The 72,089-nt window shown below is 38.1% G+C and overlaps 2 protein-coding genes and 1 pseudogene across 2 annotated transcripts; 1 reads left to right on the forward strand and 2 right to left on the reverse strand.

The window, feature by feature from the left end:
• Window positions 1-30,465: 30,465 nt before the first annotated feature.
• LOC126004398 (tripartite motif-containing protein 75-like) lies at window positions 30,466-31,854 on the forward strand. Its single transcript, XM_049770837.1, has one exon. The coding sequence runs from the start codon at window positions 30,466-30,468 to the stop codon at window positions 31,852-31,854; it is 1,389 nt and encodes a 462-aa protein (XP_049626794.1).
• A 30,814-nt stretch (window positions 31,855-62,668) lies between these two features.
• On the reverse strand, window positions 62,669-64,051 carry LOC126004399 (tripartite motif-containing protein 60-like). The gene has a single exon (XM_049770838.1). It carries the CDS (start codon window positions 64,049-64,051, stop codon window positions 62,669-62,671), a length of 1,383 nt encoding a protein of 460 aa, XP_049626795.1.
• Window positions 64,052-70,087: 6,036 nt separating this feature from the next.
• Window positions 70,088-70,203, reverse strand: LOC126004766 (uncharacterized; annotated as a pseudogene).
• Window positions 70,204-72,089: the final 1,886 nt, after the last annotated feature.

The raw sequence follows: 72,089 nt of genomic DNA on the forward strand, positions 1-72,089 counted from the left end.
AATTTTGTTCTGCTAATATAATGTGGATGAAAAGTACAACCCTCCTTTTTGAAATCATATGGAAAGATGGTTGGGTACTTTTTTTTTTATAACTGTTATGAATGCTTTCAAGGCTTGCTAAAATATCCAGATTGGTCTGAAAACAGTTCTCTCTTATTTAACATAACAGGTTTTTAAGTGTGTCAACACAGTTTAATATTTGGCATTTGTTTTAAGTTAGCTTTTCTTCCATATTTTCCTTTTCAATAAGAAATCTGGCCTGAGAGACAGGGAGTCAGTGCTTAAATCCCAGAGGGACCTTCCCAGGGAAACAAGGCAGTGTTGGGGTCACTAAAGAGTAGAAGGGGCAAGGTTGAGCTTCTGTTGGCCTCTCCCTGTCAAAAATAAATTTATATTTAAAAAAGAGACCTGGCATAAATTCAAATATTTTCTTTGTACAAAAATGTTGAATTGTGAGGACAGAATAATAGCATAGTGGTCAGGCTTCAGAGCACAATAGTGAAGGGAGAATTACACTGTGGTGGGATTCAGTGTTGGAACAGTGAATGCCAGAAATAACTGTATTGTGGACAAATGTAAACCTCGGTGTGTAAAATAAAGAAATTTTATATAAATATAATAATGGACTGTCTATTCCTTATACCAATGACAAAGGTTTATATTTACTAGTCTGGAAACAATCATTCTGGTAGGACTGTGATGAAAAGGACTCTCATTTACTGTTTGTGGGCCTGTTGCTTGTTCGGCCTTTATGGAAAAGGGCTTTGCGACTGGTCAAAAAATTAGAAACAGAATTCCCATGTTACCTAGCAATTCCAGACATGAAAATCTATTGGAGAATAGAAAACATTAGTCTCAAAAGACATGTGCACATTTAAATTCATCATAGTTTTTGTTAGAGTAGCTAAGATCTAGAGACTCCACAATCTAACAGTTGCAAATGAGTGGAAAAGAAAATTTAGCTAGAAGTGCATTGAAATATTAGTCAAAATTGAAGGTTGTCAGGCCAAGTGATGTTTGTTAGGAAGAAAAAGACAAATACAAGATTAACACTTTCATATAGATAAATATAAAATATAAATAAATAATCAAGGGGCTGGAGTGGTGGTGCAGTCGTAAGGCGTTTGCCTTGCATGCCTCTGTCCTAGGATGGACCGCAGTTTGATCCCCCAGCCTCCCATATAGTCCCCCAAGCCAGGAGTGATTTCTGAGGGCATAAACAAAAGTAAACCTTGAGCATCACCAGGTGTGGCCCAAAGTAAAAAAGAAAACAGACAAACAAACAAAAAATAACCAAGATTAAGGGTGGCCCAAAAGCAATGGAGTAGACTGTCTACATGAAAAACCCTAAAACATTGTCAACTTGTGAACTAAAGATGACATCATACCTGTAGACTGATAGAATTGTTATAAACTACATTTGTTAAAGGAAGACAATATATTTTAATGAGTTTAGGTTATGTCTGTCTGCAGAAGTACTTTTTTTCATGAGCCTAAAGACCATTTAACTATGTCTTTGATTTTTTTTCCTGCCAAAAATATCAGCTCACCAAACCCCTCAAACTAAGCACAGATGGGTAAAGAATAAATGGTAATCGAGATTTCGTTGATTTGTTCCAAATATCATACTTTTCTTCTGCCTTTGGAACCAATAAAATGTGAATGGGAAGCTTCATAACCAATTGTCAAATCTACCTAAAATATGATAATTAAGGGATATTGTTCTTTGACAACATTTTTCTTATTGCTCTGGAAATGATTTTGGGATTATCTTCAGGATCCTCTAGGGAACCACTAGTTTCTTAAAGATTGGTCCCAAGAGGTAGGGGCCTAGCTATAATTAATATTTTGGCTCTGGTTTTGTTATCAAACTCATGTTGGCTAAATGGTTCTCTTTGCCAGGAGCTCTCAAATATAATAAAAATGTATTCCCCCATGGAAAATCTAAATAGGGCAATGGTATACCTTTAATTTAAATATGGAAAACTGGTATATATTAAAGTAATTAAGAGCATGTATAATGACCTAACTTATTTTACTTATGTAACTATTAATGCATCTATTTCTCTTTATTACAAGTATCATTACGTTATAACATATAGATATGCAGGATCAGAGAGATGTCGTAGAGGTAGGGCATTTGCCTTGCATGCAGCTGACCCAGGACTGACCATGGTTGGATCCCTTGATGTCATATGGTCCTCCAAGCCAGGAGCAATTTCTGAGCACGTAACCAGGAGTAACCCCAGAATGTCACCAGCTGTGCCCCCCACCCCAGAAAACCATATGGATATGCATCTGATGATGGATAGAATGTGACTTTCAGTAGAGGATTTATATGTTGATTTTCAGTTGTGTAGACCTGAAACACATAATACAAGTGCATAATTTTGTTTATTTTAAGACTACACCTTGGTATGCTCAGGATCTATACTCAGTAATCATTCCTGGTGGGCTCGGGAGAACTTACATAATACTGGGGACTGGACCCAGGTAAACTACTTGCACGGTAAACACCTTATCTACTATACCATCACCACAAATTAATATATTTCTAAGACAAAATTTAAGTAAATTAAATCATAAAATTCCATTTAAAATATTTTAAATTTAAAACCATTTTTTTGGTTTATTAGTCATCCCTAAAATTTTTGGGGGGCCACACCCAGTAAACCAGGGGATACTCCTGGATATGCACTCAGAAATAGCTCCAAGCTCAGAGGACCATATGGGATGCCAGGGCTCTAACCAAGGTCCATCCTGCTTCAGCCATGTGCAAGGCAAATGCTCTATCACTGTGCTATCACTTCTGCTTCCTAAAACCTATTTGTTTAAAGATAATTATGTTATTAGTATATCACTGACCCAATTCTAAGTTAACTTTCGATGTTCTATTTTCTTTCAATCTTATCTTTATATTCCCACTTCATTTAACACTCTAAAATATTTCAATCTTCAATTCTTCCTCTTCACGGTTGATACAACTGTCCTCAACTCCGTTCTACTCTAAATCTATTACTTTTATGGCCCCATCTCTTAATCAGGATGAATTCATATCGTCAATAGAGCAAGATGTCATAGAACTGTCCCTGCTAGTCCTAGAGCAGCACTATCAATAACCACCACAGTGTCGCCTCCCCTTCTTTGCCACTATTTATTGACCCCTTCTCAGAATGTATCCACTTCATCTTTCTTTAGTCATAAGGTACATTATATGACTGGAACCCAAGCATAAAAAATATTTGTAAGTATACTGATTAAAAAAAGTTAATATAAAAAATAAAATAATGCATAATCTAACTGAAAAATAAGTATGTTCACTATGTAAGCCATACTACTCCTGAGTATCCTCTCCCCCACCAAAAACCAAAACCATCTTTTTTGGTAGGTCACTCATTTACTTTAACTGCTTTCTATGTTAACAGTTTCCCACTTTACCAGGTGCCAATTAAAGAGCCCCTTTAGGATTAATTCTTCTTCAACCTTTCCTTTATATTATTTCTGTTTTTGTTTTTTTTTCGGGCCACACCCATTTGATGCTCAGAGGTTACTCCTGGCTAAGTGCTCAGAAATTGTCCCTGGCTTGGGGGGACCATATAGGACGCCGGGGGATCGAACCACGGTCCTTCCTTGGCTAGCGCTTGCAAGGCAGACACCTTACCTCTAGCGCCACCTCTCCAGCTCCCTCTGTATTGTTAAATGATTTAAAATTACACTTATTTTCTATGCCATACCATATTTTGAGGATGTGTCCAACATAAAGATATTGAAGTTTTCCTCCATTCCCTCTATTTACCTACCTATTTTTATTCACTAAAGAAATGAATGCTCACACATAAACTGGCAATGATCTTAAAAACAGAAATGGAGTGAATAAAATAGATATGTTAGAGATGTAGAGAAACACTTTCTCTATTTTGCCATAAACACACAGTAGAAGAACAAAATAGAACAAATAAATGAATCACAAATGAGTACATGGATAGGTATGGCATTATGATATATGAAGGCACTCTGATTAGTGTGTACACATGCTGGACTATAGAAAACAAAATACATGTTTCACTTTAGATCATAGTGAGAAAAACATTCAGCTACAGATCAAATGCGAGAATAATTGAAAAAGGAAGCCAATTCCTCTCAATGAAGGAAAAGCTATTCCAGTAAAGTTGCAATTGAAGTCAAGAAGCAGACAACCAGTGAAGGTGCTAGGTAAGTTCGAGGCTCAGGGATCAGCCTGGTGGTCCTATTGTCTGTTAATTCTTCTATATCCCCCCACCACAGTAACCACATGAGATTCCTGATCATTCTACACCATTTTTATTTCTAAATATCTGACCACATTTGTTCTCATATGATTCAGTAACAGATTATTCCAACTCTTCTTTTCTAGCTCAGCACTTTACCCACCCAACTCAAAGGTTGTTACTGCTTCCCTCAGATTATATAGGGCCATGTGCAAGAGATAAAGGGACCAGAACAGTCCCTATGGGGAGGGCCAGAAAGGTGGAGATGGCACAGCAGTGAGGCATCTGCATTGCATGCGGCCAACCCAGGAGGGAGCTGGTTAGATTCCCAGCATCCCATGTGGTCCCCCAGCCAGCCAGCAGCGATTTTTGAGTGCAGAGCAAGGAGCGGCCACTGAGCGACGCTGGCTGTGACCTAACAACCAATCAATCAATAAATAAAGTTTAAAATTAAAAAAAATCCGTATGGGAACTTTTTGACATTGAGATTATGTCACCTATCCCATCTCGCTTTTGTGACCTCAAGTAGTGTGAGATATAGGTATCATAATCAATAGTTAGCAAAACTATACTTTTTGTTTGTTTGTTTTTGGGTCACACCCTGCAGCGCTCAGGGGTTCCTCCTGGCTCTACGCTCAGAAATCACTCCTGGCAGGCCCAGGGGACCATATGGAATGGCGGGATTCGAACCACTGACCTTCTACATGCAAGGCAAACACTTTATCTCCATGCTATCTCTTTGGCCCCGCAAAACTATACTTTATGTAGGAACAAATGCTTGTTTAAGTACCGGTATCCACAATTGATATTTTTTGCTTTTGAATAAGTCAAAGAATTTTGAGAGACAGTACAGGAATTAAGGTGCTAGCCATGCCTGCAACCACACTAGTTCAATCTCCAGCAAGCATGTTTCTCCAAGCCTTACCAGGAGTGCTCTTTGAGCACAGAGCCAAGAGTAAGTCTGGAGCACTCGGAGTGTAATCTCCCCACTTCCACAAAACTAAAAAGATAATTAATAAATAAGCCAATTAGATATTAAATATCTTTTAGAGGTAAGAAAGTTGTCATGCAAAGAGTAGAGAGCTTAGAAAGTCAGAATTTTGCCAATTTTTTTGTGTTTGTTTGTTTGTTTTGGGTCACACCCTGTGACACTCAGGGGTTACTCCTGACTATGCACTCAGAAATCGCTACTGGCTTTGAAGGACAATATGGGATGCTGGGGGAGCGGTCCGTCCTAGGCTAGCTCAGGCAAAGCAGATGTCTTACCCCTGGCTCTGGCCCCAGAATTTAGCAGTTTTTCTCCTACTTTCCACATTATATCATCTTGCTTTACAATTATCCCAAATGAGTTAGTTTTATAATTATGCTATTCTCTAAAGATGTTTTATGCATTAAGTTATTGAAAAACAAACATTTGACACCAATTTGTGATAACTTTATATTTCAAGCTATATTTTATATATTTTATCATTTTTAATAAAATCTTTATTTAGGCACCATGATTACAAGCATGATTATATTTGGGTTTCAGTTATAAACAGAACACCCCCCTTTACCAGTGCAACATTCCTATCACCAATGCCCCATCTCCCTCCTCCCCCATGTTTTATCTTAATAAACATTTTGTTAAATTCTAATTGAAGAGTTTCATTGTAGTATTCATTATTCATAAAAATTCTACAAACTTCAGTTGGATTCAAGAACTTGTTTCTTTTGTTTTTTAACTTCATGTAAGATTTTTTTTAAATATTCATTGATTTAAACTAGGTCTTAAAATTTAGTTTTGGAGCTGGAAAGATCATATAAAGAGGGTAAGGCAACTGGCCTTGATTTAACTGACATAAATTTAATTTCTGATACTAAATAAAGTCTCCTGATAACTTGCAGGAGTAAGTATTGAGCACTGACATATGTGATCCAAAAACAACAACAAAAATAAATTGAAAAAAAATGTGCATCACATTTCAAACATTGGATGTGAGGTCACAGTGAAACATCTGCCTACATTTTTTCTTTTTGCAACATCCTTATTTATGATGACTGAAAGAGTGCCTTACTGGGTGAGTGACAGGCAGTGTCCTGCTGACCCACACATCTTTACATGGAGAAATACCAAATGTGTCCTGCTCAGACACAGAGATCACATAGCATAGCAAACTGTCCTGATCCACAAGTCTTTCTTCTAAGAAGAATTCAGCCTTCCGGAGTCTCTTTCATCACAGTCATTTAAAAAATAACAAATCAGGGACCGGAGAGATAGCATGGAGGTAAGGTGTTTGCCTTTCATGCAGAAGGTCATCGGTTCGAATCCCGGCGTCCCATATGGTCCCCTGTGCCTGCCAGGAGCAATTTCTGAGCATGGAGCCAGGAGTAACCCCTGAGCACTGCCGGGTGTGACCCAAAAAAAAAAATAACAAATCAATATAGAGTAATTCTATAGAACTCTGACTTTATAGAATGCAACACAAGAGGCCAGAGTGAGAGCACAGTGGATAGGGTATTTGCATTGCACATGGCCATTCTGGGTTCGATCATCAGCATCCCATATGGTCCCCAAGCTTGCCCGAAGTGATTCCTTAGCAAAGAACCAGTCAGTAGTGACCCTCTGAGCACTGACAGGTGTGACCCAGAAGCCAAAACAAACAAACAAATAAACAAATAAAATGCAACATAGGACCAGAGCAATAGTACAGCAGGTAGGGCATTTGCCTTGCAAGCGAACTGCCTGGACAGATCCCTGGCATCATCTTAGCATAAACAGAAGTAATTTAGTCAGTCATAATCCTTGAATATTGCCGGGTATAGACCAATGCCCCCCAAAATAATTAAAAACTTGAAAAATGTTTGAAATAAAAATATTTATTACAAAGAGAGTGCTGGGGTGAATTTTCCTCAAGAAAAGCAAATTTTAATGTGACATTGGTATTTTGTGTCCTGAGTAGTATTATAGTATTATAAATTTGTTTAGTATGTTTTTCTAACAATACAATCATGATGCAGTATAATCCTCCACAATCATATTCTTTTACAGTTACCAAGTTAAAGTTATGTTGTTCAAATTATGGTAGGAAAAATATCTTGGCTTTTGTTAGAGAATTCTAGCCATCATCCTCACATCACTGGTCATATTCCTTTTGTTAAGTCCAGGAGAATGATGCACCGTTCAAAGACACCAAGACCACAGTCTCATGCAAAAGCAGGGGGTTTTATTTCCTTTTACAAGCATATGCAGGGGCTGTTCTAGAATCCAGCGTAAGCCAGAAACTGCCAGCTCTGAGCCATGAGCTTACAAGCTGTATATAGTATTTCAAACAATAGAAAGGTACAGTAGATTGATTTGCTTTAGGAAGTACATGACATCTGGCATTTGCTCAATCACATTTTTGCAAGGTTCAGGTGCAAGCTTACAGGGTTAACATGACCAGGTTAAAACCATGTAGGAACAGAAAGAAAGTTAAACTATAACTGGGTCTACACGTTCCCACAATTGTGAAGGGGGTGAGTGATCAGGGCAGTCAGCAAACTCAGGGGAAACTTTTCCTTTACACTTTTATATATTCTTCTTTCTATATTTCTCCATTCTAAGAATCTTCTTAAACTCTAAATTCTTTAATAATGTGTGAACAATCTGATATTAAATTGGGCATATCTCCCAAATTACAGAATGTTAAATATTTTTCTTCAATATGTAAAAACCTTGAAATTTATGACTTACATATATGATAAATTGAAAGTAATTGTGATAAACAGCAATGCTATAAAAGCATAAAAGCATTTGTGCAAGTTTGGAAAGAAAATAAGAAAAATCTAATTGTTTGGGGGCTTTACCCAGCAATCTTCAGGACTTACTCCTGGCTCTGCATCATAAATCATTCCTGGAAGGTGTAGGAGACCATATTGGGTGCCTAGGATCAAAGTTGATTTGTTTGCATGCAAAGCAATCACTGTATCTGCTGTACCATGCTGTGACTAGCTTTGGTTCTGGTTGCATTAGAGAACTTCTTTGAGTTCCCTCTAGGAAACCAGATGCATGAATGGTGGCGAAATATGAAGAAATGAGGGACCACAGAAGGCTATGTGGGAGAACAGTGTTCTTATCTTTAATGTGAAAAATAAGGAGTATAAATGGAAGATTTTGCCAGTTAGTTTTTTTTATATGATATGAAAAGAATGTTCACATTTGTTTCTGTTCAAAGTACAAATATCTTTCATGTTAACAGAAGCTTTATCAGTATACATTATTTGATTCACAAAACAATTCAACTGGCTTTAGTGGTGCACAGACTTGATGAATAGATATATTTCAAGTAAGAGTCCAGAGTTAAAAAGAGAAGGTTAATTTTAACATCTAAAAACAGTTCATGTCTGGCTAGTCTCTGCTGTTAACTAGGGGATTTAGCAGACTTCCTTTAGCAGACTTCCTATTTCTGAGGGGAGAGGTTTTTGTATTATGGGCAAAATAAAGGAGACAAGCTATATATTTATATCTAAAATGGATGCACATTTTATACCTGGTAAAGTTCAACAGCCCAATGCTCCATCTGGCCAAACCATTTTGATGTTAATTCTGAGGTAAAAGTAGGTTAACAAGTATTCAAGGTCCTTTAGAGATGCAAGGGCATTTTAAAGACAAAGAGGAAAGAAGTTAAATTTAAGTGTCTTTTGGTGCTGAGTTTTCCAGGTAAAGATAAATTTGATCAAGGTTATATTTGCCTGTAAATATACTAGGAAATAAAAGTTCAACTATGTACACACTTAATACAGCAGAAGGTAGATTCATATTTAGGCCAAATAAATGTATGTTACTAAGCATGTAGTATGTCAGCTTCACTAACAGAAATCTTGATCAACCATCCACACTGAGGGAAGACTTCACAGTGGGCCTTCTGATAAGATTCCTTTTCACCTTTACCATTAGAAATCTTGGCCAGTCATCCATGATGAGGGAAAGCTTCTCAGTGGGAATACTGATGAGCTTTCCATTGAATAATGGGTGGTTCAGATTTAGTAAGCATCAGGAATATGACCTTTCACTATCAGAAATCTTGGTCAGCCACTTACACTGAGGGAAGGCTTCTCAGTGGGTCTTCTGACAAGATTAGATAGTGGGAGGTGATAGTTCTATTGCACCTGCCCCAACCTGTAATTTTTTGTGTATTTTATTTTGGAATTAGAAAACTACTTCAAAGTTGCTTCCTGAAATATGTTTGAAAAGATAAATAAAGATAGGCATCATTATAAATTTAAAAAGTCAGAAACAACCCAAGAGAAATCAATATATGACTGTAAAGGAAATAAAAGTTTGTTATAGACTTTATTAATTAATTACTTTTAAAAAATAAGTTAGAAATGGGAAATTATCAGACCAACATAAAATAGGTTCAGGGTTGGAGAGATGGGCTAGAAGGTAAAGCACTTGCCTTGCATGCAGCCCCCCTCAGGTTTCACCCCTGGCACCCTGTATGTTCCCCTGAGACCCTTCAGGTGTGATATATGAGAACAGAGTCAGAAGCAAGCCCATTAGCTTCAAAAAAAAAAAAAAACAAAATAAAAGAATAAGTCTCATGGGTATTTTGCTATAGTCCACCTTTTGTGGTAAGATGATGTCTATTTACTCCTCATTCTGATTGGTTATAATACTAGAATCATCATTTTTGGGATTGTCTAGTTACCTCATAGCAACCTTGGGAAACTGCTTTTCTTTTGATTTCCATAGATATGAACAAAAAGTAATCTAGCTGAAGTTTGTTTTTCAAAATAAGCTAGCTTAAGCTTTGTTTGTACAACTAAATTTTATCAAAATATAAAATTTTAATTTTATCAACTCAGGAAACTTTAAAGATTGGTATTGATTTATATTTGAACAGAAACATTTTATAGATAATGAAACAAGCAGACAGACAATGAATATCTTTGGAGTGATACAATTCAAGATATCCTGCATTGTCTACAATTTCCTTTGAATCCATAATTATAGAATAACAAATTAAAAGCACACACACACACACATGCATGCACACATATAAGCCAAATCTAAACAAAAATCTTGAGCTCTCATTTTTAACCTTTATGTTTTCAAGGTTTTGAGATTTCCCTTGTGATCACCTACAGCTATTGCAGCAAGGATCAAGAGAAGACCAAATTCCAAGTCTTCACAAAATGAGCCAGAATCAGTTGTGCTTCTCACAGAGGCATTTCTCTTCTGTAATTTCCGTTCATTTCTCTGGTAGGAAGCAGCTTAACAATGTCAGGGATGTGACATAATTGGGTGTTCCTCTTGAAGTTCCTGTCAGGCAATGGTGGAGGCAGACTGGACAGAGGAAGACATCCTCTTGATCTTCTCAATGTTGGGCATGTAGGAGCCACAAAAGTTTTGACCACAGTCTAGGATCACAGAGTCTCTCCAGTAATCCAAGAAGTGTGGGAAATTGCCTAGAACTCAGCCAACAGGGATGCAAAATCCATTGAGGGAGGTGTCTGAAATTTTCCTTTGAGATCTGTTTCTCTAAGCAATGCAATGAATATTATCTTGATTGTAGTGATAGATTGTGGATGTCTATATTTCTCAAAACCTTCCAAGTTTTATACTATAAAAAGCTACAATTAAACATTAGTTAGAACTCAAGTAGCTATTTTGAATATGGAGAAACTCATATTCAAAAAACATACTAGAGGCACAGTATATGTGTCACATTTTTGTTTGTTTTATTTGTTTTTGGGTCACATCCAGCAGGGGTTTCTCCTGGATCTACTCTCAAAAATCAATCCTGGCACAGTATGGACACTCCAGGGACAATATGAAATGCTGGGGATCAAACCCAAGTTAGCCATGAGCAAGGCAAATACCCTATCCACTGTGCTATCGCTCCAAACCATGCTATATGTGTTTTAATATGTAGGATATCTTCTGAAAAAATGCAGCCTTGAACAATTTATTGCTATAAAATTAAATCACAGAGAAAACTCCAGAAACCTAAACAACCTACTATATACTTAGGTTATTAGATATATATTATATTATGTAATATATTCTATATACTTAGGTTATAAGTACCTATAGATACCACCATTTGTGTGATCCTACCTTGTCAAAAACATTGTCATGTTGGTTTACAACTTATAACTTGGTTCCACCCAAAACAGAGACTACCATGGTTTCTTTGTGTATGTTAATTTACAGCTTGATTTTACCCAAAACAGAGATTTTTCTACTTAGCATGTATCAAGCAAACCTGGGCTGGACTAGATCAGGAGAAGCCTTTTGTCCTTACTCCACTGCTTGGGGAGTAGGGGTGGCGGTGGTTTCAATAGAAACTACAGTCTGGCAGGCAGCTCTCTCTTAGCTTAAAGAGACAGATTGCCATTTGGCCATGTATATTTTACTCTCAGCTTTATTTGAATTATTTCCTTCTGTGATCCTTGCTCCAGACTTTCTTTCCCTGAGTGGAAATATGGCATTTGGAGCCATTACAGTGCAACATGTATGTGCATGATGGGGTCTCTATGGTTTAGACCAGTCGAGTATGAACTCATAATTAAGCATGACCTTTGAAGTAAACTTAGAAACTACACCCTAATAATCAGGGTAATTCATTACTATCTAATGAAGATCTTGTCTTTTTGATTCCTGTATTTATGACACCTGAAAATTGCAACACTGCTGAGAATATAGTTCAAGTACAGTTAACTCTATTATTCAGTTAATAAAAAATGTTGGTTTCTTCCACCAACTCACCGATCCCCAGCTTTCTTTGTTATTCTTAGTTCTGTAGTCCAATATTAAGAATTTATTATCATTTGATACAATTTATTTTCTTACTTAGTTTATCTGTATAGCACTGGTGAATAAGGTCACCTGGCATTTGTTTCATTAAACATAATATCCTTCTGTTCTATCCAAACTCCCTGGTTTTATCTTCTCTCATGGCTGCATATATTCTACAGTGTATATCTGTAAATCAAGCTCCACAAAAAGATAAGTGAATAAAGGAGTTGAGTGCATAAAGTAGTTTGATAAAATGCACAAGGTTTTCTTATCCTCCAGACAAATTCTTATCCTCCAGACATGTGCACTGTATAGTGTCTAGCACCATCTGCTGGAAATCTTTTAAAGAATTAAAAACCTCATGTGGGTTTTAAACCTTCACTTGGTCTAAAATAGTACTTGAGTATTTAATCCGAGGTGGCACATGTCAAAATTAGAGAGCTCTGCTCTTTCTCTGCTCCAAATAAACTGGAGGTGATCAGTGACATACAGGCCTGCCTGTGATATTGAGACTCCAAAATGTGAGGAGAAATGCTTTCCTACAACTTCTCACCTCTTTTGTTCACTTAATATAAGATGTTAGAAATTTTCTTAGCAGCCAAAATATTCTACTTTTGTGTGTCAACTGGGAAAAAAAGTCTAAATGAAAACTGTTATACTTATAGTGAAAATAGTGTGTTTTTTAAAGAGCTAGTAACATGTATTTTTTTGTGAGATCACTTTTTTCTTTTTTCTTTTTACCATCTATTTTGAAATAAATGCTCACATGCATGTGTTATTTCCTATATTAGTGACACTGTGCTCTCCTATTAACTTAAAATTTTTTCTTGAGTCCAGAGTCAGGAATAATAAGCACTAAGCACTGCTGGTTGTGGCCCAAAACAAAACAAATTATCCTCTGGGATCTTCAAAGAATTGTAGAAAAACATCATTCTCCAAAGTGAAAAGGAGGTTTAGAAAGTGACTATGACAGTATAATTTCAGTTACAGTTTTTGTGTGGCCACAGTATCCTTTCTTCTTGAAAATATTTACAAATATATATTAATTTTTTTTTGCTTGACCTAATAATGAGATTTTATTTTTTTGCTTGACCTAATAATGAGATTTAAGAATATCCAGCAAAGGGGCCAGAGAGATAGCATGGAGGTAAGGCGTTTGCCTTTCATGCAGAAGGTCATTGATTCAAATCCCGGATCCCATATGGTCCCTTGTGCCTGCCAGGGTCTATTTCTGAGCAGATAGCCAGGAGTAATCCCTGAGCACAGCCGGCTGTGGCCCAAAAACCACCCCCCCCCAAAAAAAAAGACTGTCTGGCAAAAATAGTCCAAAAATTATGGAAAGAAGAACATGGTTAAATATAAGCATATACTAGAGCTAGAGTGACAGTACAAGAGATAGGATTGTATCAAACCCAACCTACAGTTAAATTCCCAGAATTTAGTATGATTCCTTGATCCCCACCAATTAATCCCTGAGTGCAGAGCCAGAAGTAAGCCCTGAACAACATGGGCTTGGGTCCAAATCCTAAATAAATAAATATGTGTATATATACGGTATGTATACACATACACAATATAGGTATAGATGCACATGTGTGTGCATGCATGTATGCATACATTGTACATGGTGGATATAAGCCCTTTGGAAGGTCTGGATGGTGTTGGATGGTGAGATGGAGGGATGAGAGGTCTTTCTCCTCCAGTCCAGGACCATGTGTCTCCAACCCCCTTCAGCAGGCGGGTAGGCAACTTCTGGATAGCGGCAGGTAGAAAACTCACAGTCAGCCAGGCTTCAGGAAATATCAGCTTTATTCAGCACTGGCCAACATGTGTGGCTTCTCTCATAAACTTTTATGCTGGATCCCTATTCAGCCCTGCATTGTACCTAGTCTCTCAGCCATCTCCCCTCCTTCTCCCTCAGGCAAACCTTTTTAGACCTCCCCAAGACTCCCCCAGAAATGGGTAGGTCTTACCCTAAAGTAAAGTTATGTAGAAGATGGGGGTGGGATGACAGTACATACATGCATACAAGTGTGTATAATGCTACTTAAATGATTTATAATATTTTCAATACATGTAAACAATTTTAATCATATTTAATTTAATCAGAAACTGATAAAAATCAGTCACGCCCAGGGAAAATAGAGTGAGCTTAAGCTTTGGTGTAGCCTAGATTTATTTGTTAGCTTATATGTCTTATAATTATGACTTAATTCCTCTCATTGATATCTTTAATAAAACTATCTATATTCTTGTATTTTTAAATTTTAACTTGCAGCTTTTCCCCTCTGGAGAAGCTTTTGTTTAAGAGATATGGATGAGCACCAACAGCTCAGTGGCTGTCAGGAGAGATGAAGTCATGAAATTTTCCTCTACATGGATGTACATGGAATCTACTATGCTGAGTGAAATAAGTCAGAGGGAGAGAGATGGTCACAGAATAGTCTCACTCATCTATGGGTTTTAAGAAAAATAAAAGACATTATTGTAACAAGACCCAGAGAAATAGAGTTAAGGGCTACAAGGGGTGGAAGGACCGGCTCACAATTTGAAGCTCACCATAAAGAGTGGTAAATGTTGTTAGAAAAATAACTACACTAATGACTAGCATGACAATGTTAAAGAATGAGAGAAGTAGATAGCCTGTCTTGAATATAGCAGGGGTAGAGAAGGGAGGGGGGGCATTAGTGCTGAGAATGTTGCACTGGTGAAGGGGGGTATTCTATTTATAATTCAAACCCAACTACAATCATGCTTGTAATCATGGTTCTTAAATAAAGATTTTATATATTAAAAAAACAAAAACAAACAAACAAACAAGCAAAAAAGAATGCTTGTGACAAATGTCAGTGATCATGACTGTACTAGTGTCTCAAAGTACCAAAGGCTCAGGGACAAGTTTATAGAGGCCAAATTATAAGTAGCCAGATAAGTGAACACTGTGAGTAAGGGGCTACAGAAGCTATAATTAGGAAAGCAAGTTACAGAAACAAAATAAGCTAGTAGTGAATAGTTCATCTGATTTAACTCCACAGAGAACAATTGGCTTGTGGTTATAGGAAATCATGATTGGGAGAGGGTTGATCCCAGGAGCTGAACAATTTGTGTATGGTCTGTCCTTATTAATGGGTGACACCTGACCCTTGGAACAATGGAGAGAAGTTTGCTTCCTACCAACAGACTGGTTGAAGAATTAAGATGGAGTCCTTTATGTCAGGTACCCTTATCTCACACAAAGTACTTTTATTTTTTTTAAATAAAACTATTTTGCTACACTATTTTCCTCCTCCTGAAATTCTATTCTGTGAAGGAACGAAAATTCCTGGAGCACCTATGCCCATATAGGGATTGACTTTACCTCCAAAAAGGCAATTCCTCACTCTAGTCTGAATCCATGGCTTCTCTAAACCCAGGCAGTAGGGCCAGTTCCCAGGATGTAGAGAACAAGTGGGTTTTAGGTGCATCTTGACTGCTGCTTCATAGGGTTGGTGGACTAAAGCATCTGTGCCACTAGCTTAAATCCCCATTTGAGAGGCCGTCAGGCTCTGGAATAAATGCCTGTGCCAGGAGTCTCTGCAGGCACTGCAACTGCTCCATTTTGTGGTTCAGTTCCTAGTACTGCCCTGGGCTCCCAAGCCTTACCAGTCTGGCCTGGTAAATCATTTATCCTTTGCTTTTACCACCCAAATTCCTAGAATTGGTTACACTGCTTCCTTTCCAGGATAAACAAATAATTATGTGCACATGTTTATAATGTAAATGGCCCAGAGCATTTCATATTTGATCCAAATGTTTATATGTATATTTCTTATATTTATATGATTAGTTTAGAATATTTTATATACAATTTATTTCCTCCAATTTATTAATTGGATAAATGTATCTTGCTTGCTCCCTCCCAGGACTAATTTATCTGTAGGCAGTAGAGATTTCCCACCTGAAACAGCCCAGACATGCTACCTAAAAATGCTGGTCAGGTCTTTCTCTCTCTCTCTCTCTGAAGGCCTTTGCTCTGTCAGTCTGACCAGGTCACTTTCTTTTAATAAACTGACTTTACTCTGCCTAAACTATCTTGTTTGATAAATTCTTTACCATCCCCACAGCTTAGGCCCAGGGTGGGTAGAATGCAGGTTAGTGACAGAGACATTCAATCTAAATGGTTCTTTGCATCTGATAGCCACTTGTTCTGCACAGTATGGGAGGTAATTCCTGTCTCCTTATTTTTTGGGAGCTGTGGATTCAGGCTGAAATAGGATGGCTTTTTGCAAAAAAAAAAAAAAAAAAAAAAAAAAAAAAAAAAAGGGAAGGGAAGTCATTTCTAATCTTACCCGGGCTTTTAGACTTTGTCACATAAAAGAATTTCAGGAGACCAATAGTGAAAAATAACTATTTTATATGAGAAGTAAAGGGAGGTAATACAATAGGTAGATTAAGATATGTATACAAAAAATATGTGGGCTTTTCCACAGAGAAGCAAGTATATATCCCAATATGAAAATATGAAGGTGTTGCAAGTCAGCCCTAGATGGGGTTGACTGATGGAGGGATGAAGGATGAGGTCTTTCCCCTCCAGCTTGAAGCACGCGTCTGCCACCCTGCGGTTCTGAGGTGAAGCAGCAGGTAAACAGCTCGCAGACAGTCAGGCTTGTGAAAATATTCGCTTTATTCGGAGGATAAGACTGAAGCCAAAAGCCTCAGTATCAGTTCCAGCCAAAAAGCCCCTCGCTTTCCACAGACCCTTGTTTTTATACCCCAGAATCAGGTACCACCCAATGGTGGGATCAGGTACCACCCAATAGTGGGAGCAGAATCAGGTACCACCCTAGGGTGGGGGCAGAATGCCAGGTCACACCCTAGGGTAGGGCACAATCATGGATCAGGGTAGGGTCAGTAACATAATAATCCCATTAAAATGTTTACATACACAACAGAAGGCACACATTTTTTTTTCACGTTTACTAAGATGTTTATTACTAGTTGAGCATTCCATGGTTGATTTTGTTTATTGGACTTATGTGATTTCTATGATAATTTCACATCTAATTTGGGCTATTTCTACTGGGAAGTCAGTATTAAAATTATGAGGTGTCACAGGGTTGCCAGGAGCTGCGAGGCCTAGTATTTGCATTATATGTGGAGCTGAGCTGATTAGCTCATGTGATGACATTGATAGCTCTTGAAATGACTGCTGGGACTTCTCATAGTAGAGAGTTGTGTGGGCAGGCAGACCACTCTGGTTGCAGGGTGTTCCTGGTGATGTCAGCCACAAAAGAGGCATATGTAAAGTTTTTGGCTACTGAGATTAGTCTGCAGAGATTAGTGGTAACATGGCAAAATGTATTTGTGTGGCAGCATCTATAAGGAGGGTCGCTGTGTGCAGCTGCCAGTCTTCACCAGGTGGGAGACTTGCCTTGCCTCCTTAGGTGCTCCACTTTTCTCCCTGTCGTTATTTATAGACTCTTTTCCAAAACTGCACAACACTCCTCACTCCAATCAGTTTCTAGGGTGATTACCAAGGCAGCGGGGGGAGTTTGGAGCAGTGGATCATCTTTTGACAATTTGTTGCTTGGCCTTTGTTCCAGTGGTGGACCCACTCTTCCCAGTGTCCATTCTCCTTTCATATTGGTAATCTGTTCTTTCTAGGCCTGGAATTCAGCAACTCAATGGCTTTCTGGGATCCTGGAGAGGAAACTTGTGTCAAAGACTTCCATGCCCAAATCCCATCTTCCTGTCTGCAACTATCAAGTTCACAGGTTTGGACAGGCCACAGCATACGGCCGGGCTCAAACAACTGGGTAGGAAGCAGAATCTGGCAGGGCTCTTATATCCAGACAGTGACAGTGACCCAGCACAGGAGTCTCACCTACTGGCATGTGGCTAAGAGTAAGAGAAACTAGGACAACAGAGAATTCTGGAGTACAGTCTCAAAGAAGCCCACAATTAAGTTGACACCAAACTATTAAACTAAAACAAGGGTATTCCCCTAATTTCCTCCTTTTCAAATCTCTTACTTTGATATGTAAAAGTCCACTGGAGAGGTACTTTTCTCTCTGTCTCTGACTCTCTGTCTCTCTCTTGACCTAAAAAGCTCAACAGGTTTTTAAGGTACTTGCCTTGTACGCTGACCCTGGTTAGACACCAAACACAGTTCTGTTAACCTCCCAAACCACTACCATTTATTCATGGTATACCCCAAAACAAAAACTCATAGCTAAAAATCAGGCAACAATCTAGAACATGTAAAAAGGTATTTCTAATAGTGCATGGAGATATAACACACATACATTTAGGCAAAGAGGAACACCATGAATTTTGGAAATGTACAATTTTCTTATTTGTTTTTGGGTCCCACCTAAGGGTGATCAGTGCTTATTCCTGAGTTTATATTCAAGGGTCACTCCTGGTGTGTTCAGGCCCCAGAAATGTGCACTTTAAAGAGACACATGTTGGAGTCATAGTGATAGTACAGTGGGTAGGGCAACTTGCCTTACACACAGCCAGTTGAGGTTCAAGCATTGGCATCCCATATGATGCCTGAGCACTGTCAAGAGTAATTCTTGTATGAAGAGTTAAGAGTAAACCCTAACTATTACTGGGTATGGCCCCAAATCAAAAATAAAAGAAATAAAATGTAGTGTGGGAATTATGTGCATGAGGAAACATTAGTAATAATATTGTAAGCTATGAAATCATAAAAATAAAGCAACATGAAATAATTTCTATTGGGATCTCAAAAGATACAGGAAGAATAAGAGTGAATGTCAGAAAAATAGAGATAAATTAATTCCACAGCTAGATATGCAGTACTTTTTAAAATGAAGATAATGTGCTTCAACTGAGGGGTCAAATTAATGCCGTAATGTTCACAGTCACATTATACTTACAATTTTTATCAAGGGCATTTTTCTCATTTTAAAAGCTACTATAGCCACACCAGTTATAATTAAGTAGGCCAGTTATTAATAAAAAGTTAAGTGACTTTCTCACATGATTTAGTAGTTTAAAATATAAAATCACTGACCCCTAAAGTTTTGATGTTTCTAGGGGTATTATTTTCTAAAACTACATGACACATTGTATAAATCAGTAATAATGCCCAATGGGGTACTATTAAAATGACTTAGCATAACACTACTACATTGAGTCAGTAGAGTAAAAACTTCTATTAAAAAAAAATTAAGGAGGGCTGGATTGATAGTACAGAGAGTAGGGCACTTGCTTTACATGCGACTGACCAGGGTTCAATCCCCAGCATCCCATATGATTCCTTGTACCCTATTAGGTGTGATTCCTGAGCTCAGAGCCTTGAGTAACCCCTGAGCACTTCTGGGTGTGTGTCCCCAAACAAAACCAACAAAACAGAAAGGGGTCCAGAGAAATAGTGGTAAGGAGTCCAGTAAGACTTATGTGGCATGTGACTGCTTGGGGTCCCATCCCTGGTACTGCATTCCCTGCCCCCTGTCAGGGGTGATCCTTGAGCACAGAGCAAGGAGTAAGCCTAGTGAACTGCCAGGTGTAACCCTTACATGATAACAAACAAACACAAACTGAAAAAGGCTACCTCATGTATCTAAAGAAAAAGAATATGTGTTATAGAGATAGTATAGCAGGTTAAGGCATTTGTCTTGTAGGTATTCAAGATTAAATCGCACATAAGGACCCTAAATTCAAAAACAAAAACAAGTTCTGCAAAATTGCATATAAATGCAATGTGATGACAATTAACTTTGGGGCCAGAGAGAGAACAGAGGGTGAGAACTTGCTTTGCCTGCAGCCAACCCAGGTTTAAACTCTGGCAACCCATTTGGTCTTCTGAAGCCTAGCCAGAACCAATTCCTGAGTGCAGAATCAGGAATAAATCCTGAGCACTGCTAGGATGGTCCCTAAATCAAAAGTAAATAAAGGTATTGAAGACTCAATCCCAACAGTCTCCTGGTTACCAAGCATTTGGTAACCTTGTTACAGTTTGATATAGTTACCACATATGGTCCCTGAATACTGCTGAGTAAATTCTGAGCAAAGAACTAGGATTAAATTCAATTAATCAATTAAATTCAATTGGAAACAACAACAACGGCAGCAATAAATATTCTCCTCATCAGTTTACACACCCAGATCCAGGAAAACTACAAGAATTCCAAACCAAATAAACACAAATAGAAAATACCAAGGAACATAATAATAAAAATGTAACAGTCAAAGATAGAAATTCAGTTCTAAGGACACCAATAGAAAAGTAGAAGATTATTTATACGAATCCCCATAAAAATTACAACAAATCTAAATGAAACTCTGCAAGATTGAAAAAGCTAATGCACTAAATGAAATAGCCATCCAACCAAGAATACTTTATCTACATAAGTTATTTTAAGGAATGAGAATAAGAGTAACTGAGCCTAGAGTACTTATAGTAGATAGGACACTTGCTTTGCAAGTGGCATACAAAGGTTGGATACCTTTGTTTTGGGGCCACACTTGGAGAAACTTAGAGGTTACTGTCAGCTATAAACTCGGGAATTGCTCCTACCTGGCTCTGTGAAGCCATAAGCATAAGCATCCTGACAGGAGAAATTCTGAGTTCATAGCCAGGAGTAACCTGTAAGTTCCTCTGAGTGTGGCCCCAAAACAAACAAACAAAATTAGGAAAAGAACAAGAAAAAAAAACTAAAATATTAGGAAAATAATAACAAAACCCAAGTATAAATCAAAACATATTGGAAAGTATTAATGACTACAGTAATTGGGTGCTGGAAAAACTTAATAAGATCCATACTATTCTGCTAGACTCAAAAGGGAAAAAAAGATAAAATTTTGATAAAAATGTACAGTATTTGAAATGGAAATGAAGATACCTAAAAAGTTTATGCAAGATTATTGTGAACAGCATTATGGAAGGAATTTGGAGAATCTAGAAAAAAATAGATAAATATGCAATTATACAATTAATGTCTAAGAACAGTTGAGTAGAATTACAAAATTTATATAAAGGAATTTATATAAATTTATATAAGGAATTTATATAAAATCAAGGATTTTAAGATTTAAAAAAATCTAAAAAATAAGGTCAGTGATATCTCTAGTGAGTTCTGCCAAAGAGGAATTTACTCCCTATCACCTCAAGCGCTAGCAAAGATAAAATTCTTTGAACAATTTCTTTGAGACTAACATTATCTTGATGAGAATATGATTGATGAATATGGGTGCAAGGTATTATATAAAATTCTAGTAAATTGAATACAAAACACATTACACACATGATCTACCATGGTCAAGTGGGATTTATTATAGAGATACAAAAATGTCTTAGTATATTCCAATTCATATGATACCCTAAAGATAAAGGGCATTAAAGAAAATAACATCCTATTATAAAGTCCATAAACAGCCAAAAATGGATTTAAAATTATCTTTTTGTGAGAAAACTGAGTTTTACTTCTTTGATAAGGCATAAAAAATATGTACTTTTATTATTAGTATCCAACATAGCTCCTATGTTGAAATCCACAATATAATACTGAATGTCCACAGAAATTTTGCATTAAAGAGAAATTAAAGGCATACCAATAAATAAAAAATATATAATCATTCACATATGTACACAAATATTCTAAAGACTCTCTGTCTCTCTGTCTCTGTCTCTCTCTGCCTCTCTCTCTCTCTCTCTCACACACACACACACACACACACACACACACACACACAAAGCCTCCTAGAAACAAAGAATATATATTTTTTTTATTGTGACCAATGCATTACAAATCTTTCACTGCATCATTTATGGTACATAGTGACAATGAATGAGGGGCATTCCCACCACCAGTGCTGTCCTCCCCATCCCCTGTTCCCAGTATGCATCCCATATCTCCCTCCTCTAACCCCCAGTATACTAGTGCAACTGGTCTCCACTTTACAGCTTGTTGTAGATTGAGCATCTATTCCACTGCCATTGGAGATAAAAAGGGTAAGAAGGGGAGAAAAAAAATTGGTGACAACTACCAAAAAAAGAAAGAAGAGAGAAAAAGAAAAGAAAAATGGAAGAAAAAAGAAAAAAATGGACCAGGCAAATAAAAATAAATCTCTAAATAATAACCACAGATTGAAAAAGAATGAGAAAAGTGGAAGAAAAAAGAGAAGGAAAATAAAGTCAAAAACTAACAAATCAAAACAAAACAAGAAAAAGTATGGGTGCTGGAGTGATAGGGTTTGGTGTTCCCCCCACTTTTTTTTTTTTTTTGCATAGGCACAGTAAGCAGTGGGGAAGAAAGGTAATTCCCGTGGCCTAAAAGATTCAGGGTTTCTCCATCCTTGAAACATACCATCATGGGATCAACCCCTGGCTCCATATATACTCATTACCCCATCCCAAAGGCTTTTTTGTGATGCCAGGAAAGTTTCCTCTCGGCTGTGTGTGAGAAAATCAAGCCACTGTAGCTAGTGATCTTGGTATTTGCGCAGGTGATAGGTCAGGGTCTAGGATAGAGTCTCTAGGTTCTAGAGGTTCCTATCCATCGTTGTTGTGGTGTTCAGTCTTCTGTAACACTTGCTTCCTGTTTTGGTTTAGTCCCTAAGCTGAAGCCTAGGATATTATGGATCCAAAGGTTCTGCTCAATCTCTGTTGTCCAAGTTGGACCTCTGCAATAAGACATCTTGTTGTTGTTGTTGTTGTTGTAGAAACAAAGAATATTTTCTTTTTTCTTTTTTTTTTAACAAAGAATATTTTCAATGAAATATTAGGCAGCAACATCAGGGCATAGAGCTGTGTTGATTTTATACTTGCAAAAGAAAAACAAGAGAAAGGGATTTTTAAAGTTCTCTTTGTGATCATAAAATAAACATAAATATTTTAAAAATAAATTTAGCAATGGATGTGAATTACCTATTTAGTGAAAATTATAAATAACCCCTAAAAGAAAGAAGACACTAGAAGATGGGAACATATTCTGTTCTGGAATTTGAGAAAAAACACATTGTTTAAATGACTACCTTAGTCAAAAAATAATTTAAAGATATAATAAAATTCCCATCAAATTTTAATAAAGATAGACAAATACATCAAACATTCATGTGGAAGCATAAAGACACCAAGATAGTCAAAGCCATCCTGAGGGAAAAAAGAGACATTTTATCTTCAAACTTAAAAACTAACCTAAAAATGATAATAATCAATGTTTTTTGGCATTGGAGCAAAGAAATTTTCAGACTAATGGAATAAAGTTGAGAGAACTCGGAGGTAAACCCTGAGATGTACAATTAACCTATGGTAAATAGAAGAGGTTGTTGAAGTGGAACAAGAACCTCTTCAATTGAAGGTGTTAAGAAAAGTGGACATTCATATGCATAAAATACAAATTAAGTCCCCATTCTGATACACTGGAAGTAATTAAGATGAAAAACAAAAAGACTTTGATAGAAATCCTTTTCCTACAAAATATATTGAGGAAAACATGTGAAATGGGAAGGAAAGAGAGTGCTGACTCAAGAAGGAACTCTACCTTTTTTCTCTACCACCTCTGCCGCCTGGGAAAGCACCAGGGCTATTCAGGATTGATGAAAGTCTGCTTTGAGCTCCTCCTGCTCTGCCATAAAGCTCAGATCACACCAGCAGCTCAGACCACAATGCAGCTATCATATGCACCTGATTCACTTATTCCAAGTGAATTGAGAATGATATCTGTTGCCCAATTTCTTGGAGAGCATTGAAGTAGGTTGGACCCAGCAATTTTTCTTATTTTTCTTTGCCGGTAAGTAAAGTCAGTCTTATAGATAGGACAAAAGGGGAGCAGGCAGGGTGAAATTAGGTATATGGACCCATGAAAAAGAATTACCAGCATGGAATGTCAGGGGAATGAGAGAATGAGAGGCTGGGCCTATGTGGTGACTGAAAACCTGGGTGACCTTGGAGTTGTGAGCCCCAGAAGATAATCACCTCAGCATCCACTCTGTTTTTTGTCTTTGTTTGTTTGATTTTTTGTTGTTGTTGTTGGGTTTTTTTGTTTTGTTTTGTTTTTGGGTCACACCCAGCAGTGCTTAGGGGTTACTCCTGGCTCTGCGCTCAGAAATCGCTCCTGGCAGGATCAGTGGACCATATGGGGTGCCTGGATTTGAACCATCAACCTTCCTGGAAGGGCTGCATGCAAGGCAAAAGGCAAAAGCCCTACCTCTGTGCTATTTCTCTGGCCCATCCTCTCTATTTTTAATGGCCCACATTCATGGGGCATTTCAGAAATTCTCATGCAAACATGTTTGTTTAAAAAAAAAGTATAAAAAGGGAAGGGCTTTTGTATTCTCTGGAATCCTTCTTCTTCTTCTTCTTCTTCTTCTTCTTCTTCTTCTTCTTCTTCTTCTTCTTCTTCTTCTTCCTCCTCCTCCTCCTCCTCCTCCTCCTCCTCCTCCTCCTCCTCCTCCTCCTCCTCCTCCTCCTTCTTCTTCTTCTTCTTCTTCTTCTTCTTCTTCTTCTTCTTCTTCTTCTTCTTCTTCTTCTTCTTCTTCTTCTTCTTCTTCTTCTTCTTCTTCTTCTTTTGGCTTTTTTGGGTCTCACCCTGCAACGCACAGGGGCTACTCCTGGCTCAATGCTCAGAAATTCCCTGGCAGGCACAGGGGATCATATGGGATACCGGGATTCGAACCATTGTCTTTCTGCATGAAAGGCGAATGCCTTACCTCCATGCTATCTATCTGGCCCCTCTGGAATCCTTCTTTAAAAGACTCTTTCCGGAATCTTAGAGCTTCCTCACCCTACTTTCATTTCCTGTCCATTTCCCTGAATAAAGCCTTTTACTGAATTTGCTCATTTGCTTTTTTAGTCCTTTGATTTCAATGTTGAACAGCTTGAAGACATGAACCTGGATGTCTGTACATACTACACCAGTAATCTTAGCCAGTTAGAGTCAGGGTTGGAGCCATGGACCAACCAACAGGTGCCATCCTCCGGAATTCTCACAACTTTCCTCAAGGTAATGCTGCTGGTGCCATTTTCTTGCTCTCATGCTCCAAGGTTACTATCCCATAGGGAAAATTCTCAGGATTCCATTCATCATAACAGACATTTGAATAGGAATATAGCTAACCTCGAGGGCAAATTCTTGAGGACTCATCTACCCTCTAAGAAACAACTTCTGGGGTCTAGAAAATTATTAAGCCTACCTTTTCCAGGTAAACAAACTACTCCCAACCTACATGTTACAGTGAATCATCCCCTCTTACCTCTATTGCCCAAAGTCCTCTCTTTATCAGGAAGGTGGTGCCCACAAGACTAAATTTGAGTCTCAAGCCTATTGACTTTTCCTTAGACACATATGATCAGTCCCTTTCCCCATATTTTTGGTCCTGGCTAGGCTCCAGGAAACCAAATGGGCTGCCAGGGATTAAATCTGGGTTGGCTGCATACACAGCAAGTACCTTACCCTCTGTATTCTCTCTGGCCCCAAAGTTAATTGTCATCACATTGCATGTAGATGTTTATTTTTTGCTTGCTTGTTTTTGTTTTTGAATTCAGAGTCCTTATGTGGTACTGAAGTTTGAAGACCTATAAGACAAGTGCCTTACATGCTATACATTTGAAAATGCTCAGGGGTTCCTCTTGGCTATGCACTTAGGAATTATACCTGGCAAGCTTTGAGGGACCATATCAGGTGCTGGAGATTGAACCAGGACAGATGTACAAAAGGCAAGTGCCCTATATCCATTGTATTATCTTTCCAGCAATAGCCTTTTTTTTTTAAAGGGAGGTTTCCTTTCTCTAGTCACTCATTTTAAAGATAACTCCATTAATGGTGCGTTAACATGTTATATAAATAATTTATTTTTCTTTTATTTTCGGCCACACCCGTTTAATGCTCAGGGGTTACTCCTGGCTAAGCACTCATAAATTGCCCCTGGCTTGGGGGAACCATATGGGACGCTGGGGGATCGAACCACGGTCCTTCCTTGGCTAGCGCTTGCAAGGCAGACACCTTACCTCTAGCGCCACCTCACCAGCCCCATAATTTATCTTTTATTATCTCTCTCTTTCCCTTCTCTCTATTCTTTTTTTATTGATCTCTTTCAGTTTCTTATGGAAACATAAGATGATGGTTTTCACATATTTGTGAAACCATTAAAGATTATAAAAGGAAAAAATATTATTGACACTCAGTAGAATCAGAGACATATTTTTAACTAAAATTATCTCTATAAGTTTAATAGCATTTTATAAATTACATAAATGTAGTTAAAACATTGTGAATAAAAACTGCAATAGGAACATTTTGGTGTTGCTACTTGGGCTGCCCCTAGTGATATTCAGGGTTGTGGGCTCAGGGTCCCACATTCAGCACATGGGTTTTGGATTGGAGTTTGCTGCATGCAACAAGCACTTTAAAAAAAAAGTTTTTAATTCCAATTGTAGTTTGGGTAACAAGATTACAATACTGTTAACATGTGTTATTTTGATGTACAAGTTACTATTATCTTCATTACACCTTCATCATCACATATGTGACTAGCCTTGACTATTGCACACTTGCAGTATTTAAATACACTTGCAGTATTGCTACATGGTCCCCCCCCATCAGGGTATCAATATTTCCACCAACAACCTCATAGCACTGTTATGTTGGGCATATCTCAAGCTTAGTCAGGTGTTATACTGAGCTTTCAAAGCCAATAGCAGGGAGTAGCACATTATCTCATTTTATTCTCTAAAGTAATTTGCAAGTATCTACTTACATCAAGAGACTTAAATAAATACATTAATATAAGGTTTATAAAAGCAAACAAACAAAAATCACCTCAAGTCAGAGAACTATGCAGGGGATAAGGCACTTACTTACCTTGTATGCAGACGACCCCAGTTCGATCTCTGAAAAACATATGCTCCACTGAGCACCATCAGGAGTGTTTGATCACTGAGTGTTAAAAATAAACCATGAGCATAAATGATTATGTCTACCACCCAAATCAAACAAATAAACTATGGTGACCACAGTTTCTGATTACAGATATTGATGAAATCTACATGAAATGTGAATGTTGAGTGCAACTTAAAAACAGTAAAATTATGGCCTCAGATTTTTTATTTATTACATAAGTCCTTTGTTTAATAATGCATTTAATGATGGTGTCTGCACATATAGTATGCAGTTATTGTGCAGTTAATGGTCACAGACTGTAGATGGTGCTCAGTAGATATGTCACACTAGCCACAGTGCTCAGACATCTGTAGTGACAGCTCAGCTCAGGGAGTCAAACACTTGAGGGCTGTAGAGCTGATACACATTTGGCTGGGGTTTTCCAGAGACCACACACTCAATTGCAGTGCCAGGCTTTCCAAGCAGCAGAATAATCAGGACAGTACACATTTGTAGGTGGCACAAATAATCAAACTCATGAATTTATACTTTTAAGGCAGCTGCATTTGCCATACTTTTCATAGTAGTTATACATTTTTCTATCATATATTAGGTCTCTTTTAAGTAAATTAGTATTAAAATATTTACCTCTCCTTATCACTACAAAATATTGGTGATATATTATATTAAAAAGAATGTCTGAGAGAAACATCTGAAACATTGGACTTAAAAAAAAATGTTTCAATTGATTGGGAAAGGCTTCTCTGTACAAGTAACCAGAAACCCTCCGTGATTAGAGTGGCATGGATAAGAGGGGCATAACATTTGTTGGGATTACACACCAATACAAACACACACACACACACACACACACACACACACACACACACACACACACACACACACCACATGAACAGTGTGAGAGAATCAAAGAGAGAGAGGGAGGAAGAGCGAGAAGCAGAGACAGAAAGATAGCTCCCCTCTCTTTTTTCCCCTTTCTTTGTTGAGAAAAATAAAATTTAGCTACATTATTAATCAAATAATACAAACCCTCCACTGGCTGAAACTCCAGGTACCATACAATATTTCTTTTTAGTGATTTTATCTAACACAGGCACTCTGACTATGTATCCACAGAGTGTACTTAGGACCATAGAGGCCATAAAGATTAATTCCAGATTTTGAAAAAAATAAAATTTATCCTGCTGGAATTTATAATTTTCTTGTCAGACCACATTGACTTTAAATTAAATTTGTACATTTTTCAGGCATTAAATATATATTATTTGAAATGTGAATAGAGTTTTGTTTTCCCAATGTTTTTGGCTTAATATTTTCTCATTAGTCTCACACTTTTTAAAAAATAAGCAAGAAGATGACATCAGTTTTCATTATACATGTTTTTTATTAAGCCTCATGAAAATATCTAAATTTTTCAAATTCTGCTTTCTATATAAATATAAGGTAATGTACAGAGATAATTTCTGCCACTCCATATTATGATTCACCATTCTATCAATATAAATCTTAGGCCAGGGGTCCTCAAACTTTTTAAACAGGAGGCCAGTTCACTGTTCTTCAGACTGTTGGAGGGCCAGATTATAGTAAAAACAAAAATTATGAACAAATTTATATGCACACTGCATATATCTTATTTAGAAGTGAAGAAACAAAATGGGAATAAATATAATATGTGGCTCGCAGGCCGTAGTTTGAGGATTATTGTCCTAGGCAATATTAATCTATTTTGTCCCCTATAATAATCACTTTCTACTTTCAAGTTACTGTCAGTATTCTCAAATTCATCTTCTGTTAGTAGATGAATTTGATAATTATAGGGTCTTAGTTGTTTAATGCCATTATCTGAGAGAATGCCAGAATATACATCAAATTTATGCTGAAGTTGTTTGAAAGACTTTTATTTCATATTGGTAGAGTCTTCTGGAACAGGCTGAATAGCTTATATCTTTGTTTCATTTTCACACTTCAACTCAGAAGTAATTGTCTCTAAGACTCTGAACTCAAAACTGATATGAGTAATTTTAAGTCTGGAAGTTAATACTATTTACTTTTTTGTTTTCAAAGCATGTCTTTGACAATTGGATCTATCCAGAATTTACCATGGTTCTCTACCAGATAACTGCTTTCCAGGGTTCATCTGAACAGGGCTGTGACTGTTGTGAACAGAGTCACTAACTGATGGGACCTTAAAGGAGATCTGGGGAGGAAGACACAGAACAGGAGGCATAGGCAAGCATATAGGAAAGCAGTGACTACATTTTAAGGTAATATACACACATGTGCTCTTGGGTGGACTCATTTGGGGTTATGGAATGAGAAAATTCAAAGATGCTTTCAAGAATTTCTGCATGTGCATTTAGGTAAATGAATATAGGTCCACCAGAGAAAAGGAGACTAAACTAAACTTTTTGTTGTTGTTGTTGTTGTTGTTGTTGTTGAAATAGCAGATAAAGTTGACTGCCAGTCAGAACATAATATTTGGATTTTAAGGGTAAATGAAATCCCAGAGCCTCCAGGCATCACTGCAAACTCTGAGAAGGAAACATGGATCTAATTACACTTCCTGAAGCTTGGTCTGCTGATTTAGCTTCTTCCTCCACGAGGACGAAAATAAGGGCATTGATAAGATTAAGGGATAATTTCAACTATAAAAACTAGATTTTGTATAGTAATAAAACTATACCAGGATCTACCTACCTGGCACTATTTTTTCACCAAAGCACTGCTCCAAACTAGTCACATTTGGAACATCTTATCATGTCCAGGCCAATATCCTTCTTCCTTTCCCTCTAGTCTTTGGTGGGTGGGTCCCAAAGCTCCACCCACCAGACAGTATAAACTGAAGAGAGCAAAGAAGAGTATCCAGCTGGCTATAGAAATCCTGCAGAGATTCAATTGAAGATCAGATATAAAACCCCAGTCTGATGAGCACACAAGCCTAGGTGAGTAGCAATGAATATGGCAATATGTATCAGAGATGGTAGATAGAATGCAGGGAAAGGGGGCACAGAGCATAATACTCAGGTCTATCTACATGTTATTCATTTTGTTTGACTTGCACAAGGCACTTTACTTGGCTCACATTCCATTGGTTTGAGGTAGGTCATTTCCCTATACCGAGGGAGTTTATTTTCTTTTGCAGAACCTCACCCAGCCCCAGGACTTCTGGTTCCAGGATAATTCCTTATATTGAGACAGTTGTTAATTGTACTTGGGAGGAAAATATTAATTGTACTTGGGAGGAAAATCAGTACAATGACAATGACAGTAATTGGAATACTGGACAGATGGTATCCCTTCTAAGGTGCAAGAATATCTTCTTATTCTTCAGAATGAGTCCTCTTTGACTTCTGGTCTAGATATTTGCAGAGCTTCCTTTTTCTTTACATCCTCATACATCTGTGATTGGTTGATTTTTATGAATATAGATCTTTTGGGCACCACTCTGTCCATGTGAGGTCAAAGATGTGGAAGTTGTCTCAAACGCTTATCACTGAGAATGATATATTGAGCATCACAGTTCTGAGTATTTACTTATTTCTTACAGGGGAGAGGCTGAGGAATCCCTGTTCTGAGAAAATCCCTGTCCTTCCTGTACCTGAAGATGGAGGTGTCAGAAGCTCTGGATACACTCCAGGCAGAGGTCACCTGCCCTGTCTGCCTGTTCTACCTGCAGGAGCCTGTCACCATCAACTGTGGGCACAATTTCTGTAACTCTTGTATCCGAGTGTTATGGCAGCATCGAGAGGACACATTACTTTGCCCCGTTTGCCGTCACCCACATGAGGAGAATTCCTTCAATGCCAACCCCCAATTGGGAAGGCTGGTTGACCTGGTTAGGCTCCTTCGCCGATCCAGGAATGAGGAGGTAAATCAGGAAGAGGTTCATTTGTGTGAAAGGCATGATCTGGTCCTGACTTTCTTCTGTGAAAAAGATCAAGAGCTGCTATGTTCCATGTGCGCCCTTACCAGTGCCCACAATAACCATTATGTGAGACCAATAGGGGAGGCTGCCTCTCATCACAGGCAAAGGCTCAGCTTCTTAATGCAGACCATAAAGAAGCTGATGGCAGAAGGTCAGACACTACTACGTAACCAAGACAGAAAACTACAGGAACTGAAAGAACAGATGGAAAAGCAGAAAAGTCAATTAGCCTCTGAATTTGAGTTCCTGGAACAACTTGTAAAACGTGAGCAATTGGAAACTTTCTCCAGATTGGATGAAGAAGATAAAGTTTTTCAACAGAAATGCAAAGCCAATCTCACTGAAATTTCTCATCACATTCTCACACTTAAAAAGTTACGGGAGGAGTTGGCAGAGAAGAGTGTGATGTCCAATGGGGATATGTTGAGGGAGGTCAAGAGTCTCCAGTATAGGTGTGAAAACCTGGAGTGCCCATCTGTGTGGTCCATTCCATTCAAGAAGAAAGGCTACAGTCTTCCTCCATTGTACTCAGAGCTGGAGAACATCATCCACAAATTCCAAAAAGAAGTGATTTTGGATCCTCAAACAGCACATCCCAGTCTGTTCATATCCGAGGATAAAAAGACTGTTAACTACATGAGGAAAAGATCAAAAGATGAGGGGAAATTGAGAGAACTTGATGATATAGTTGTTCTGGGCTCTAAAGGATACAGTTTTGGCCGCCATTACTGGGAGGTGCAGGTGGGCGACAAGCCTGAATGGGCTGTGGGTGTGTGCATAGACCCCACTTGCAGCAAGGGACAGCAGTCACTATCAGGTCAGAAAAAATGCTGGACTCTCGGACTCCAAGGTGGGAACTACCAGGTTATGGGCTCTGTTCCTATCTTTATTTCTTTGAAGGATAAACCCACAGGGATTGGCATTTACCTGGATTATGAACTAGGACAGGTTTCCTTTTATAATGTCAGTGATAGGTCTCACATATATTCTTTAATGGAGACGTTTTCTGATGTCCTAAAGCCCTACTTCCGTGTGGGCCAGGATATCGCCCCTCTTACAGTGCAGTAATAGAGTCTATAGAATGAACTTTCTGTATTTTCATCCTATAATTTTTGAAGATTAAGTAGAAGACTTCTTTACATCAATAAATACATATTTTCCAAAATACTGCTTTGACTTAAAACACATGAAGGGTTATTTTTTTCACTTTTGTTTTTTATATTTTATCATCATCTTTCAATATGGTTAGTGACATTTTGCTACTTGACAGCTGCAGAGATAAACATGCTCCATTATTTGTAGCAAATAATATAACCATTATGTGAGTTAATGCCCATTGCCTTCTTGACTGGTCAGGGTGAAGGTAGTAGAATATAATCTCAAGGTTTGTAGTTTGGAAGATATGTCAACACATGTTTGGGTGGGAAGCAAAATAAATGAAGCATTTTTGTTTGTTTGTTTTGATTAAATCAAGAAGAAATCTTGACTGGTCCTAGTGCAGTGGTGTTTACAATTAATTGATCTCAGCCAGTTACAGATTTCTTTGTTCCTTCTCCACTTCCACTGCTTCACTTGACTAGCCTAAAAAAAAAAAAAAGAAGAAGAAGAACTCTTACAAAGACTTTGTCTTTGCAGAGCTGGTCACTGGATATTATTGACCTATTTCTTTATACTCAATAAATCTATCACCCAAAAATATGTTTCTCTGCCATTCTCTGCACATTTGATGTATAATTATGTAAACTTTTGTGTGCACGTCAACTGTGAATGTTATTTGTCCTCACAATTATATATGACTTTTCAGGAAAATGTCTCACTATGCTGAATTGTTTATATCATCTTGACTATGTATAGAATGAAGCTAACCCCCTTACCTTTATAAAAGATTGCTCTAAGTTATATTAACTTTCAGTTTGTACGTTGTCTTTTCCCCCCAGTAAATCCCTAGTTTCTAACAATGAGAATGTATAAGGAAACTAGAAAGACTGTCTAGAGTACAGGTGGGGCGGGGTGGGGAGGAGGGATATTTGCGACATTGGTGGTGGGAATGTTGCACTGGTGATGAGGGGTGTCCTCTTATGTGACTGAAACACAACAACAATCATGTTTGTAACCAAGGTGTTTAAATAAAAAATATTATTTGAAAAAAATCCCTAGTTTCTACATAACTTGTTCTGTAGTTTTTTGATGAATAGAGCATAAAATTATATTCTTGCACTTGCAAGCCAGACACCTTACCTCTAGCACCACCTCTCCAGCCCCACATATATACTTTTTAACTTCACCCAAAAATGTTCTTAATTCTTGATTGTTTCTAAGAAAAAAGAAATGAAATGCTCTAGATTTGGAGGATAACATTCAAATTGGTCTCTAAAATCAGTGTATATGTAGATGTGACTTCCTATACAGTGTTCCTCTCTGACTGCCAAGCCTAATCCATAAACAATTCATCTATACAATGTATATAACCCCTCTGATATACTTCCCCTCCTCCACACAGAGCCCCTTCTACTCCCTCATCTACCAATCCGGATTCGTTAAATTCCCCTTAATTAATCCTCTTTACCCTCAGTTCTTAACTTGTTAGGCACCAAGACCGACCTCCTGCTCCAACAGATTCTGCCCTTTAGCACACTCTTACAAAGCTCTTATTACTCCTTAACTCTCTCACCCCCAACCATCAGTACCCCACATTTACTCTTTTTAACTTCAGTACTGCACAGTCCTAATCACAGACCAAAGTCGTGCATTGGATTTAACAACCCCTACTATTTCAAAAGACATAAAATGGACACATATGTCTTTTGAATATTTTATGTGTATTTTCTTTGACAGCTATAACTCTTACTAAGTATTCTTTTACAGTGACGATTCTACCCACTTTTTATCTTTTCTTCTCTTTGTGAGCTGTTCAATAAGGAATTTTGGTGGAAGAGCCCCCCAGTTTAATGCTTATGATTGAACCATGTCATGGGGATTGTTGGACTTGTTCTTACGGCCCCCATATGTGCCGATAACGCCACATGGCATGTTCCTGGTTTTCATAGGCACATTAAAATGGGAAAATACTATACATACAAATAACTTCTTATCTAATAGAGATTGGAACACACAAATCTTGTAGTGCAATGGGACCTTACACCCTGAACATTGATATAATGACCTGGCACAGGCCTCAGAAGAATGGGGAGACTTCCTTTAACACTAAGAAGACTTGACAACAACAACGACCTGCTTACAGGACAGGGCTCTCTGCATTGCCCTTTAATTGTGAGGTGAAACGAGAGGATGCTCTGCACCATCCTGACTGCAATGTAGGATATGCAGATTCCAGGATCTTTAATACAGAAACATGATAACAACAACAGAGACTGTGTGAAAAATAAAAGTGTAATGTCACTACAGACAATGACTTGGATTGGACAAACTGCTTTGCCTGGAGCCTAGAGTTGGTCTTATGCCAGAAAACTTCAGGGGTAGGGGGTCGTTGTATTTAGGCCAAGGCTTTTCCTTTCCATGTCCCTCATATTTTGGTGGGCCTATGCAAACAATAATGGCCACTCTAACATTGTTTTTACTGTGCTCCTTTGACTCTAATCCTTAAGAAAAACAACCCACTTAAACTTTTGAGGTTAACTTAAACTAATATGCATGCTCATGGAAATGTAAAAAAGTACTTTGCCTTCAATGTTTAAGGAGTTACATAAGTTTTATGGCTTTAGATTGCTTTGTGTACTGCTAAGAAATATTATGTATTACAATCTGGGAACTTGTGGGACAAAGTAATTGTACATGGGTTCTGTTTTATTTTTCTTAATGTTCTTTGGCTGATAGTTCAAAGTTCAGATACAGCAAGGGGATTTTTGAGAATTCTGTTTATGGGTGATTGTCCTTCCACTGTAACTTTACCTTGTCCTCTTTCTTTGCATCTTTGTTCTCATAATTAAAAATAAAAATTAAAAAATTGTATTCTCACAGTATTAGTATTAGTATTTTATGTACACTTTCATAAAACCTAAATGTTTATATTCATTTATTTGAATGAACATACATCTATGTTCATTTTCTATTTAATAAATGTAAATATCATGTGTTCTAGTAGTAGAGAGACCTCAGTGATTCTGTCACATTTCTGCAGAGGTGAAAAGAGAAATTCTAAGTTTTTTAGATTATTTTCAAAATTGAATGTTTAGAAATTGTGGAAACTGGCCCTGAATGAATAGGGTCAAAACATAGTTTCCCTGTAGGACTAAACATAAATAAAACAGGGCTCCCTGTGTGTGACACCAGGCGGGGAAAATCCGCGAAAGTACACCGGCCCAGTGGGGCTCAGCTGTGAAAGACTGTGAGTGTGACCTGTCTATGTCTGTCTACTGTCCTCTTGCGTGAAACTCTTGCGAGTGGGGCAAAAAGAGGCTCAGAGGAGCACGGCCGCGTAGCGAAGCTACGCGGCCGTGCACTCTTTCTAAGGAAAGAACTCCATTGCAACAAGAAGGAAAAATCACACTAAGAACGGCGCTATATCACAGAAGCAAACATTTCTCTCTGGACTGTCTTCTCTGTTGCATGCTCGGGCCTAAGATTTGACCCAGTGTGAGGCTTCATCCACGGAGGACTCCCCTCCCTTAGAGGCAAGTCAGCCCATCCAGAAAGGGAGGAGCCAGAGGAGTGTGCTGCCTACATCATATAGACAATGAATACCACTACAGCACGTAGAAAAACCCACAATACAAGTGTGACAATGGGGAAACAATGCAGGCCAGCATCAGACATAGAGAATGAAGATGACAATTCTGAGGACCAGATAATGACTGAACAACTAATCAACCTCTCAGATAAGGACTTTAGACTAGCAATATGGAAGGTGCTCAACAGACTCCAAGAAACCATGGATCGAGTTGAACAGAACACTAATAAGAACCAAGAAAATATGAAGGCAGAAATGACAAAACTCCAAACTGAAATAACATGTCAACTAACAGGACTGAAAAAGTCAGTAAACGAAGTGAATGACAAAATGGATAAGCTCTGGGACAGGGTATCAGAAGCTGAGAATAGACTTGGTGCTGTGGAAGATGAGATACATAACAATTCCATACAGCAGGAGAGATTGGACAAAAAACTTAAAGCAAATGAGCAGACAATGGAAAAATTAGTCAAAGAATGGGAACAGACGAAAATAGAAGTCTATGATAAGATCAACAGAAACAACTTAAGAATCATTGGAGTCCCAGAGACCCAGGAAGAAAATTTCCAGGAAGAATCAATGGTCAAGAACATCATTAAAGAGAAACTCCCAGAGCTAAAGAATATATGTGATCAAATCCTGCATGCCCGAAGAGTACCAACCAAAAGAGACCCCAGAAAAACCACCCCAAGACACATCCTAGTCACAATGACAAATCCCACAGATAGAGACAGAATTCTGAAAACAGCAAGACCAAAAGGGGAAATCATGTTCAAGCAAGCTTCCCTGAGAATTACAGCAGACCTGTCACCAGAAACGCTCAATGCCAGAAAGCAGTGGTGGGATATTGTGACAAGACTGAATGAAATGAATGCTTCACCCAGAATACTATACCCAGCAAAACTCACTTTCCGGTTTGATGGAAGAATACATGGTTTCACAGACAAAAAACAGCTCAGAAACTTCACAGACACAAAACCAGTCTTAAGAGAAAAACTGAAAGACCTAATCTAAGACAAGACTACCCAAAAGACACACCAAATTTTGAAATAAAGATGGCATTAAATCCCAGGACAATTCTTTCTCTCAACGTCAATGGACTAAATGCACCAGTTAAGAGACACAGAGTGGCTAAATGGATCAAAAAACTCAATCCAACCTTCTGCTGCCTACAAGAAACGCACCTGAATAGTCAGAACAAATATAGACTCAAAATAAAAGGCTGGAGAAAAGTTATCCAAGCAAACAACACCCATAAAAAAGCTGGAGTGGCCATACTAATATCAGATAATGCAAACTTTATACTCAGGAAGGTTGTAAGGGACAAAGACGGACATTTTATATTAATCAAGGGGTACGTAGAGCAGGAAGAATTCACTCTCCTAAACATATATGCACCGAATGAGGGGCCAGCAAAATATTTAATACAACTGTTGACAAATCTGAAAAATAATATCAACAACAACACAATAATTGTGGGGGACCTTAACACGGCTTTGTCAACACTGGACAGGTCAACCAGACTGAAACCCAACAAGAATATACTAGACCTGAGGAGAGAAATGGAAGAAAGAGGCCTAGTGGATATATATAGGACACTCCATCCCCAGAAACCTGGATACACATTCTTCTCCAATGTACATGGGACATTCTCCAGGATAGACTACATGCTGGCACATAAAACATACCTCCATAAGATCAAGAGGATAGAAATTTTGCAGACTACCTTCGCTGACCACAAGGCTCTGAAATTATTTGTGAACTCCAAAGGGACTCAGAAGAAACACTTTAACACCTGGAAGTTAAACAGCCTCATGCTCAATAACCAGTGGGTCCGAGATGAAATCAAGGAGGAAATAAAAAGGTTCCTGGAAACAAATGACAATAAAGACACAAACTCTCAGAACTTATGGGACACAGCAAAAGCAGTACTGAGAGGAAAATTTATAGCTTTGCAAGCACACATCAGGAAGGAAGAAGGAGCTTACCTGAGTAGCTTAATGACACAGCTAATAGAACTAGAAAATGCTCAACAAAAGGACCCAAGAATAGGAAGACAGAAGGAAATAACAAAGCTGAGAGCAGAAATCAACGAAGTGGAAACTCAAAAAACAATCTGAAAGATCAACGAAAGCAGAAGTTGGTTCTTTGAAAAAATAAACAAGATTGATAGACCACTGGCAAACCTAACAAAGAAAGAGAGAGAGAGAAACTTGATAACTCGTATCAGGAATGAAAAAGGAGAGATCACTACTGATATGACAGAGATTCAAAGGGTAATCAGAAACTACTTTGAAAAACTCTATGCCACTAAAAATGAGAACCTGGAAGAAATGGATAAATTCTTGGACTCTTATAATCTTCCACGGTTGAAGGAAGAGGATGTAGCATATCTAAACACCCCCATCACCATTGATGAAATTAAAACAGTAATCAAATGTCTGCCGAAAAACAAAAGCCCAGGTCCAGATGGATTCACTAATGAATTCTATCAAACTTTCCAAGAGGAACTACTGCCAATCTTGGCAAGACTCTTTCATGAAATTGAAAAACAGAAACACTTCCAAATAGCTTTTATGAAGCCAACATCACCTTGATACCTAAACCAGACAGAGACGCTACCAAAAAAGAAAATTACAGACCAATATCACTGATGAATGCAGATGCAAAGATCCTCAACAAAATCCTGGCAAATAGGATTCAATGCCTCGTTAAGAAGATCATCCACTACGATCAAGTAGGTTTCATCCCAGGAATGCAAGGCTGGTTTAACATCCGTAAATCTATCAACATAATACACAACATCAATAACAAGAAAAATAAAAACCACATGATCATATCAATAGATGCAGAGAAAGCATTTGATAAGGTCCAACACCCATTCTTGATCAAAACTCTCAGCAAGATGGGAATGGAGGGAACCTTTCTCAATATAGTGAAGGCCATCTACCACAAGCCAGTGGCAAATATTATCCTCAATGGAGAAAAACTGAAAGCCTTCCCTCTAAATTCTGGCACAAGACAAGGCTGTCCTCTCTCACCACTCCTATTCAACATAGCACTGGAAGTACTTGCTATAGCGATTAGGCAAGAAAAGGATATCAAGGGAATCCAGATAGGAAAGGAAGAAGTCAAGCTCTCACTGTTTGCAGATGACATGATACTCTACTTAGAAAACCCTAAAGACTCTATCAAAAAGCTTCTAGAAACAATAGACTCATATAGCAAGGTGGCAGGCTACAAAATTAACACACAAAAATCAATGGCCTTTCTATATACCAATAGTAATAAGGATGAAATGGACATTAAGAAAACAACCCCATTCACAATAGTACCACACAAACTCAAATATCTTGGAATCAACTTGACTAAATATGTGAAGGACCTATACAAAGAAAACTATAAAACTCTGCTCCAAGAAATAAGAGAGGACACACGGAAATGGAAACACATACCCTGCTCATGGATTGGCAGGATTAACATCATCAAAATGTCAATACTCCCCAAGGCATTATACAGATTTAATGCCATCCCTCTAAAGATACCCATGACATTCTTCAAAGAAGTGGATCAGACACTTTTGAAATTCATTTGGAACAATAAACACCCTCGAATAGCTAAAGCAATCATTGGGAAAAAGAATATGGGAGGAATTACTTTTCCCAACTTTAAACTGTACTACAAAGCAACAGTTATCAAAACAGCATGGTATTGGAATAAGGATAGGTCCTCAGATCAGTGGAATAGGCTTGAATACTCAGAAAATGTTCCCCAGAGATACAACCATCTAATTTTTGATAAAGGAGCAGGAAATCCTAAATGGAGCAGGGAAAGCCTCTTCAACAAGTGGTGTTGGCACAATTGGATAGCCACTTGCAAAAAATTAAACTTAGACCCCCAGCTAACATCATGTACAAAGGTAAAATCCAAATGGATTAAAGACCTCGATATCAGCCCCAAAACCATAAGATATATAGAACAGCACATAGGCAAAACACTACAGGACATTACAGGCATCTTCAAGGAGGAAACTGCACTCTCCAAGCAAGTGAAAGCAGAGATTAACAGATGGGAATATATTAAGCTGAGAAGCTTCTGCACCTCAAAGGAAATAGTGCCCAGGATACAAGAGCCACCCACTGAGTGGGAGAAACTATTCACCCAATACCCATCAGATAAGGGGCTAATCTCCAAAATATACAAGGCACTGACAGAACTTTACAAGAAAAAAACATCTAACCCCATCAAACAATGGGGAGAAGAAATGAACAGACACTTTGACAAAGAAGAAATACGCATGGCCAAAAGACACATGAAAAAATGTTCCACATCACTAATCATCAGGGAGATGCAAATCAAAACAACGATGAGATACCATCTCACACCCCAGAGAATGGCACACATCACAAAGAATGAGAATAAACAGTGTTGGCGGGGATGTGGAGAGAAAGGAACTCTTATCCACTGCTGGTGGGAATGCTGTCTAGTTCAACCTTTATGGAAAGCGATATGGAGATTCCTCCAAAAACTGGAAATCGAGCTCCCATACGATCCAGCTATACCACTCCTAGGAATATACCCTAGGAACACAAAAATACAATACAAAAACCCCTTCCTTACACCTATATTCATTGCAGCTCTATTTACCATAGCAAGACTCTGGAAACAACCAAGATGCCCTTCAACAGACGAATGGCTAAAGAAACTGTGGTACATATACACAATGGAATATTATGCAGCTGTCAGGAGAGATGAAGTCATGAAATTTTCCTATACATGGATGTACATGGAATCTATTATGCTGAGTGAAATAAGTCAGAGAGAGAGAGAAAAACGCAGAATGGTCTCACTCATCTATGGGTTTTAAGAAAAATGAAAGACACCCTTGTAATAATAATTTTCAGACACAAAAGAGAAAAGAGCTGGAAGTTCCAGCTCACCTCAGGAAGCTCACCACAAAGAGTGATGAGTTTAGTTAGAGAAATAACTATATTTTGAACTGTCCTAATATTGAGAATGTATGAGGGAAATGTAGAGCCTGTTTAGGGTACAGGCGGGGGTTGGGTGGGTAGGAGGGAGATTTGGGACTTGGGTGATGGGAATGTTGCACTGGTGATGGGTGGTGTTCCTTTTATGACTGAAACCCAAACACAATCATGTATGTAATCAAGGTGTTTAAATTAAAAAAAAATCAAAAAAAAAAAAAAGATAAATAAAACAGACATAAGAGAAAGGAGGGATTGAAAGCCTTAATAGTCCTATGAATTCAGTATTTATTGATTAGAACCAAGAATCTTCATAACCAGAATAGAATTATGTTTATTATTGCCAAAAATACTGTTAACTTATCTGGGTAAACTTTTACACATTTAAGGGCTTTACTTTATTGGGACAATCATCTTTATAATGGTCTGATCTCAAGCTGTTTTTTTTCTGGGAGAAAGAGTGGAGATAGAACCTCCCATGGGCTCACTATAGTAATTTCCATATTAAGTCAAGTTTTCAGAGCTAAATTTGAAAAACCAGTTTTCAAATTTATATTGTCTGTCCATTCTGCCTTTTTCTCTAACTTCACAATCATTCTCCCATTGATTTCCAACAGGGGAAACCTTCATTTGTGGAGACAGTGTCTCTAATCAGAGAAAAATATAACCTGCCAGTATACCTCAAAAGTTGCTTCTCTCAAAGTTCAAATTGATCTGTGGTTGACCTCTCACATCCATTTTTTTCAACACCTCTCCTTGTACTGAGAGACAACTCTTAAGCTCACCTGCAATGTTGAGCTCCATCTCAGGTGCTGTGCACTTTTCAGTGGGAACCATGAATATAGAGCACCCTCTCTTCAGGAGATTCTCTTTTCTTCAAAAATTGTATATTTCTTATTAAGTCAATATACACATATATTCAAGTGAACTTTAAAAAAAACATGTAATCCTTGCCATTATCTATAGTACTTATGTAAAAATAAACCTGCATTTATTCACTCAAGGAATGTAGGAGTATAAGATGCCTCACAATACTTCATATCTTCTGCACAGTGGGGGGACCTGATTCCACTTGTCCTTAATTGTTAGACATTTGACTCTCAAATTTCTCTTACTATTAGTTTTATGTTTTTATTTTTATTTTTTGCTCAGCTCTGATGTACCTTTAGTGATTTCTGTTCAGGCTGATAAAGCAAGCTCTTTCAATATCTGTTTCCAGTCAGGTAAAATCTCAAAAGAAATTCAACCAGCAGAACACAAATTCTGACATATAATTAAATTCAGAAGACCAAACTGTGAGCTCTATAGAAATTTCTGAAACTTTTTTCATTATATAACTTTTCTAAAAAATATTTATAGAGTAACTCAAGGTTTATTGCCTTTAAAATGTAAAACTAGACATTGTATAACAGTAAACTCCTTTTACAGAACCTGAACAACAATCAGATCAATGTCATTGGTTAATTAAGTGACAGAGAAAACTTTCTATTAATTAATCTCTGTTAGACACTACATGATAATACCTGACAGAAATAATGGACCTGACCCCAGATTCTGTCTGGCACTACTTGCATCCAATAATCAGTTTTAATATTGAAGTGTTTTCAGGTTCCAGCAACAGCACCAGAAACCAAACTCCTCCCGGGGAAACTCCAAACGCCATTCCTGCACTAACTTGCACAAGTTTTACTATGACATCCTGACATGAGGAAACAGCAACAACTTGGGCTAAGAGAGAGCTGTCCTATCTTATCACTTAATGGTATGATACAATTGGAAGACATGTCATCCTTCTCCCTAAGCAAAAACCAAAATCAGTATTTACAAAAGACTGACTTTGACAAACACGGACTGGACAGAACCTATCAATGGACCAATGAGGAAGTTCCTAGACTAGGCCTTGACTTTGGGAATTTGTACAAAAACAAAGATCTCTAATCTCAGAGGTCTGATTTTGACAACTGCTACTGAGCAGAACTTCTGGAACCATGCTGAAAGACTATAGCCTAGGCTCTGTCCTAGGATCTGAGCAAAAACCAAGTCCACTAATTACAGAAGACTGATTACAACAACAGTTATGAAACAGAAATCCTAGAACTGTAAATAAAAGCTCTATCCTAGACTTCAACCTATGACCTATGCAAATAACAAGATCTCCAGCTAGAGGTGGGATGTCATCACCCACATCTGATAGGAAAGTTTTCTGGCACCATAAAAGGACCTTGGTGTGTGTAAATGAGTGAGTATGGAGCCTGTAGTTGTTCCCATGGTAGTATGGTTCAAGGGGGGAGAAACTATGTATCTCATAGGCCAAGAGAATTTGCATTCCAATTTCCCAATATTTACCATGCCTATGCAAAAAGAAAGAAAGGAAGGAACAAAGAAAGAAAGAAAGAAAGAAAGGAAGGAAGGAAGGAAGGAAGGAAGGAAGGAAGGAAGGAAGGAAGGAAGGAAGGAAGGAAGGAAGGAAGGAAGGAAGGAAGGAAGGAAGGAAGGAAGGAAGGAAGGAAGGAAGGAAGGAAGAAGAAAGAAAAAGTATAGTAGGAAGCACATTTGTGGCAATTAATGCATCTCAGATGAAGCCATTTATACAGTGACAGAAGATTAAGTAAACTCTTATTAGCTGTCTATTCTGTTAACTTGGAGTGTTTCTATAGGGATGACAGCATCAAACACATGAAGTCCAGACATTCAAAGCACAATTACTGATACTATGACTTTTAAGGGCATGTATTGAGATAGCTGGCCTCAATTGATGGGGTAGGACCATTGGTGGAATGGTGATTCTGGAAGATGTAGGCAGCAAGCATTGCTTTGGCAGGGCAGGGGCTTGGCCCACCCTCTTCTCCTGAGATGGCCAGCTTTGTGCTGCATGGGCTTGTGGAGCTATACTTTTTCACATCTTGTTGTACATCTCATTTTAGAAAAGGATGCAATGGAGCTGGCTCTGGTAGAACACAAAGACTGTGTTTCTAGGCTGTGTTAGTGGGCATGGTTAGAGCTGCCAAGCTTCCCTGAAGAAGAAGAGAATAGGGAGAGGGGTGCCTGCACTTGCTCCAAAAAGTCCTGATGTTATCAGCCTCAAAACTGGAGTGCCTGAAGTGTGGTCAGATTGTTGTCCTGAAAGGAATCATAGAGGGTTAGTGATGAGGCAGTTTATCAGGATTTTTAAAATCCTTTTCTCATCAATGTAGTTGAAGGCAAATGTGTAATTCATAGCTAATATTCACAAGAGAATTTATACTGATGTCAGTGTTATAAACTTAAGGCAAGAAAGCCATTCCAGGGCTAGAAAAATAATATAGCAGGTAGGGCTCTTGCTTAGCACACAGCCAATCTGGGATTGAGCCCAGCATCCTACATGGTCCTCCAAGTTCAACCAGGAGTAAGTTTTGAGTGCAGAGCCAGGAGTAACCCTGAGTACCATCAGGTGTGATCCCAAAACTAAAAATAAAAAAAGAAAAGAAAGTGATTTCATGGCTGAGAACTCGCTCAATGGGCTGAGTGCTTGCATTATACGTGGGAGACTTTATTCCATCCTTGGCATTATATGCTCATGAGAAATATGGATAGTAAAGTTTTTTTTTATTTTTTATCTCCTCCCCCTCATGAGTAGTAATTTTTAAGCTATCCCTAATTCTGTAGGGTGTGGTTCTCTCAACCAAAATATAAATAAATTAATTTTTGGAGGGGGTATTTTCAGTAATACTTAGGGATTACTCCTGGCTCTCTGCTAAGGAATTACTCCTGATGGTGTTCAGGGATCCTATAGGGTGCTGAGGATCAAATCTTTGTTGACTGTGCATCATGAAAAGCCCTACCCATTGTACTGTTGCTTTGACCCCATAAATGAATGAAATCAAGACAAATATGTATCACATTTTATCAATATGTGAATAAGCAGTAATAGGTGCATGTGTGCTCAACAGAATGATAACAGCAATTAATAGAAGAAAAACTCACTTAAAATTATTCAACTGAATAAAAATCAAATGTATAAATAATAAAAAATATAAAAAAAAATGTATCATGATGTCACCAGTTATGACCCCCGGGACCCTGCCCGCAGGGTGGGCTGAGGATCGTGAAGTAATTCGTGGGTCACGAGCGGGATCCGACTTGAAAAGAAGAGGCTGGGAAAGAAATGGGCTCAAGACAAAAATCACTGTTCAAGAGCCGAGTTTATTGAAACAAGGGTAGGCTTATATAGCATTACAGAATGAGGAAGTACGTTTCAGTACTTTTCCATGGCATCTATAGAAAAGTAGAGGGGTCGTGCAGGAGAGACTTTCCAGTTTTACAACATACCCTTATATTGCACAAACATTCTTTCACAATGGTAGCTTAACAGGATGTGTGATCTTATCTTAGCAACTCGGGCAGTTTACTGGAACATCTTGTGACCTTTGCTAACTGAACTATGTGGCTGTTCTTTCCTTTAGGTCCATGGGGGAGGTGCCACAGTGGCTGCCTGTCATGTACACAGGCCTTTGGTTTCTCAGGCATCAGAGACTCCATTTTTCTCTCTAAGTCTTATAGCTTCCAACAACCAGTGGTGCATGTTTCATGACCATCAGTGTCTGAAGGATTTAGACATTGCAATTGTATTGGGAGATAGGAGATAAGGCTCAAAGGACTGGTGTTTATGCTTTGCATGTTTGAAACTGTGAATCACATGGTTCCCTGAGAATTGCCCAGATTGATCCCAGTGAACTGGGAGTAGTTGCTAAGTACTTTTGTGTATGGAGTAAAACTAAAGTAAATATATCCTACTGGCGGGGGATGAAGCTCAAAGATGTGAAGCACATGTCTATGCATGTGAGATGAGAAATTTAACTCCAGAATAGTATAAACACCTGAGTAGATTATCCTTGATATATTCCTTGAACTCCCTAGATAAGGGAGTGTGGCCTTGATGAACCCCAGAAATGTCAGGCCCAATACCCAAAAGTAGTTCATTGATTACTTTTCTGTTTATTACTTGGTAGTTCCTCCCTGTAGTTCCAGGTGATCATGAGTTGCTATTGGTCAAACTAGGGTCTCCTGCATGCATGCAAATCATGCAATATAGTCCTTCAAATATAACACCAACTTTATGCTTATTATAATATTATGTGCGCTTTATGTTTTATGATATTTTTTGGTTTATTAGGCCACACATGTTTGATGCTCAGGGGTTACTCCTGGCTAAGTGCTCAGACATTGCCTCTGGCTTGGGGGGGCCATATGGGACGCCAGGCGTTCGAACCACGGTCCTTCCTTGGCTAGCGCTTGCAAGGCAGACACCTTACCTCTAGCATCACCTCTCCGGCCCCGTTTTATGATGTTTTAGGACCACTCCTGACTGTAGTCTGTGCTTAAAGTCTCCTGGCTCTGTATATAAGGATTACTCTTGGCCATATTTAAGGGGCCAAGATAAAAGCCTTCATTTCTGTACTAACTCTCTTAACTCCTAACCCTTTTTTAAAGAAACAAAAATACCAATTTTAGGTAAGTACTCACTTAAGCACCAAAGTGACCTCAGCAAGCACCAAGGCTGCAACTTTACAGATTTAATTTTTTTTTATATTTTTCTACATTATTTTAATAGCCCATATGTAGTTCCTATGTTAGTTATGGTTTACGAGCAGGAGACATAGCTCACATATTTCCCTATGTTTTGCAAGCTTGAGGCTCAGGTGATGATGATGATAATAATAGGATGATTGCTATTATCATTCTTTTAGTTGGATCAAACATGGGGCAGACATCTGCAAGGCATTTGACCTACCTGCTGTGCTATTATTCAACCACCTAGGCCCAGAATCTATCCCCAGTACTGCCTGGTCCTTTCAAACAGCATAGTACTTTCAATTTCTCACCAGGATTGGGTTAAGAAGATGACATCCTTCTTCTGTGATTCTCTATGTAATGAAGAATATGTTTCATCTACATAAAGTTGGATATTATTGAAGTGATTTCACATATTTGAACATTCTTTTTTTTTCTTTATTTTCACATCTTGATTACAGCTATGATTGTGATTAGGTTTCAGTCATGTAATGAACACCCTCCTCTTTCCAGTGCAACATTCCCACCACCAATGTCCCAAATCTCCCTCCATTCCACCCCACCCCCACCTGTACTCCAGACAGGCTTTCCAGTTCTCTCATTCATTCACATGTTTATGGTAGTTCTCTGTGTAGTTATTTATATAGCTGCAATCACCACTTTTTGTGGTAAGCTTCATGAAGTGAGCTGGAAGTTCCAGCCCTCCTCTCATTGTCTCTGAGGATTGTTGCAAAAATGACTTTTATTTTTCTTAAAACCCATAGGTGAGTGAGACTATTCTGCGTCTATCTCTCTCCCTCTGACTTATTTCACTCAGCATGATAGATTCCATGTACATCATGTATAGGAAAATTTCATGACTTCATCTCTCCTGACGGCTGCATAATATTCCATAGTGTATATATACCACAGTTTCTTTAACCATTCGTCTGGTGAAGGGCATCTTGGTTGTTTCCAGAGCCTGACTATTGTGAATAGTGCTGCAATAAATATAGGTATGAGGAAGGGGTTTTTGTATTGTATTCTTGTGTTCTTAGGGTATATCCCTAGGAGTGGAATAGCTGGGTCGAATGGGAGCTCAATTTTCAGATTCTGGAGGAATTTCCATATCGCTTTCCATAGAGGTTGGACTAGACGACATTCCCACCAGCAGTGGATAAGAGTTCCTTTCTCTCCACATCCCTGCCAGCACTGAGTTCTTACATCTTTTCCCCTTTTTCTGTCTTAATTTTTTGTTTCTTTGGTTTGGTCCACAGCTGTAGGTGTTCAAGACTTACTCCTGACTCTGTTCTCAGAGATTACACCAGGTTTAGAAGACCATATGTGGTGCTAAGGATAGAACTTACATTGACAGCATACAAGACAAAAACCATACTTGATGCACTTTCTCTGATAGCCCCACTTCTGTGTCTATTTTTACCTTCTTAACTTTCAGTCTTTATTTTATTTGTTTTGTAGATCATACTCAGTGGTGCTCAGGGACTACTTTTATCATGTGGAAAACAGGTTGGGAACTAGACTGTTTCATGGGAGACTGATCTGATTTATTTTGAATTTCCACTCTCTTTAAAGAGCAACAAAGGGCTGGAGAGATAGCACAGTGGTAGGGTGTTTGCCTTGCACACAGACGATCCAGGATGGATGGTGGTTTGAATCGCAGCATCTCATATGGTCCCCCAGGCCTGCCAGGAGTAATTCCTGAGTATAGAGCCAAGAGAAACCCCTGAGCACCACCGGGCATGACCCAAAAACAAAAAAAAAAAAAAAAAAAAAAAAGAAAAGAGCAACAATCTTGGAGATACAGGCATGACCAGCAGTATCTGGTAAAGTACATATGTTCATGAGCAAAAGCATTGCTCATTTTCCTCTCTCCCTGACACCACCAGAATGTGAAAACTTTTACTTACTATTCTTATTCCTTGTTGCAATGTATTTGTTTGCATAAATAAAAATATTTTTCTTAGTCTGTACTGTAGATTATTGTATTACCAAGATTTTAATTGAAATGTTAGAGACTGTAATGCTTTATAAATTAGTATTAATCAAAAAACTTTCCTCTTTCTCTCTCTCTCTCTCTCTCCCCCTCTCTCTCCCCTCTGTCTCCCTCCCTTTCTCTCTCCCTCAATCTCCCCCACTTTTTTTCTGTTTTGTATTTTTTTTCACCTCTCTAAAAGAGAAAAAGAATTTTTTTCCCAAGGAGGGACAGAGAGATATCATGGAGGAAGCTCGTTTGCCTTGCATGCAGAAGTACAGTGGTTTGAATCCTGGCATCCCATATGGTACCCCAAACCAGCCAGAAGCAATTTCTGAGTGTAGAGCCAGGAATAATCCCTGAGTGCTGCCGGGTGTGACCCAAAAACAAACAAACAAACAAACAAACAAAATAATTTCCCCAAGGAGAAATTTTCCTGATACCTTTCTTACAGAATTCTCTTTCCATCAACTAAGTATAAATAGTAAACAAAATTTTAAAGTGAGTAAAGGTGACTCCACGGCAGCACCCAAAACTCTAGGACATTTGAAAACTTTAAGAAAAATGGAATTACCCACCCCCAAATTATTATACCAGTGTCAGTTATTAAAATATCTGCAAATAGAATGGAATAGTCCCTACACTCTGAGAAATTATAGGAGCTCAACCTGAGTATAGGAAGGGTCCAGCTAAACAAATTAAAATAGTCTGTAAGATTATCTCTGTTCTCACTGCGTTTGGACAAAATAACTGACCAAGTTTCCAAAAAGTAAATGTAATTTGAAAAAACTTAAATTTTATTTCAATTCTTTGGTAAATTATAAGGGGGTATAGAGAAAAACATTACAAAAGATGGGGATCTAGTTTAATGGTATTTCTCTTCTATATGTAATATTCTAGGTTTGATGACCAGTGCCAGGGGTAAAAATGAAAGACAAATTTTGTGTTTCAGAATTATTCTTCTTGTGGATATAAGATTCAGACTATTGTTTCCTTTTTTTTTTTTTTGGTGTCATACCCAATCGTACTCAAAGTATGGCACCCAATGACTGCTCAGGTTTCACTCGGTGGGATTTCAGAGAACAAATATGGTACCAGGATCAAACCAAAGTTGGCTAGAAAGTACAGAGCATAAAGCCCTATATTTCTTAATCATTTTTAAAATATTTTGGTTCCCCCATTCCCAGAGTACTAAGATGAAAACTAAGATATTAAATTATACTAATATCTGCCTATGACCTTTTAGACTAGTATTGCAAACTTTTCTTGTTGATTTACACTGATTGTTGACTTACACAGATTAGAAACAGAAGTCTTTTGTTGTTGTTTTTCGTTTTTTGTTTTTGGGCCACACCCGGTAACTCTCAAGGGTGACTCCTGGCCATGCGCTCAGAAATTGCTTCTGGCTTGGGCGACCATATGGGATGCCGGGGGATAGAACCACAGTTCGTCCTAGGCTAGCATGGGCAAGGCAGACACCTTACCACTTGCGCCACCTCTTCAGCCCTGAGAAGTCATATTTTTTAAACAAAATCAGAACTTCTCCAAAAGCAGAGACTTTTAAGTTAGCCATAATTATTGTGTTTCATCAAATTTCATGTTGTTTTTTTAAAATATATGAATATGTTTTAAAATATATGTATAAGCTTTTAAAAATATATGAGGATCATATATAAATATGTATAAATATATGAATAAAATATATTAAAATATATAAAATATATGTATAAAATAAATATATATATAAATTATATGAGGATCACAGTCTATGATCAAAAACTTCACCATCCTCAAACTTATTGAAATATTTTTTCTTTTATCTTTGTAGAAATGTCTATTTCTTGTATGAAAAAACTTACTTTTGGAGTATGACTACAGTAATTCATGAGTAATTTTATTAGACTGAAATATTCTCAGATAAAGAAACTTGTTCTATAAATAATTAGATGAATAATTTTTTGAATTAAGGAACTTTTCAATAAATTCCAAAAGCAGAAAAAGAAAAGCAAATACCTGCCACTTCAAAATATGTCTTTAGTGAAAGAAATGTCCTAAAGGTGGAAAGGAGATTTCGTTTGAGAAGGCATTCACACCAGTGTGAACTGGAGATTAAGTAGATTTATCCTGCAGATGCTGAGTGACCAATCATGTACCTATTACTATATTGAAAGCTGTTGGATCCAGTGAGAATTGATGAATAAATAAAAGACACTCTCTTTTGGTTGTCCAAAGAACACATAATAAGGCAATGAAATGTATCTGTTTGCTAGAATTGCCAGCAAAAGAAGCTCCCATTGATAGAGACTTCACTTCTTTGTTTAACCAGCCAGACAGGAGAAAGTATTTACAACTCACAAGTAGGGAAAACAATCCTGCATGTATTGTCAAACCAGATAAGGCTGATGCATTGGAAATATCTGCCTAATGTTCAATTGATTATGTGATTAACCAACAGAGAACCAACCTTTTGTTTGTTTTTATTTTTGTTTTTGGGCTACACCCAGAGGATCTCAGGGGTTACTCCTGGCTCTGCAATCAGAAATCTCTCCTTGCAAGCTCAGGGGACGTTACAGATGCTGAGGAATCAAACCTGGGTCTCTCCCAAATCAGCCATATGCAAGGAAAATGCCCTTCAGATGTGCTATATCTCTCCAGCCCCAGAACCAGTCTTTTCTAATCTGACTGGAGAATTCTCCTGAACAGGTCAGAATACACATCAGACCACCAGCAAAAAAATTTTACTGCATCTTAGCTGTGTTGTGACTCATATCAACAGTAAGACAGCGCCCGGAGAGATAGCACAGCGGTGTTTGCCTTGCAAGCAGCCGATCCAGGACCAAAGGTGGTTGGTTCGAATCCCAGTGTCCCATATGGTCCCCATGCCTGCCAGGAGCTATTTCTGAGCAGACAGCCAGGAGTAACCCCTGAGCACCGCAGGGTGTGGCCCAAAAACCAAACAACAACAAAAACAAAACAAAACAAAACAAAAAAAACAGTAAGACAGTATCCTACATTCCGAGAAGAACTCAGAATTTGGCAAAAGCAGATCCATGAAGTAGAATATATTCTAATCTGTAGCTGATTAACTGATCCATAATGCATAGCTTTTCTTACTTCGCTCTCTGGTTTTAAAAAGAGAACTACACCCAGAACTTAGCACACATATATACCAATATACCTAGAATGTTTTTCCCTTTAACTAGGTTTACGTTTTTAAGTGGCCATTTAAAATATCAATGAAGGTTCCAGTGCTTAGACCCTTGTTTAATAAGAAAGACCAAAAACTAGCTAGTCAACTGGGAGGAGGAGGTTGTATGTTTTATTTTGTTTTTGGCCCACACCCAGTTGTGCTCAGGAATTACTCTTGGCTCTTAACTCAGAAATAACCCCTAGAAGGTTGGAAACTATAAGGGTTTCTAAGGATCAAACCAGGTTCATCCTTGTTCAAGGCAAGCACCCTGCCCACTGTAATATCACTCTGAAATTTGTCTCTATACACATTTTTTACATGCCCATAGTCAGCAGGAAGTAGCTAAAGATGACAAATTACAAATTACAGTTCATACCATTGAAAAATTAGGGGTAAAAATATCAGAGGAGAGATTTTGTTAGGTATAATTAACAAATACATACCTTGAGCATGCCATTGAAATTTTACCCCTTTAATTTGAAGTCAGAGGATAACATGGTCGATCTTCTTTTTACTCAGAATTGTTTGGTATATTCATAGAGTTTTATGGTTACATAAAATTTTTGTATGGTATTTTTATATATCCTTGAAAAATGCCAATGGCATTTTGTTTTGGTTTGGTTTTGGTTTTGGACCACATCCATTGTTGCTCAGAGGTTACTCCTGGCTTTGCAATCAGAAGTCACTGCAGGTGGGCTCAAGGGATCAAAAGGGAATCTGGGAATAGAACCTTGTATGAGGCAAACTCGCTACCCTCTGTAATAACTCTTGTCCCTTGCCAGTGGAATTTTGATAGGGATTACATTGAACCTGTATAATGTTTGGGGTAGGATGGTCCTTTGAATAATATAAATTCTTCAAAGTCGAGAGTATGGTATAATTTTGCATTTCCTTTTGTTCTATTTCTTTAAGAGCAATGCTTTTATTTTTGGAGGGCCACACCTGTTTGACGCTCAGGGGTTACTTCTGGCTATGCGCTCAGAAATCACTCCTGGCTTGGGGGACCATATGGGACGCCGGGGGATCGAACCGCGAGGTCCGTCCTACTCTAGCGCTTGCAAGGCAGACACCTTACCTCTGGAACCCCTCTCTGGCCTTGAGCAATGCTTTTTTAAAAGCCTTTCATCTCTTTTATTAACTCTTTTATAATTTTAACTTCCTTAATTTCTTTTTCTTGCCTAATTTCTGACTTCCAAAAAAAGTATATATTCTATAAATAATTTTAATAAAATGTAATGCAAATAATCTTATTGCTTACGTATTATTTTTAAATTACATGATATTTGACCTCATTATTAAAACAGTAGGTTATAATAATTTGTCATTTAAATATAAGATTATATGTGTTGCGGTATTTGCAGAATGTTATTGAGGACAGACTGAGTAGGGGCATAATATTATAGATGTCTTTATGTTAATTATTGTTTTTGTAGACATAGATGTTGAAAGTAACACTTTTAAAGCTAGCCATTGTTGTTATGAGACTCTACTCCACCTTCACCCATACCTAGTCATAGACATATACTTTCCTCTGAATTATCTTTATTTATACCTTTATTTCAAAATTCTGGAACTTCAGTATTTTTCTTTCTCTTCAAAGTTTACAGAAAATTGGTATGACCTCTTATCTTTTTAATTCTATGATTTTTAGGTCTTCTTATGATATGTAAATTAATATAAGATAAGTTAGTGATTAGAACCACATCCAAGTATTTTGATTCCCCCTGGTAATACTATAGGATCATTGCAATCCACCAGGACAAAGTTGGGGTGCCACTGTGTCACTGCCACCAAGTTTTTCTCCAGAAATTTCCCTGGGAGCTTGATTTTTGCACCAGTGATGGCCATTTTTTATTGACAGGCACCCCCCATCACTAGGCTCATGTATTTTGGAGGTTACACTCTGGGAAACTCAAGGGGATGAGCTGCTCTTTCTATGTCCAAGTTTCCCTGCAAAACTGATACGGTAGCCTGTCAGAGACTGCCAGAGACCAAACCCTGATATGGAATTCTGCAGAACAAGCTACTTTGTGTGGCCTGAATACATAACCTAGGCATTAGCTATTATTAACTAGCCCAAGAGCTCAAAGAAATGCTGCAGCATCCTATCAGCCACACATTCCAGGAAGCTTGAGACATCTTTGAAGCTTTACTATCTTAGAGTGAAAATGGTCCCTGTGTAAAGATAGCATGTAAAGTTTACTCATAAGATGCTCCCTGTAGAGACTGTCTGTAATGCTGGCTGTTCCATTTTGCTTCCTCTCCACGCCCTGTTTAATAGTGCTTAAAAGAGCCTGTACCAATCAATAAAGCGAGACCTTGATAAGGCACTTTACTTGGTCTCTGTCTCTTCTTTCCCCCCCATTCTCTTTTCAGGCTGGGTCCCCTCTATACCCGCGGAATAATGGAGTCCTGCAGGACGGGACAGCAGCAACTGCAGCAGCTGCTATGTTTTCACCATTTATACATTTCATTCATCAAAAATTTTTGTGCTGGTTTTTATCCTCTGATATTTATATACTACCTTCCTAGTTAACTTACAGTATGGAATCCCAGAGGGGATAACACAATTAAAAATGAAGATTCTGAAAAATTGGGCAGTAGTGAAATATTTATGAATGTACAATGAACAAAAATTTAATTATAAGTAGAACACTTAATGCATCTGATACTTTGTCAACAATTAAGAAGAAAGGAGTGAGACTCTGCCCACTGCTTCCATCTCCCCAGCATAAAAACAGCCCTGACTCCTGCATCAATCTCCAAAGGAAAATAATAGCTGCTGATACTCTCCTGGTAAACCTGTCCAGTCTATGGCATTCTCAGAAAGGGCCCAGAGGCAGATTTCTATTTTTGCATGAACTACAGGGGCTCAATGCCAAACCCTACACCCTCCAGCAGAAAGGAACCAACTCGAGACTTAACTTTATCAAACCTCCAAGATATCACATCTGTTAAGCGTCTATAAATTCTGGACTGTGAGAATGTATGTGACTGCATGACACCTCAATGTTTTTCAGTATTATCAGTCCAGTACTACCACTGAAAAGCTGATGGGAAAGTTATATAGCAATATACCAAGCTCAGTGATCCTATACAGTAACAGGGTGTGGCCCAGAGATAGCATATTGGCAGGGCAAATGCAAATGCAGCCCACACAGGACAAAGGAGGGATGGTGGTTCGAATCTTGGCAACCCATATGGTCTCCCAGCCTGCCAGGGGCAATTTCTGTGTACAAAGCCAGGAATAATACCTGAGGGCCGCTGGGTGTGGCCCAACAACCAGTCAACAATCAATTAATAAATAAACAAAATGAAAAAAAAAACAAGTAAACAGTAACACGGAAGGCTTGCTCAACTAGCCAGGGAAATTCTTAGACACTAACTTTAGTAACATCATGGAGAGAAATAACAATTATTTCAAATTAATCTTTATTGATCTACATTTTGATAATTTCATTTATCTTTGTGTTGTACCAAACAATATAAGCTAAGGGAACAGCAATTGGATTGAGTGACAGTACATCAAGTCTAGTTAATCAAACTCTGCTTCTTCCTTTCCAAATTCACAAGGTTGCCTGAACAAACATCTCAAGTCAGAAAGCATCCTGAAGACCAAACAAAAGCAGCCAGTTAGAAGGGAGACTCACTCTTCCACTGTTTGATATGCTCCTGTCCTGGAAAATCTTAGCCACACACTTTCAACTCAAATGTGCAGATTCAAAACCTCATTTGTGGATTTGGAAACTTGGGCTACACCGGCAACCACAGAAATATTTAATGGGCTCATTACACTTCAAGTAACAGGGATATGGTATATCTTGTCCATATCTATGGGGGAACTACTTGGGGACCATACCAAGCAGTGCTCTTGTCTTACTCCTTGCTCTGTGCTCAGGGATCATTCCTGGAGTGGCTTTGGAGACCATATGGAATGTCTAGAATCAAATGTTGGTCAGCTATGTGCAAGGCCAGAGTCTTACCTTATATACTAACTCACAGCCTTTTATTTTTACATTGATTTCTTGTTATTTGGTTCCTCTCTAATTGCTTGATGCCTGCAATTATCAAGTGTAATTGTTCTGCAGCACTAAGCCATGAACCTGTCAGTCAAAATATCGCAGACTCTCCCCATAATTTGAGACCTGGCTATGAGACCTCCCCTGTTTGCAAGAGGAGCCAAGACTTAATCTCATTGTTCTACTAAGATTCCTTCCACCAGTTTAATAGTGATCTAGGGTCTGTGTCCATACTTTATCAGATGTGAAATTTTTGTTTGTATTTTCTGCCACACTCAGTCATGCTCATGGATAATTATCATGCAATTTCTCAAGAGGACTCCTTGGCTGTACTCAGGAGGCCATGTAGTGTCAAGGAGAGAAACTGAGCCTTCTGTTTACATATTGTGCATTTAGCCCTTGATCCTCTGGCCTTCAACTGTGACTTTTCAGCTGATGTCTCTCTTATCTAATAAAGTTTAGCTAAGTATTTTATTTAATTATCTTTACATTATACTTATACCAGCTCTCACTAGATGTGAATCACAGAGCTATACATCTGTGATAGAAAAATCCCTGTGGGGTTAGCAGAGACCAGAAAGAAAAAAGTGTTATTAAACTATGTCCTTATATAATTGCTTGTCTCCATAAATATTTACTCTAAGTGTTGTAGAAATTGTTGTATGAATATTACCTAAATTGATAAGTTATGAAAAAACATTTTAAATTATAATAATATAAATACTTTGAAAGAAATCTCTTGAGAAGAAAACATTGAAAAGCAAGTTTTCTTATAATCTTTTACAGACTGTTATTTTGTAATGAAGATTAAATTAAATCTCAAGTAAATACTGCAATTCTAGACATTTACAAAAAGCACATGATTTGTATATCATTATAAAACATGTTCAGATAAAACCAAGTGAATATATACTATTTATGATAATTTGTATATATTTCTAGTATTATATACTTTTCCTATTTATTTCTTCTATTTAGCAAAAGCTATAATATTAAATTTACCATGTTATACTTATTAATTTTGGTAGTGCCAGAAAAATAAACCATGTCAACATTTTTAAATATAATGCCTATTAATATTATATATTGGTAGTGATTTGCATGGAGTTATCTAGTACTCTTATTTAATAACACCAGTATTCTAAATTATATTAACTACAAATTTCTTTCCTTCTCCATTTAGCATTCATACATCCTCTGATGTTAATTAATTTTGATACTTATATGGATGGTATCATGTATTTGTGCTAATGTAACTTATTTTGTTTATGTTACTGAGCTCTGAATGACCACTTACAAGTGGTTAATATGTTAAGGGGATACTTTTAAGGGCATATTTACAAAATATAGTCTATAGCCTTCAATACAAGGTTGCACAAAAAAGAAACAAAGAATTGTAACTTAAAGAGTTCAGAAAACAGGGGCCGGAGAGGTGGCACTAGAGGTAAGGTGTCTGCCTTGCAAGCGCTAGCCAAGGAAGGACCATGGTTCGATCCCCTGGCGTCCCATATGGTCCCCCCAAGCCAGGAGCAATTTCTGAGTGCTTAACCAGGAGTAACCCCTGAGCATCAAACGGGTGTGGCCCAAAACAAACAAACAGACAAACAAAAAAGAGTTCAGAAAATGGACTGGAGAAGTGGCGAAAGTGGTAGGACATTTGCCTTGCATACGCTAACCTGGGACAGAACGCAGTTCAATCCCCCGGAGTCCTATAGGGTCCCCAAGCCAGGAGCAATTTCTGAGTGCATAGCCAAGAATAATACCTGAGTGTCACCAAGTGTGGCCCCAAACCCAAAATAAATAAATAAATAAATAAATAAACAAATAAATAAGTAGTTCAGAAAAGATTAGGTTAAAATAGTGATATGAGTCACTAGAGCAATAGTACAAGTACTGCATTTGCCTTCCAGGTGGCACAGCCGATTTCAGTCCCTAGATCCCTTATGGTTCCCCAGATCACCATCAATAGTAACTCTTGAGCACAGAATTCAGGAGTAACCTCTGAGAACCATTGGGTGTGCCCCCTCCCCCAAAATAGTAATATGAAATTAAGCAAATATATATCAGATGCCGAATTTCAGAAATTAAGGTACTGGTAGTATTTACTAATTAAGAGCAGAATCAACGTAAAGGAGTCACACCTATCCCTTGTAGGCAGTTTTTCTCTGAAGCATGATCTTTGCCTTGCTTATATTCATTTTCTAAGTTATGTGAGTTATCAGAGCACTATTTCTCAAAGGACAGGGATTCAGAACTAAGTAATTTAAGATAACACTTAATTTTTTATTTTAGTTTCTTAAATATCAAATATATTAATTTTCTGTTAATTGCATGTACTAAAGCAGATATTTTAGTTATATACTATTTTATATTTTTATTTATTTTTAACTTTTTAAAACTTGGGGGTTTGGGGAGGTGGGTCACAAAGGCAGTACTTTGGGCTTATTTATGACAGTGTTCAGAGGACCCCAGTGGTACAGATAAACTACATGCAAAGAAAGTACCCTATCTACTATGCTATCTCTGGTCCTCCATATATTTTTATTTATTTGGGATAATATTGGTGTAACCAAATATGGAATTTTTAGAGATTCAATTTTGTACTTCCTTAAAATAAGTTACCACACCAAAATTATCACAAAAATAAAAATACTGTGGGCTGGAGTAGATAGCACAGTTGGTAGAACATTTTGTCTTGCACCTGGCCCATGCAGGTTTAATCCCCAGCATACCATATGGTTCCCTGAGACCTCTAGGAGTAACTTTTGTTTGTTTGTTTGTTTCTTTTGGGCCACACCCATTTGATGCTCAGGGGTTATTCTTGGCTAAGCACTCAGAAATTGCCCCTGGCTTGGGGGGACCATATGGGACGCCAGGGGATCGAACCCGCGGTCCTTCTTGGCTAGCGCTTGCAAGGCAGACACTTTACCTCTAGCGCCACCTCACCGGCCCCATAGGAGTAATTTTTGAGCACAGAGCCAGAAGTAACCCCAGAGCTTCAGGTGTGGTCCAAAAACAAACAAACAAGAAGTACAAATACCCTTCTACCATAATTCATTGGCCTCTTCTGCTTTTATTTTATTGTATTGTATTTTTTTATGAGGGAAAACATTGTGGAACAACTGAAGAATAGTTGACACCTATTATGGCAGAAATGCATTTGAACACGTGGTGAAATGGAAACAGTCTGGATCAGAAAGACACAAAAGTTAAAAGAAAACTATTTTTTACACATTATGTTAGCCCTTTCTGGTATGGAAATTGAACCAAATATTGCAGTATTTCAGTTTTTACTTTTCTCCACTCAGACTGTTTTGATCACTTTCTCTGATTCTTTTTTCTTCTCTTTCCGTATTCTTACTAGGATACCAGATATCAGATATACACCTTAGAATGATCATATCCCCATGCACATGTTTTTCTCCTGGGAACTTTAAAAGAAATATGACAGAATACACATGCAAACACACACACACACACACACACACACACACACATACCCTAGCTATGAATTATCTACTGTTTAGGAGTCTGGGTTTGATGAGAGGAACCCAAATGCTGGCAACTCTTTTTGTTTTGTTTTGGGGTTTGTTTGTTTGTTTTGAGGTCACACCCAGCAGCACTCAGGGGCTACTCCTAGCTCTATGCTCAGAAATAGCTCCTGGCAGGCACTGAGTACCATATGGGATGCCGGGATTCAAACCAGCGTCCTTCTGTATACAAGGCAAATGCCTTACCTCCATGCTATCTCTCCTGTCCCAAATGCTGGCAACTCTTAATGGTTCAGGTTTCCACTTCTGTGGCAGAGAAGGTCCTGGAAAGGCATATCCTGTCCTGGAAGGTCAGTGCCAAAAGAAGGATAATCCCTGCCACCCCATTTGTCCTTCCTCATCCTTAGGAGCACTGAGAGCCTCTCTACAATGCACATGGTTGGGCAGATCTTGGGAACCACTGGTTTCTCAGAAAGTAGCCTTTTCTGGAAGTGGGAGACCCACTCAGATATAGCGTGGAAGCTCCTGTGTGGCATGCAGGAGAGATAGACATAGGTGGACATTCTACAGGTGGGGGATATGGCCTACTGGGTCCAAACCATTGACCTGCACTTGGCCAGGAAAGGCCCCCAAGGCTGAACACGGCTCCATATCCAGAGTTAGTCCTAGGGCAGCTTCCACCGCTGCTAATTACAGGCTACAGCTTCTTCCCGGTGACTAGCAGCTCTGTCTGACAGCCACAGGCTGGCCTGTCCCACCTAGCGGCCTGGGAAGCTGGCAGGAGCAACTGGCGTGGCCCATTGTGACTGTGAATCCTGCTCCATACTACTGTGCTGTAACCGAGAGACAGTAGTACTTCGCATACAATTGGTGTATCGGGGGCAAAGTGTTCCTGGACATGGGCGAACTGAAGCACCATTTCGACCAGCATGGTGTGGAATGCTGAGACCCTGGGCACCCTCTGATATTATCGAAGCTAGGATAGCCCAGAGAGATGACCTTGCAGAGGTAGGAGCTGTCCTGTCCAGGATGGGACCACTCAGTAATGGCCTCTCTCTGGGACCACTTTCCTCATTTGCAAAGTGGGGACCAGTTTCCAGGTAGAATTAGCTGGTAGGTTTGGAGTGAGGCAACTTATTATTATTTTTTCAGAAATACTTAAAAAAGAACATATCTGCATAGAAATAAAAGATTCTGGACTTAACATTAATTTACATGATTTGAGTTATTTTAGTATATTCTAGTGATGCTTTGAGTACTTTCTCTCAGACACTTTTTTTGGGGGGATACACCCTCTGACGCTCAATGGGTCACTCCTGGCTATGAGCTCAGAAATCACACCTGGCATGGGGGACCATATGGGATGCCGGGGATAGAAACAAGGGTCTTCCTGGATTGGCAGCTTGCCAGGCAAATGCCCTACCGCTGTATTATCACTCCAGCTCCCTCTTTCAGACACTTTATGTTCAGGCACTTTGTTATGAAAGAAACAGGGAACTTCAGTTATGAAGAAATATAATTTGTTTGATCTGTGCAAAAGCCAAGATCGCTATCTACAGATAACTGGTTGTTACAACCATGATGGACCACCACCACCACCAACAACAACAACAACAACAAAGCTCTAACTTAGGTTTTGGTCTACGTTCTATTCAATAAACAAGATCTCCAATTCCAGAGGTCTGACTGAGACAACCACAACTGAACGGGTCTTCTGGAAACATAACGAAGGACTATCCCAGGCTTCATCCTAGGAGCAGCATAATGACCAAGACCACCAACTACAGAATATGGATAAAAATGACACTGAAAAAGCAGAACTGCTAGAACCACAAAGAAAGACTTCATCATAAGCTCCATTCCTTGAGCTATACAGACACCAAGATCTCTAGATACAGAGGTCTGATTTTTACCATCCATGATGAAGCAGAAATCTTCCATATACCACAAAAGCACCTAGAGGAGAGTAAATGATCATGCAAGGAGTCTATAGTTAATCCCATGACACTATATTTCAAGGGTGGAGAAACCCTGTATCTCCTAGGCCAAGGGAATTCCCACTATAATGTCCTCAATAGTTACTGTGCCTATGCAGGGGGGAAAAGAAATAAAAAGAGCATAAAATAATTCTTTTATACACACACACGCACACACACACACACACACACACACACACACACACACACACACACACATATATATATATATGAATTGATTTTTTTGACTTCTTTATTTTGGTGTAAATATTGAAGTTGATGCCTCCAATTTATTTTATTTTATCTTTCTCTTTCTTTTTACACTCTGGCATGGTTTGATATCAGGACCGAGACTATTGTGTGTTGCTTGTCTTTATTGCTGTAGTTCTCACTGGATATTTTATTTGATATTTCTTTCTGTATTGTTGTGGTGTTTTAATTACCTTTTTCCTGTCCTCTCTCAAACTGAGTTTGAAAGCCTCTAGAAGGACTTCGCCCATTTTCAGCTTATTTGATTTTTTTACCCTATTCTATTGCTTTTCTTTCCTTCAAACAAAACCACATAACTCGAACTATCTAGTTCCGCCTCTCAAATAGAGGGGGAAACAAGGGAGGGTATCAGGACCAAACAGATATATGATCATTAATAGTAAGCTAGACACAGAGGGGACCATTTACTCTAGCAGCCCCCGGGGGGGGGGGGTTGATGGCAGGGGATATGGGTTGCAGGAAGGGAACAAGGTGGGGGGAGGACAAATTTGGTGATGGGTATTTCCCTGATTCAATGTTAATATGTACCTATAATACTACTGTGAAAGATATGTAAGCCAATATGGTCAAAATAAAAATTAACAAAAAAATATAATTTGTAGAGTCCTTGTGAGATTTTTGCATTAGAAATGTTGATTTCAATCAATATTTCAAATATTTATGGTTATTTATACAGTAACTATCTTTACTTTACAATAATGACTAAATAGTGAGCTGGATAACAAAGCCAGAGGCTTTTCCATAACTGTTCTACAGAATAGTCATCTTTGATACAATACTGTGACACAATACTTGGGTCACAGTTTAGAGTATTTTCCTTATTGCTATGTGAGCTACAGTGAATGTCAGAATCTGGAGTCAACTTATTTGAAGGTATACAGATTACTCTGAACAGGCATACAAAAGAACCACTTGAACAAAAAGTTCCAACATGTGTTTATCTTTAAATATCATAACTTGAGACAGGTCAATCTAGTTCAGTTCACAGAGTCAGTCAATACAGCAGAACTGAAAGTTCTCACCAACTTGGCAGTCAAATGAGTTAGAATCAAATGTGGAGAATCCTGCTGTCAGTTTTTCACACCTCTCTATTCACACTCAGAATGTAGTTATTGAAATATCTTGCATATAAATGTCCCTCACAAAGTTGTTGCGAATGTAAATAGTAATGATGCCACACATAGTGAAGTTATGAAAAGTTTTATTAATGAATAAATGAGGTTGTCTTATATATTTATTATTTTAAGGAGATGAGGTGGTCATCCCAGTGTTACTCTGAGCTAACTCATGCTGCTGTGCTCAGGGATCACTTCTAGTGGTGCTTGGGGGAGCCTATGTAATTCTGGGGATAGCAACTGGGTCAACTGGGTGCAAATCAAGCACCTCAATCATTGTACAATCTCTCTGGTCTCAGAATAAGGTATTCAAAGGAAAGTGGAAGGCCCTCTATAAAAATGACTGTGCAGAAAAAAAGAGTAGGTATGTTATGCATGGTAGTTACTGACCAGTGTGAGGAGATGATTAGCACAATTAAGGGTTTGCTTGCTGTCATCGTTCACCTGCTCTGAAGGTCAGTCTTATCAGCTTTTGAAGGTCTTGAATCATGGGGAAGAGAAAAAGGCAAGTCCTAAAGTCTTCTAGCAGTCAGACATCAAACATGGACTCAAAAACTTCATAAATAATGTTCCTTCCAATAACAGGAGAAGAAAATACTCACAATCGTAAAATCATCCTTGAGTACTTCATTCTCCTCTGGCCAAACTGATGGAAAATGGTTTTAAAGCAGGCCCAATAGCAAAATAGGGCATCACTTTTTCTGTAAATATATCATTGAATTTATACAAATATGCCCTGTTATTCAAATTATAAACCGAAGTCTCTCCCCTTTCAAAATCTAGAAAAATGCCAAATCTTACTAAGTTATTTTCTTGCTCAGTGTCCAGGGTTTCTGAGATACTCATGAATTGCTTAAATGACCAGAAGCAAGTATTTAGGACTGGTGACTTCTGACATTTTCTGACAACAGATTCTTTACACAATCCTATTGACCATTCCCCTGTGCCTCTGACTTCGACCTGCCAAAAGTGCCTGCCACTCTCAAAGCCCTCACAGCTGAGCACAGCTGGGTAAGCAGTATATTCTGCAGGATTATCAAAATAGGATGTTCTAACCATCACACTCTTCCTGTCTTCAGAGACAGTTAGACTCGAATGAGCAGTCTTAGGATCTAGTGTCAAATCTACCTGGAATGTGCTAATCATTTTTTGTAGACCAAAATAATGTGGAGGGAGAGTGCCATGATTTTTCTTGAATTCACATGAACTGGCATCTGGGGCTGAGAGCTGTTCATACCTGTCACGAAGAATTTCAATGCTTGTCAGTAAATCCATGTCACTTTGCAAAGATTTCATTGCTATTTCATTTAAGAGATTTTTAAGTGTGGATATGTAGGTTGAAATTTGGTGCTTGTTATTGATTAGTTTTTTCTCCATATCTTCCACTTCCAAAAGCAAACTACTATTAATTAAAGCTTGATTCTTTTTCAAGAAAGTTTTAATTTCTTCAAATTCGCGTTGCAATTCTTTCTTCCAGTTTTCTCTTTTCCTTCTCACTTCATACATATTTAAATATTGACTTTCATAATTCATTTCAGCATTTTTAATCTTCTTCTTCAGAAATTTTGTGTATCTTTGGAGCTCCTTTCTCTGACTCACTGCAGCTTTACTAATGGGGTCCAGGACATGATCGTGGTGGTCAGTGGAGACCCTGCACTGGGGACACAGCAGCTCCAAGTCCTTCTCACAGAACAAGTCAAGCAACTCATTATGCTTCTCACATAGGAGTTTCTCTTCCTGACATTTCCACTTAGTCCTTCTGGTGGGAATCTGCTTAATGATGTCAATGATATGACACAATTGGTTGTTCTTCTTGAAGTTCCTGTCAGGACAGTGGTAGAGGCAGACAGGACAGGGGAAGATACCCTCCAGATTGTTCCAGCGTTCATGGATACAGGAGTCACAGAAATTGTGCCCACACTCAAGAGTCACTGAGTCTCTGATATAATCCAGGCAGAGAGGGCAGCTGGCCTCTGCTTGGAGGTCTGCCAGGGAGGCCTCAAAGGCCATTCTTCTATTAGTCATTGTGATGATACGCCTTTTCAGAAAATGTTGATTCTCCAGCCACTATGAGAAATGAGAAGCATATTTTTTTTTTCACAGCACTCATTCTCCTGAAGAGACCACAATCATTTTCAGGTTATCCACAAACTCCCTCCCAACAAATTTGTTTCTCCTTCCTTCCCATTCAATATAGAAGCAAATGTTAAGGGAAACTGAGCCCAGACAATCACTAATCCCTTATTCTGAATTGCTATTGCTCAAATTCATTTTGACCAGTTGGTTCTCTTGGACAAAAACATCTACAACTTTAAAAAAAAAAAAGTGTAAATTAAATCACAGTGAATTTCCATAGGAAGCTTATCCTGATCCTTTTCATTTACACTTATAAAAGGTAAAAAGGAAGTTGTTTCCCACAAATAGTATGACTTCCTAATTTCAACTCCTTTTCATTCCTAGTACCCATTTCCTAAACCCCTCTTGTAAATCTCACATTCAATGTGGACTCAGTTGGAGGCCAGAGCAATACCAGGCTGCAGGATTCTATCGACTAATACTGTGATGTATTCAATTGAACTATCAACACAAAAGTCTTCTACAAACCTACCAACATTTACCAATCTTTCCATGTAAATTTGTCTTCCAAGTGAATTTCTTCAACACTCTTCTAAACTTGCTTTCTACCCCCACAATTCTAACTAAAAGGGATTATTAGTTTGTTTTGGCTTGCATTCCCCCTCCCTCTTTCACTGGGGTCTAATCCCAGTTAGAAATATAGACTTTACTGGCATGGCTAGGCATTTCACCCACGCTCCTATCTCACTCTTTATTCCATCCAGGTCTAAGTTCAGAGAATAACTGGCTTTACAACTATAAAGCTTTTATCAACTTACTTTCTAGACATACACAAGCACCCCAAATTGAGATGATGTAGACGATTCCACATGTGCGTTCATATTCTCTAGAGGACATGTCATATTGCAGGCATTACAGTAAACTCCTGACCACTCTTACCCACACATCAATACACACACACACACACACACACACACACACACACACACACACACACACACACACACACACACATACACACACACATACACAGTTTCTGGTTCCAGAATAGGACAGAGAATTGGTATAAATAATTAACAATAATTTATATAAATAAAGACAAATATTTTGAATGACTTGCATTTATAATGAATAAAATCATTCTCAAATAAAATAGAAATTGGATATCCTATGAAAATGCAGATTTTTATCTCTGCATGGAACAGACGTCTCAAGAAGCTAGGACTTTTCAGTGCTAGTTCCCACATCTCATTTTCAGCTTACCTGAATATGTATGCCAATTCTGGACTGCTCTTGCTTTCTCTAGGAATGGTCTGTGAGGCAAATAACCAGAATTATATATGAACCAATGAGGCACTAATTTATGTAGTCTCTTACAGTGGCCAAGAAGGTGGAGTTATTGAGACCACACCCAGGAAAAAATAGTGGTTCTTCCCCTAGGAGTGGTTTTGTTCTTGCCTCGAATTCAGAGTGCATGTAGTAAGGGGGGAGGTACAAATTAAAGTTGAATGCTAGAGCTTTTATGAAATTACGAAAAATAGTTTCAGTTGAGCCCTGAACTTTATTGTCATGACTAAATTAATGTATTAAGAATACTTAAAGATAGTAGTTCTCGGGGCCTGGAGAGATAGCACAGCGGTGTTTGCCTTGCAAGCAGCCGATCCAGAACCTAAGGTGGTTGGTTCAAATCCCGGTGTCCCATATGGTCCCCCGTGCCTGCCAGGAGCTATTTCTGAGCAGAAAGCCAGGAGTGACCCCTGAGCAATGCCAGGTGTGGCCCAAAAACCAAAAAAAAAGAAAAAGAATACTTAAAGATAGTAGTTCTTAACAATCATCTATTCTAATAAATCAACTGACATGAAAAATAATTTATTCAAGTGAACTGCATCATTTGAAAAATACATTTTTTTTTTTTTTGGTTTTTGGTTTTTGGGTCACACTCAGAGTTGCTCAGGGGTTACTTCTGGCTATCTGCTCAGAAATAGCTCCTGGCAGGCATGGGGAACCATATGGAACACCCGGATTCAAACCAACCACCTTTGGTCCTGGATCATCTGCTTGCAAGGCAAATGCCGCTGTGCTATCTCTCCGGGTCAAAAAATACATATATTTTAATGTGTACATTTGTATCTATATGTCATACAGATAGTGAAATTTACTATAGGGATCCTGCAAAATATCAATTAGCTAACAGGATATGTATGTTGTACTTAGGTGAAATATTGGGGTGAGCATAGAAGTTAAACATGCCAATACTGAGGACTTAAATGGAGATGAGAGACAAGTTACTTGAAACTTGAAGAAATTGGAGTCTTTGGACTGGAGCGGTGGAGCAAGCAGTAAGGCAACTATCTGCCTTGTACCTGTAGCCTAGGACAGATCACGGTCGATCCCCTGGCGTCCCACATGGTCCCCCAAGCCAGGAGCAATTTCTGAGCACATAGCCAGGAGTAACCCTTGAGTGTCATCAGGTATAGCTGAAAAACCAAATAAATAAACAAATAAAGAAAAAAGAAAAAAGAAAAGAAAAGAAAAAAAAAATAGGAGCCTTAGTACAGAGTTGAAAATGATTGTGTCCCACTTATGTGGAAAACAGCATTTTTCAGTAGCAAACTAGGATAATTAGCTGAGATTACCAAGAAAAATATTAAAGGCATGGTTGATTGGACTTCTTTCAAATTCTCAAAGTTAATTCTTAGTAAAAATAAAGAAAATGAATAATTAAGAAAGAATAAATTAAGCTTCTATGAATTTTGAGTTTTAGCATGCCAAATATAAAAAATGCTAAAATTGAGAAATAAAGTATTAGAAAGTATACTGAAGAGGCAGTCCTTCAGCAACTTCTCTCTTGCTGCAGATAAAACTCGTTCTGAGATGTCACCATGCTGGTCTACCAAGGTGCTTCTCTCTAAGTAGGCTTTTTTATTTTATTTATTTATTGAAATAATTTATTTATTTTATTTCCACTTACTCCACCAGACAACAGAACATAGTCATCGACCATAGTCTAGAGAGAAGTTTGATAGCTTTAGAACTGATTAGTGCAATTCTTACATTTGCAGATTACTATACATTTTAGATTTATAAACCTCTAGAATAAGTTATCACAGAAACTACACTCTTACCCTTTTAAGCTACTATCAAGAGAAATTTGAAGAGAAAATGAACAGGGAAAAAGCTAGCATTATTTTGGGTGTAGTCCATCTGCTGGCAAGACCAAGATTAGAACATTTCACAGGAGTATCATGATTTTTGAATCAACCAGATAAAGGAGTAGCTTATCTTATTTAGCAACCAAAATAAATAGAAACAAAAGACTTTTCCAAAGCAATCGCGAAACATTAATTGCTGTTTAAAGACCATTCTGAATTATATATACATATGTATAATGGCCAATGTTGCTGACTCTGAAGCCAAATTTTATACTACTCATAGTCTCTTGAGTAGTCTCTTGTCTCTATCTCTGTGCATTTCTGATAACAAAAGTTTTCCAGTTGAGTTTCTTTTCTTTAGCCCTAATGTTAATCATTTTTCATTAATTCTTTTTCTAATAAATTACCAATATGATAACAGTGCTTTATATAATTTCATGTCAATAGTTCTTAAGTATTAATTTACTGAAAAAAGTTACCATCTACATGAAGAAAATTTTTGAGTAACAACTATAATAGTGAGACAAAAATTTATCTATTTTTATTTTGAATTTGCTATAATTGGCAAGTTTTAGTTTTATACTCACATTACAAATAAATTCCAGAGTTACCTAATTGGGTTCAAAAATTGTGACAAAATGGGACCGCCACAGAAAATCAACAAAGACAAATCCATGGAGTCAGACCACTCAACTTTGATTATCAAAAAGAAGGGAAGAGGAGACAACTATGAGGGAAGGAGATTGCATGGACTGGGGTATTGATACTTTATTGGTGGAGCTACTGTGCTAACTTATACTTTGAAGAGAAATAAAATTCTACTTCTAAAACACATACAACACAGCTTGTAGCCTAATGACATTCAACTTTTAAAAAGTAAATAAAGGAAACTAAGGAAGATAAACTTCATCTTCCATAGAAAAATGTTACCCGGACCAGAGTGATAGAAAAGCAGTAGGGCGTTTGCCTTGTATGAGGCAGACCCGGGATGAACCTGAGTTAGATATCCACATCCCATATGGTCCCCTGAGTCTGCCAGGAGCTATTTCTGAGTGCAGAGCCAGGAGTAAACCCTGAGTACCACCAGGTGTGACCCAAAAGCAAAAACGAAAAGAAAAATGTTACAACATATTTGTAGGCTGCTTTTTAAAGAGATGTATTGGAAATTGATGAGATAGTTAAGTTATAATTGTATCATAATTTTTAGAGTAAATATAATAAACATTGAAAAGAAAATAGCATCTTAAATTTACTCCTACCTAAAAAATAAAATAAAACGAAAATCAAAACAAAACAGAACAAAAGCAATGACTGTGGTAATAGTACATTATTTTTGGTTGGCTATTTTTCCCATGAAAAACATTTTTAACCCACTTGAGATAAAATAAAACTTAGAAATTAATTTTAGAGAAAGAAAGAAACTCATGTATCACTTTCTGAGTTTGCCTTGAGCGCTTTAGTGTGTCATTTGAATGTTGTTTGGTTTAAGTGACCCTAGCATGATGTCACATGACTGAGGGAGGCTACTGACAGAGCAGGCTACTGACCCACAGGGTACTTGATATAAAGATTTATCAGATATGTGTTGTTTAAATGACTCAGATCACACAACACAACAGGAAGGTTTACTCTTTCCTCAATGAAAGGAGCTTGGAAATATCTTCTGAGTCTCTTTCTCATACCATACTTTCTAAAATCAGCAGTCTAATGAAAATTTACAAAATACAGGATTGTGGCCTTTTGAAGTCAAATATACAATTTGAAATTTGGAATTTAAATAACTACATGAATCTATAAAATTTAAGACAAAAGGAAAATGAATTTTTAAAAGAAGCGCAATGTAGCATTATATGTGGTAATTATGTATGTTGTGTCAATATTTTGTGATCAATATAATTTTGTTTTAAAGTCTGTTGATCACTAATTAATTAGTCAAGAGCTAATTAGTCAAATGGTAGGATTAGCCCCTACCCACCATTGAAGGTTGGCTGGCCATGTCTGCTCTGATCTCTATGGGACAATTAACTGTGGCCTTTGATGTATGATTTTATCACCCCAACATCATTGGTCAAATACTCATCCAACTGTTCCTTCATATTTACTCCTTGGCTATAAAAATCACCTTAACCAATGATTTTTTTAATAGTGGTCTAAATACTTTCAAGAATGAAATGGACATCTCTGTCTTCAAAGTTACAGAAAATAAGAGAACTTCTTTTTCAATAAATGGTAGAGTGTAGAAATTGTAATGCCTTTAATTAATTAGAGAAATTCAGGAAATAAAGTAGCTTAAAGAAAACTGAATGTCTAAGTGTATTTATGGTGTTTAAAAAAATCACATAAAAATAATCTATAAATTTCAACTACTTTATTTTGTTCTCTCTCTCAAAAAGATTTATTCAGAGGTTTGTAAACTGAGGAGATGGCAGACTCTAATCTCCTGAAACACCTTGTCCTTACAGTTACAAGAAGTTTTATAGAGAAAGATTGCAGGGAAGTAAAATTTTGAAAAGGTAGTTTACAGGTTGGTGGGTGCCAGGATGATCAATAAATTCACTCAGGAGCTGATTTCCTATGACACACTTCTAACGTGACCACAAATAAAGATTTCTGATTGAGGTTTTCTTTCTCTTTTTCTTAGGAAAGATAAAGGGAACACTTTCAACCTTAGGGGATGGAAGACATACTCAGTGTTGTGACTAAGGGCTTACTTGTCACTCTGTGCTCGGAATCATTCCTGGCAGTTTTCAGGAGGCCTTCTGTGATGCTAGGGATTAAACCCCAGATTTTCTGTGTGCAGGACAAACACCTTACCAGCAGTACTATTGCTCCAGCCCTCACTTTCAATATTTTGCATGTCATCCTTGTGCAAGGGCCATGCTAATCTTCTCTGTATAGTTACAATTTTAGTATATGTGCTGCTGAAGCGAGCACCCCACTTTCAACATTTTATTTTATTTTTATTATTATTATTTTTTGGGGGGTTGGGTCACACCCGGCAGCACTCAGAGGTTACTCCTGGCTCTATGCTCAGAAATCGCCCCTGGCAGGCACAGGGGACCATATGGATGCCGGGATTTGAACCACAGTTATTCTGCACTAAAGGCAAACGCCTTACCTCCATGCTATCTCTCCGGCCCCCACTTTCAACATTTTAAATCATGTTTAATATCACAGGTTTTCTAATTTCTAATATTTAATTTTGTTTCTAATTCCTTTGGAAAGTCTTCTAGCCCCACTTTACATATTTTTATGTCTATGGAAGTTGGGATGTTACATAAAACCTCAGAGATTTCATTTTTTTCAGGAAGCTGCACAATATTTTATTATAATTATAGCAGTTATCTGTTATGAACATTATGGCAACTATTGGATTTTACTATAGAAAACAGTTTAAATAAAGTTTAAAAATCAGCATGAAATTTGGTATAAGGACATATTTTAGAATTTGAAAAGCATACTCATAATTATACCCTTTTCTGCGTACTGCCAACTACTGAACATGGTGTGCAGCTAAACACACAGAACTCACACCTAGCTTCTCCCCAGCCTTTTGAAATGTAAAACCCCATCAAGGCTTGATTAGCATAAGATAGGTACTTTTGTCTGTTAATTCTGTCTGCCCTTCCCTACCAAGTAGATTGAAGTTGACAGATAAAGATCTCAAAGGGAGGGCCCGGAGAGATAGCACAGAGGTATTTGCCTCGCAAGCAGCCGATGCAAGACCCAAGGTGGTTGGTTCGAATCCCGGTGTCCCATATGGTCCCCCGTGCCTGCCAGGAGCTATTTCTGAGCAGACAGCCAGGAGTAACCCCTGAGCACCGCCGGGTGTGTCCCAAAAAACAAACAAACAAACAAACAAACAAACAAACAAAGAAAAGATCTCAAAGGGAGGAAGGGCAGTCTTCAGTCCACGAAGCTGAAAACTCCCTGACCTCATCATGCTTTTTTCCCTTATGAATGTCTTGTTTACTTAATTCTTGTGGTGCCCCTGCTTCAGACCCATTTACCCAGGGTTGGTTTAGGGCAAGAGGAGCTTCTACAATGGTGGAAACAAACACAAAACTGAACATTTGGATCTATTTTATATTGAAAGATAAAAGAAATAAAATAATTTTTCTCTGCAGCTTTTCGAGGACTCGCCCTTAATGCCCTGAACCACACCCCTTCCTAAATCCCAAGAACTTGCCTTTGACCCAAAGATACATTTTACCTGTTGCAAACCTTGTGACTTGTGGTTATCTAAATCTTGCAAAAATGTAACTGAGCAAATGTCAAGTGTCACGTCCTCCCTGAAATGGACCAACCTACTGTAATCTTCCACTGTCTGAAAAGCTACATAAAGGCTTATTAAATCAGTTTCGGGGCCCTCATCCTCTGGCTTATGTTAGGCCATGTTTAGAGTACCTGCATATGCTTGAATAATAAAACCCCTTGCCTTTGCATAGTCTCTGCCACTTGGAGTCATTAAAGGGGTGCGTGTGGAATCCCCGACCTTATCAATAATTTATTTTTAAATATCTTGATGCCACACTCTGTAATGCTCAGGAGTTACTTCTTGAACCGAGCTCAAGATTCACTCCTGGAGGTATGACTATGCTCAGGGGAGTATGTGGGATCAGGGATTAGACATGGATTGGTCATGCAAGAGAAGTGCTCTGCCTACTATACTATCACTCCAACTCCATTTTTGGGGGTCTTTTGTACTAGATGTCCTCTCTTAAGAAATAAGTCTGGATGGGGTCCAAGTACAGCAGGTAGGCTGCTTGCTTTGCATATGGTAGAACAGAGTCATGTGGTCTCTCCAGCCAAACTGAGCA

Source organism: Suncus etruscus, chromosome 3 (assembly GCF_024139225.1).
Source record: "Suncus etruscus isolate mSunEtr1 chromosome 3, mSunEtr1.pri.cur, whole genome shotgun sequence".
NCBI classification, from domain to species: Eukaryota; Metazoa; Chordata; class Mammalia; order Eulipotyphla; family Soricidae; genus Suncus; species Suncus etruscus.

Bases quoted from the DNA above. Each gene is read 5' to 3' on its own strand.
- LOC126004399 (XM_049770838.1), bottom strand. From the start codon at position 64,051: ATGGCCTTTGAGGCCTCCCTGGCAGACCTCCAAGCAGAGGCCAGCTGC.
- LOC126004398 (XM_049770837.1), top strand. From the start codon at position 30,466: ATGGAGGTGTCAGAAGCTCTGGATACACTCCAGGCAGAGGTCACCTGC.